We start from the raw sequence: 72,089 nt of genomic DNA on the forward strand, positions 1-72,089 counted from the left end.
ATAGCCAAAAGAGTGAGAAATAGTATGATGTATAGGAATCTTGAATAAATCCAACGTTCTTTCAAAAAACTGTAGCGTTACGTATTGAACGCTCCTCTTATACAAGCTGTCATAGGCAGATTGCGTAGCTTTTTTCTTTGCATGCGTCTTACAGCAAACATACGGTAGTGTGAGCTTCAAAGAGCTTCGAGACACTTGCTGATTCTGGATTTGTTGAAAACGACTTATTGTGAGTATTGCTTCTTCTACTAGGTGTTAGTTTACAAAACGTGGATTCTGTGGCGTGTCGAGTGTTACGGTTCTTTTCCCCATGTATATAGTGTCGTGGTGTGGCCACGAGAGAGGAGACGGCACTGGCGCGTGATTGCTTTCAGGCCTACCATAGCCAAGACGGGGGCAAGGGCGGTCGGCGGTGTGGTCAGTCGCTGCACGGAGACGAACGGGCGAGTTCTCGGGAGAGCTGAGAGCGAAAGCATCGAGGAGCTGGTGTTCCGCAATTCCATCAGCCGTATTTGACAACGGTCTGCGGGGGACGTGACCGCTGTGTGGATGCAACTGTCCGGCGGAGGGGCTCGTACCTTCTTCGGCCAGATGGACAGCGATTCGAATGGACGTACAGAAAGGATGTTCTGTGTGACAAACTGCCTATTGGCATCCGTCTCGGGTTCTTCGGCCGACGTTCATCTAATGATTTTTCTGACGTTTCGCCAGCACGAGTGGCTGGCATTGTCAAAGCTTCACCCTCCACTGCCGGTGGTGAACTGGAGCCGAGCTCGCGGGCGCAGACTATATGTACCTGGCGCGCCAGCGTCCGAGGGCTTCTCGGCGGTCATTTCCGGTGCGGTTCTCCTCTTGCTACCTGCGACGGTCGTTCGCTGCAGTACGGGAAGCCAGGATCCGTTTACCTTAAGGCTTTCCTCTTTCTTGTTCAAACTGTTCGCGTGTTTTTACGCATACTCGCAGTAAGGACGGCTACAATATATTTTCATATCATTTTAGAAAGCTTTGAATACGTTGGGCATAATTTTACAAAAACTGGCTATAGAAGCGCCAACATTAAGGTCCAACCTCGTTTGCCTTAAATAATCGCTGCAAGGCTCATGAGGGTTACTTACCTTTGAGATTGGACATAGTGAGGCTACGTTAGTCAAGAATGCTTTTAAGACGACGAAGACGCCATTATCAACAGTTCACTGACAAGGAATCCCTTCATTATGACGACGATTCAAAAGGCCAATGATGTTTGGTTCATTCTATGCCTCACACATTTTCTACCATGCAGACACAATATTGGTTGCTAACGACAACAGAGGGAGTGACTGGAGATCCACAATTGTGTGCACAGCATGAAGCTATGGAGCGTAGTTGAAATTCTTAGGCGACAAGTAGCTCATAACAGTGCTACAGTGCTAGTGGTGTTGACACGAAGCAGAGCAATGGCAACAATAAAAAATTAAACTTAGCATTATATCTACAACAGCTGCCAAAGTTGACAGTTTCGCAGAGACAGATAGAAGTGGTACATGACATATTAAGGTTTCTGCAACATGCGTCAGCGGAATGTGTGGTGTCGTATAGACTCAACTCTGCAGACAATGTACATGAGGAGAGCAGTGATGACGATATGGACTTATCAATAAAAGGTGATATTGAAACAGGTGTCAAGCAATTTAGTTCGTCATCCTTGTCAGATAGCAGCCACAAATCTCGCCTCCAGTAAAACGTAATGCAGCGTATCGACCGTTTCCGGTAAAAAGTGTTCTGGCGTAACCACAAACGCCGGACGAAGATGAAGAACGCAAGAGCAGAGAAGGCGGTGAGAGGCCGTCAGCCAATAGCCCGCTGCCGAAGACCGCACCACGACAGGAGCGTCCTCTAAGAGAAGAGAATATAAGCGCCGCTCCTGCCGGCCTCGGACGGACAGTATCGGCACAGTGGACAATACTAGACCGGGACTTGCAGACCAGGACAGTATGCGTATAGTACTAGGACAGCACTACAATAGCAGCGACGTCTGATCCACATCAATTGATTATATGGACCTTGTACACAGCGAAGAACTTTGATTGTTTGCATGTCGCCTATCGCTTGTGATACCATTGTAAATTCAGAGTCAAGTATTGTCAATCATCTTATTTGTAATAAAAACTGTTAATGTGATTTGCTTGAACTGTTGTATAGCATTCCGAGAACGCAGCATCCTTTAGGCACACTATACGAGACGACGGGGCAGGACCCGACAAAAAGTACACCAGAGTGGAAGTGAGTTGCAACAGAGCCAACCGCTGGCAGGCGAGCATGTTACGGATTACGAAGCAATACACGGACAACAGGCATTGGGAAGCAGAGCCACTTGGATGCAGTGTGACAACATCCAATGCTGCAATGTGCTAGTGGAAGGATGGAAGTGTTTCCTCACTTGCCACCATAGAAGTACATGCCTTAAGTCCTAAACAAGTATAGTATGGAGCATATAAGTACTCAGCCACTTGTTGAGTAATATATTCTCGTATCTGTTTCACAGCCTACACCATGGGCAATATCCCACAATAAAGTACAGGGTCTGCTGTTCAACCAAGGGACAGGCAGCATGCCCTGAGTTATTAGTGCAGCCACCAATGGAACAGAGAGCCGCCTGTTATACGGAAGAATGTTACAGCCGCCTTCACGGTATCATCAGCTGCGCTGCTGCACTGTCATCGCAGACGGAGCTGCGGTGGTGCTGACAGCATCATTCGAGTGATGCCACGCTCGGCCCTGTTCTGTGCACTGTCAGCAGTGTCGGAGAGAGACAACTGGAGGTCTCCACCAAGCTGTTCTGGATGTACTACTGCCGGGAACCAGAATAAAGAGGTTAATTAAATCGACTGTTGTCATGATGTCTCGTTTCACTCTCCTGTAGGTCATCTAACACTGGTGTCAGATTATTGACATCGTCTTCTTAGAGCAATGTCTCAACCTACATCCAATGGTACAATGAGTACAAGGAATTTTGATTGTATTCTGGTCTTGGAAAAAGGGTTTGACATTTGTGTGTTTTGTAAAGTAGATTTTACTGTGAGTAGAGAACCAGTGGATTTGTCCAGTTTTAGAAGTAATGGAAGTGGTGATTGGTCAGTGTCGTCAAATGTGCACGTTGTAACCTTGAGGGCTACTCAGTGCCATGTACGTAATTGGTTCATGTAAAATGTTTTACACGTAGTCATTAGAGTCATATGACTAGGCAATGTTGGGAGTCGAGATGGGTCACGATTAGATATAATAATAACGTCAGTACATTTCTTGTTCTTGTCTTGTGGATCTTAGTTGTCAAAACGAGTGTTCTCAAGGCCAGAACTTCGACAGAACCAGGGATGCATGGTATGTCAGAACTGGAAGGAGTACACATATTATTAGAAAAGGTAGCAAAATGAGCAGTGGAAAGCACAGAACTGCGTGTGTTGGTAGAATCGTAATCGTCACAGCAGGGTGTAGATTTAATGTATTTTGGATTCGAACGGTTAACAGTAAAGTAATAGCAACTGCTAGAACAGGAAGTGAAAGAAGGAGAAAAAGAGTTGTAATTGCAACAGATCAAACAAGTAATTATGCCTAATCTAGTGTTGTTGTTTCTCCCCTTCTTTAAACTTGCTAAATTAATTGTGTTTGTTAAATAGAATTATGTCTTGATCTTCTTGCAGATATTTAGTCTACATTTTTTTATCTTGTTTAGAGCCATTTATATTTTATATTTGTATTCTTATTCGCAGAACTAGCAAGTTTAATTGCTCCTTTTCTGGTAAAGATACTGAAGATGTGCCAGCCTTTGTGGAAGACCTTGGAAATCTGACTGAAATGGAAGTTTGGCCTGATAAGGAATCATTGAATGTTACAAAACTGAGACTAACAGGGGACGTTAAAACATATGTTCAGTATAGCGAAGCTCTTAAGTGAGCCACAAAATTCAAAGAATTCAAAGAAGGGTTAATTCAGAGTTGCATGAAACGAAATAGTGGCAGACACTATAGGGAAAAATTAAGGGTAATAACTACGAGAAATACGAAAATTATGGAACAATTTGCAAATAGGATAAGGATGTACCTCTGAAGCAGGACAGGATGCTGCAGTCAATGAAATTATTTTGCCGGAAACTGATCAGCGGGCGCTGGATGCGTTTTTAAGAGTGTTGCACGGGGAAATATCAAGATGTGTAAGGTAGCGGATCTGACCGATGTGCGCACAGAACTGTAGTTAGCTATAGAGAGTGAGAGGATCGATTTGTCAACTGTAATGCAGAGAAAATGGACAGCGTTTGCAGTAAATATAAAATGTTTCAGGTGTGGACGAACAGGGCACGTGAGGAGGAGGTGCCGCCAGCTTCAGGGTGATGTGACTGAAGTTAGTGTAAGTAATAGTTTCACAAGCAGAGGACTGTGGAAGAACAGGTTTTGAACACCAACGGGAAGGGCAAGTCCAACTTGGGTGATTCCCAGTAAGATTCGAAAAGACGAAATCGTGTGCTGAGGTGGACTGTGCTATAAGAGGAATAGAAGGAAAGAGGGTTGGAGGATATTATTGGACAAAGTGGTGCATGTGTAGGTGGCCAAGAGTGATCTGGTGAAACGAAACCAATGGGAGCCATCACAGTACATATTGCGTGGAATGGGAGGTAAAGACATACCATTTTGGTCGGCGGACATAGACCTTTACGTGGATAGAGTTCAATTTAAAAAATGTGTAGAGATCGTGCCACATTTGTGTGGGGGCTACAACATGGTAGTAGGATTGGATTTTTTATATCAGCAATGTGCCACAATAGGTCTTCTGCAACATAGGATCGAACATGACGGAAAGACATCTGAGTTATGACGAAATGATTGAACTGTGAAAGATCACACTAAGATGTGATATACACGATTGTTTACCTAAGCGTACTGGGAAGTCACTTTAGACCAGTGTGGAACCTAGCTTGCCAGCAAAAATCCTGTTCGTGGTGGAACCCTTAGAACAGAATGAAGTATTAGACCAGGTGGGCTGCTTAGTTAAAAATGGTGCTGTTTTCATAAGAGATATAAACGAAGAAAAAAAAAGATATCTGTTTTTATGGATAATTTTAGCGCAGAGGACAAAGGATTAGCAGAGGGATTGTTAATCTTTAATATGGTTATCCTGGAGGAAAGAGAATGGAACCTGATGGGTGTCAGCCATGGACAATCACCAAACGCCATTGAATCTGTATTATGAGAAAAAGTGAAGGATCTAGAGGAAAGCAATAGGGAATGGATGGAAAAATTACTTCTGGATTTTAAGGATTTATTTTCTGTCAGCTACGCGTATTACACAGCATCACATACCAACAGGAAATGAATCACTGGTGTACCACAAACCGTACATAATACCTAATTACTTACAAATTTTGAGGTATTTATCGATCAGCAGCCGAGAGATGGAATAACTGAAGAAAGCAGGCCGGAGTGCCCGAGCGGTTCTAGGTGCTACAGTCTGGAACCGCGAGACCGCTACGGTCGCAGGTTCTAATCCTGCCTCGGGCATGGATGTGTGTGATGTCCTTAGGTTAGTTAGGTTTAAGTAGTTCTAAGTTCTAGGGGACTGATGATCTCAGAAGTTAAGTCTCATTGTGGTCAGAGCCATTGAATTGAAGAAATTAATAGCTCACGGGGTCACGAATAGTCATCGCTCCAAAAATATCAATAGGTGGAACACTAAAATTTAGGTTTTATTGTCATTACAGACACCTACATGCAAAAACCACAACGGACTCCTACCATTTAGCAAACGTCACAGAAATCTTGGATCATTCAGGGCAATGCAAATATTTTTCTACAATGGATTTAAAAAGTGGTTATCACCAGATAGAGATTACAGTGTTTTCCGGTCCCAGGAGCAATTTCAGTTCAGAGGGGTGCCATTTGGATTAAAAAATGCACCTGCAAAGTTTCAGAGTTGTTGGATGTAATAGTCAGTGGTTTGAAACCATGGGAACGCTTAGTGTATCTCGATGACATAATCGCTTACGGGAGTGATATGGAACAGCATATGCAGCAACTAAGGGAACTGTTCCTAAGGCTAAAGGCAGCGATGTTTACACTGAGTACGGAAAAGTGTAATTTGTGATAGAAGAGGTTGGATGTCACGCCGCGCGGGATTAGCCGAGCGGCCTAGGGCGCTGCAGTCATGGACTGTGCGGCTGGTCCCGGCGGAGGTTCGAGTCCTCCCTCGGGGATGGGTGTGTGTGTTTGTCCTTAGGATAATTTAGGTCAAGTAGTGTGTAAGCTTAGGGACTGATGACCTTGGCAGTTAAGTCCCATAAGATTTCACACACATTTGAACATTTAGGATGTCATAAATAAAGATTCAGAAGGATGTGGGTTGCAGTAGGTACTGGGAGATGAAGAAGATTCCACAGGATAGAGTAGCATGGAGAGCTGCATCAAACCAGTCTCAGGACTGAAGACCGCAACAACAACAACAACAACAACAAATAAAGATGGGGTTAAGACAGACCCAAGATTAAATAGAGATGTAAGTGGATTTCCTGTACCAGTATCTGCAAAGGAGTTGCAAAAAAGGAGCTTCAATATCGATTGCGGTATTGGCATTTACGGATTTCAATAAGGAATTTGTTTTATCACGTGATGCATCAAACCATGCACTTGGCTGTGTGTTGTCACAAGAGCTAGAAGGCATACAACATCTGATAGCTTACGCATCAAGGTAACTAAATTCCGCAGAAAGAAATTATTCCATAATGGAAAAAATGATGTTAAGCCTTATTTATGAAATCACATACTTCAAATATTATCTGTACGGTAAAAGGTTTGGAATAATAAAGATCATACGGCATTAAAATGGTTATTGAGGTTAAAGGACCCTTCAGGACATTGACACGATGGGCAATAAAACTAAATGAATTTGATTGACACATAAACCTGGGAAGAAGCACAGAAATGCTGATGAGTTAAGTAGAAAAGGAGCAATATTACCTATTGGTGGTAATGAGCATACAGAATGGGAAACTGCACAGAGAGCGGATGACGAATGTGAGCAGTATTTTAAGCTGTCGCAGTTTTGTACGTAGGATGGGCTGATATAGAGGGAAACCAAGTTTGGACCAGAGGTAGCGGTACCAGCGAAGCTAACGAATAGAGTGCCACAAGAATCTCATGACCACATATTAGCGGGTCATGGAGGTTGCAGATCTACCAACAGAAAAGTAGCAGAATGGTATTGTTGGAGGAATAGGCTGATGATCATAGTATTATGTGCGGAATAGCTCACAGAGTTCACTGAGAGCGGACTTGTGTTGAATAAGAGTACCACTGCAAAGATTACCTGAAGCATTCGTGTTAATCGATTTGAATTTCTGTAGACTGATGTTTTAGATCCATTCAGTAAAACACTTGTGGGGAATAAGTTCGTACTCATAATCGTAGATCGTTTTTCAACATATGTAGAACTGGTCACGATGCCAAACCAGCAGGCAGCTACAATGACACAAGCACTTGTAAATAATTCGATATGGAAGTTTGGAGTGCCTGAAACAATAGTAACAGACCTGCGAACGAACTTTGTCAGATCTCTTCAATGTAAAATCTCTTCAAGAAATTATGTATGTAATTGAGTGTGGAGAATTTAAGGTATAGTTTCCATATAGTATAAAGAAGGAAAGGAAGTAGGTAATCTGGTGACTAAGTTTAAATGTGACAGTAGAAATAGCTGAAAATTAGGTGTTTTCGCAGAGTCGGAGAGAAAAGGAGCATTTGGAGAACATTGGAAAGAACAAGGTACAAGATCATAAGAGAAGTGTTAAGACCTCAAGGAAGAACTTCCATGTTTCTGGACGGAGCTATAGAGGATGCTGAGAACTGTAGGGGAAGACAAAGTTGTGAATAGATACAACAAATACTTGAGGACGTATATAGCAAGTGCACATGAAGAGGATGACAGGGAATAGGAAGTTGAGGTGTGCTGCATAAAACCAGTAAGAAGAGCGACGGTAACCAAGATAAAATTATTTAATTTTGTGGCAGCCTGCTGTAACGTAAGGGAGTAAAATCATGTGCGTCGTCTGTGTGTGTATCGTGTAAACTATTTTCAGTGTGTGAGTGTTTGTTGACTGTATGCGTGTTATATTTTCTGAAGGGGAAACTGGGGACCAGTCCAGCATATCCCTAAACGAAAGTAAGAAATCGGCTGAAAACTTTACTCAGTCGTTAATCAACTGTGCGTCTTCAAACTGTATCTGGTTCACCTCTCAGGCTCGCGTTACGCTCTATGAACATATCTGCTTGCGCAAGTGTACCAGTGTGTCAGTCACTATTCAAGCAATCGTCGATTTCACGAGTTAATTTATGGGTCCTTGTTTGATGGCTCTCTGCCCGTACCATTCAACTCTTTGAACGGTTGCTATGTGCTCGAAAGTATCCTTTACTATTTCTGACGGAGAAACGACTTGAGACTTCACCTGTACTCAGCATTGCGTAGACTCAGACTCCGTCCTGTGGAAGAAGTACTTCGGTGTTTCATGGTCATCACATTACCTTGGCCTCTGGCATGAGGCCGCTTGGTACGCCAAGCCACTTCCATCACCACTGCTGTACTTACCTTGCTTCCGCAGTTACAGGGCAACTCACCGTGTAACAATGTCAACTGCTTTCATTCAGTCGCAATCGTTGTTAGACATTTCTAAAGAGACTAACTGAAAACTTGGCATTGGTCGGGTATTTATTTATTGCAGGGACCGAGAATTCATCCATGGAGAATTTATTTTTGACTTCTAAAGCTTCTTTGCATACGATATTTTAATTAACGTGGCTGGGGACAAGAACGAAGAAGCTGTTATCTTCAAGAAACGGGAGAAAGCTCCGTAGAGCTGGAGGTGAGAAAAGCAAATGAGACTAAGGTGCTCGCCCATAGCATGCAACGTCTGGCATTTTGCTTTGTTTATGGTCACGGCATAACGCAAGCTCACGGGAAATTGTACACACTTAAAGCGAAATGGTAAATTGTTAGGAATGAGAGGGATTAGTGGTTTAAATACTCATTTGCCTGCGCCACTTCCCGTCAAAGTTTCTGCTTCTATGACGTTACGTTGCAGAGCAGTAACTTTAAGCCTCTGTGACTGCAGGATTGTAAGAATTGAGATAATTCATGACGCACTCGATCAGAGTTACGTCTCGCCGTGTTTTCAGAAACAGATTCGAAACAGCGAGATAAGACCTGATTTTGTCGAGCTGCAGCAAATTTCGCCTCACAACCTACATTGTAATTATTCTTAAGACCATCAGAAATGACGGCCGAAGACTTCCACCATAAGAATTCACTCTCATTGCACCAACGACCCAGTCAAATAGGGCGGAAGAATGGACAGAGGTTCAAGGTATTCTCTTGCCCTTGATGCGGGAAACTGCTCCCAAAAGGCGGAAGAGCCATCAATGATTAACGACATGAGTACACTGAAGGCAATGAAAACCACTGAATAAAAGACACAATGTGTATCCACAGGACACGTGCCCTGTAATCCTTTCCGTATCTCCGGAAAGGGAATTTCAAAGGAGAGGTGACCGTGGGGAAAAGACTGAATAACCAACGAATGGATAACATTCTACGAGACGAAGCCTGGAATGGCACATGTCTGTAGGGGACCCAGAAAATCTGAGAAGGGAAACGCCAAGGCTAAAACGGAAATGCTAACGCTCAGTCTAAGTGTATTGGATGGCAGTGAAGTGAAATGTAAAGAGGACAAGGATATCTGGTCAGACAGGTGTAGGCCAATATCAAAAGTAGCAGGAAATGATATAACTGGAGTAGGTTTCGTTATGAATGAGAAGGTATGGGAGAGAGTGAGTTTCTGCGAACAGTTCTGTGACAAGTTTGCTCTTATCTCAATCGACAGCAAACCAGCAACGACAATAATAATTCAAATATACACGCCGACGTCCCAAGCAAAAGATGAAGAGACAGAGAAAGTATATGAGGATATCGAATGGGTAATTCGGTACGTAAAGGGGGATAATGATATAATATTCATGGAGGATTGGAATACGGTTGTAAGGGAACGAGTAAAGGGAAGGGTTATGTGGCAATATGAGCTTTGTAATAGAAATGAGAGGATCGAGAAAGACTGAGTTTTGCAACAAATTTCAGCTAGTAATAGCGAATACTTTGTTCGAGTCAGATTACATCATGGTCAGCCAAAGATTCCGAAATCAGAAAGTGGATTGCAAGGTGTACCCAGGAGCAGGTCATACTTTGCTAATGATGAAGAGTATGCTGAAGTTTTTGAGACTAATCGGGAAGAAATTGGTTATCCAAGTACACGGGAACGAAGAGATATGCTTGAAGTTCTAAGACGCTATAGATACCACGACAATGAATGGGTCTGTAGGCATTTCAGTTAAAGAGGAATGGACATTTCCAACATGGGAAATCGCAGAAGTTGGAAAGAAAAATATAGATGCAAGAAAGGTAACTTCGATGAAACCGTGGGTAACAGAGGAAATACTACCTCTGATCAACGAAAGAAAGAAGTACAAAAATTCAGGGAAATTCAGGAATACAGAGACACAAGTCACATAGGAATGAAATAAATAGGAGGTGCAGGAAGCTAAGGCGAAATTTCTGCGTGAAAACTGTAAAGAAATCGAAAAAGAAATGAGTGTCGGAATTACTGACTCAGCATAGAGGGAAGTCAGAACAACGTTCGATGAAATTAAAAGCAACGGCGATAACATTAAGAGTACAATGGGGGTTCCGCCGTTAAATGCAGAGGATAGAGCGGATGGCTTCAAAGAGTACACTGAAAACCTCTATGAGGGAAAGGACTTGTCTGATTACTTGATGAAAGAAGAAGCAGTAGTCAACAAGGAAGAGAGAGGGGATCCAGTATAAGTGTCAGAATTTAAGAGATTTCGACGACTTAAGAATAATTAAAGCAGAAGAGATGGACACCATTCCATCGGAATTTCTAAAATCGTTGGGAGAGTGGTCACAAAACGATTTCGGTAGTCACGTCGGTGTGTAGAATGTGTGAGACTGGTGATATACCATCAGAATTTCGGAGAAACGTCATCCACACAATACCTAAGATCGTAAGAGCCGACAAGTGCGAAATTTATTCCATAATCGGCTTACCAGCTCACTCAGGCAGCATACACAGAAGAATAGAAAAGCAAATTGAGGACCTGTTAGAAGACGATCAGTTTAGCTTTAAGAAAGGTGAAGGCACAAGAACGCAGTTCTGACATTGTAGCTGATAGTGCAAGCAAAACTGAAGAAAAATCTACACTTTCATATTATCTGGATAAAGTGTTTTACAACGTAAAATGTCGAAAGATATCCGAAATACCAAGAAAAATAGGGGAATGCTACAAGAAAAAACGGGTGATATACAATATGTACAGAAACTAAGAGGAAAAAATTAAAGTGGAAGAGTAAGAATCTTTCACTCCTGCTGTTTCTTCTACACATCGAAGAAGCAATGACGGAAATGAAAGAAACGTTTAAGGCTGGGATTAAAATTCATTATGAAAGGACAACAATGTTACGTTTCACTGATAACATTACTATCCTCTGTGAAAGTGAAGAACAATTACAAGTTCTGTTGAATGGAATGATCAATCTACAGATTATAAATTGTGGACTGAGAGTAAATCGAAGAAAGAGGAAATTAACGAGAAGTAGCAGAAATGAAAACAGCGAGAGACTTAGCAACGTAATTGGAGATCGTAAAATACGTGAAGGAAACCTGCAACGTAGGCAACGAAATAACCCATGATGGATGGAGCAAGGAAGACATACAAAGCAGACTACCGCTGACAAAAAGGACATTCATGGCCAAGAAAAGTCCACTACTATCAAACACAGGCCTTCATTTGAGAAGGAAATTTATTGGAATATAAGTCTGGAGCATTCCGTTGTATGGCAGTGAGACATGGACTTTGGAAAAACCGAAAAAGAAGGGAATATAAGCAAGAACGTTGAAAATTTGGTGGACTGATAAGGTAAGGAATGAGTTGGTTCTCCGCAGAATCGGCGAGGAATGGAATATATGGAAAACACTGAAAAGAAGAAGGAATGAAATGGTAGGACATCTATTAAAACATCAGGGCTTAAATTCCATGGTACTAAAGGGAGCTACAGAGGATAAAAACTGTAGAGGAAACCGGACATTTTGGATACATCCAGCAACTAACTTAAGTCGCAAATGCTATTCTGAGATGAAAAGATTGACACAGGAGAGGAATTCATGGCGGGCCGTATCAAACCATTCAGAAGCCGAGTCAAAATTAATAAATAAATAAGACAAAGACCACATGGTCTTCAGTCTTTAGACATTCCTGTATAGTCAGAAATAATCAAACGCTTCCTAGCTCTTTCTATTCGTAAACAAAAAAGAAAAATCAAAATTTAGTGATTAGCAAACGTAATCATTTCCTGTATATCACCCCAAGCTACGCTCAAGTTACCTGTGAAAATATTATGACAATTCGCCTGGTAGTTTATGGAGCTTACAGTGTTTATAGAGACAAACGGTCACTGTTTTACTATAAATATTGAAATCAGCGGTTTTGCATCAGTAACAAATATGAAGCTCAATGGCATGATAAACTAAAGTGAACTAATGATCAACAAATTCTCAATTAAAATTATTCCTTGAATTAGATTCTCGGTCCTCACAGCACAGTTTAAGCCCCTCCCCTCCCCCCCTCCCCCCCTCCCCCCATCAGTTCGATAGTTCGCCCCAGTGTTTATACGCAGTCCCCGTTGCGCCAGAGACCCTGCGATAGTGCGAGCAAGCCGAGCGCAGCGTCACTACGAGGCAACCAGTGGCCATCGCAGTGGAATGCAGTCTGCTAAGGGTCAACGTAGTGGGCACAACTTGAAGCCAGCGTCGGGGACCGTGGGTGGTAGCAGTAGGGCAACACTTGAGAACGTCTGCGATGTACGGAGGGCGCGCCGTTTGGTGTTGTTTACGTCGCAGAGTGGCTGGTCCCTGGAGTTGGCTGGAGAGCAGTGGCACCGAGCAGCCTCGGAGCAGATGCCTGGGGAGACGAGTCTCAGTAACAAGTTGTAAACACAAGCGCATGGAGCGTGGGCAGGCCAGTATTTGGCGGTCTGAAAGCAGAGGAGCCGCCGAGTCTGGTAGTGGACACCTGGACAGACATCAGGGACTGATGTGGATATCCTGTTTTCCTCATAATGCTCCACAGTTTGTCAACGTTATCGTAAGCCTTAATAAAATCAATGAACGCTGTTTTGGACAGCTGAGAGATAGGGAGATAAGCAGAACAAGGCAGCAATGCAATCTGATAGAGGACGCAGAAGTCTTGAACATTGCACTCCTCGTGTGGTTGCACATTATCCTCATGCAATGTGGCCATCGGCAAGCTCCGACGGTATGGGAGGACAACAGGCTCCCACACTTTAAGAGCTGTTACGCTAGCTGTTTAGTGTACCGGCAGTGCGTACTTGAGAGCTGCGGGAGTGCAACAGAATAGCGCCGCAAACCATAATACCGGATGCAGGTCCAGATGGCGATGTATAAGCTCAACAGTCTCTCTCTATAGTGTCTCCTGACTCGAATCCGACCATCGTGTTGGTGCAAACAGAATCGAGATTCGTCGGCCTAAACAATGTCATTCCATTCGGTTGTCCATGTTCGTCGTTCATTGCACCATTGCCAGCGCAAACACCTGTGGTGTTGACTCAGTGGTAAAAGCAGCTGTGGGTGCCTTGCGACAAAAATGGTTCAAATGGCTCTGAGCACTATGGGACTTAACATCTATGGTCATCAGTCCCCTAGAACTTAGAACTACTTAAACCTAACTATCCTAAGGACAGCACACAACACCCAGTCATCACGAGGCAGAGAAAATCCATGACCCCGCCGGGAATCGAACCCGGAAACCTGTTCTTTCTCTGTTTGGTGTACTTCAGTTATCTTCAAGAAATGGTCACAACCGACGTGGTATGTCTTGCACACTCTAGTGTCTCTTACCTTGCATCCAGTGTTTCGTCATTAAAAGACTTAAATACTGGATCTGTCCACATGTATTTATTGATATACTTTTAGCGGAAGAAAATACTGGTTACTTTTAGTTTGTTAAAAGAAACAAAATCACTAGGCAATATTCCATTCTTACTTACGCTGTTTCCTCCCGTGGTCTCTACATTCTTTGGGATAGGTTTATTCCCTACTCATGCGTTTAAATCTCGTGTCAATATTATTCAATGTCTGTTTTTATACTCGTCCAGAACTGACTGCAGTTTATTATAGAAATCTATAGATTCCTCTTTTTTCCCATCTTCAGGTGCGTAAACTCATTGACAGACAAATTTTTTTCTCTCCTCATTGACAGTGAAAGTATAGTTCTTTCATTTATGTAGCTGTACCCTACAACTCTCTTTTCCCTTCTCTAATGTACGTAAATGGCAACCCGTTTGTGTACTCTATCCTGTTATCCTGTTCTACAACGGAACATCAAATATACCTACTCCAACGTACTTGTTACCTACTAGCTTTTTCTCTGTTTCTGATATTGAAGCTGTATCTACCTTGATCTTGAAATATTCTGCCAACTCCTCTTGTTTTCTGGTAGTTCTTTAACGTACCAGTTGCTACCTTAATTGTATTAGCATATCATTTATTCTTAACCTTTGTCATTTCTAGGTTCTTCATCAGTATATCTGACCTTAGTACTAAGTTAAAAGAAAGTTTGGTAGGTAGGAAATGAGGTACTGGCGGAATTAAAGCTGTGACGACGGGGCGTGAGTCGTGCTTGGGTAGCTCAGTTCGTAGAGCACTTGACCGCGAAAGGCAAAGGTCTCGAGTTCGACTCTGGGTCAGGCACACAGTTTTAATCTGCCAGGAAGTTTCATATCTGACCTTGATCCGAGGCTATTTTGGGTCCTGTTAGTAATTGGGAAAATTCAACTGGCCGCTTCACGAGGACTGTTGAAGCACATATGGATAGTGGGACTACCACTTCGTGGCCTTGTAACCTGCTCGATTTTATTTTAAGGGTTTAATCACATAGGGAGACTGGCTATCCTATGCCTGAGAGTCCTCCCTTTTCTTTACTTACGACAGGGGATGACAGGATAAAGGACGTAGTAAGAAGAAGGTTGGGCTAGGAGGAAGGGACCAATACCCCGTTATGAGACACACCTAGTCTGGCTCCTCCTCTTCGGCCCATCCGGCTCGGGTGCCCCTTCTGGTAGCTAAGTTACAGCCGGCATAGCCCTCTGGACCCAAATCACCCTAGCCCACACGGACAGTGCTACGTGAAGGCAGTGTTCCCCTCACACCTAACAAACGTTTTAAACAGTCTGTGCAAAAACAATACTCTAATTCTAGATGTAAGTGGTACTCTAACACATTCTATAACCACAAACAAAGGAATTACCTAAGAGTGCAGCATTTCACTCTCACCTTTTAACATATTTTTAGGTGATGCAGTCCGGATCTGGAAGGAGTATTTTAGCGGGCAAATTAAGATTATCAGATTTGCAGATGACGCTGTTGTTTATTGACTAATAAAGTCATCAGAAGACCAAAACAAATTGCAAAACGATTTAGAAAAGATATCTGTGGTGCAAAAATAGGCAGTAGACCCTAAATACCGAAAAGTGTGAGGTCATCCACAAGAGTGCTAAAAGGAACTCGTTAAACTTCGGTTACACGATAAATCAGTCACATCTAACGGTCGTAAGTTCAACTAAACACCTAATAATTACAATTAAAAAAAACTTAAATTGAAAGGAACACAGACAGTCTAGTGGGGAAGGCTAACCAAAGAGTGCGTTTTATTAGCCGGTCACTTCGAAAATGTAACAGATCTGTTAAGGAGTCTGCCTGCACTACGCTTGTCTGTCCTCTTTTAGAATACTGCTGCGCGGTGTGGGATACTTACCAGATAGGATTGACGGAGTACATCTAAAAAGCTCAAAGAAGGGCAGCACGTTTTGTATTATCGCGAAATAGGGGAGAGAGAGTCACTGAAATGATACTGGATTTGGGGTGGACATCATTAAAAAAAAGGTGTTTTTCGTTGCGACGGAATCTCCTCAGTAGATTCCTATCATCAACTTTCTCCCCCGAATGCGAAAATATTTTGTTGACACCGACGTACCTAGGGAGGAACGATCACCATGATAAAATAAGTGAAATCAGAGCTCCTAGGGATAGACATAGGTGTTCGTCCTTCCGCGCGCTATACGAGATTGGAATAATAGAGAATTTTGAAAGTGATTCGATGAAACCCCTGCGAGGCACTTAAATGTGATTTTCGGAGTATCCATGTAGACGTAGACGTAGATGAATTATCGGTTAAATTACCTTTTATCAGCAGACGACGCCAGACTGATGGCGGAAAATGGAGATGACCTACAAATGGAAGATTTGTGAAGAGTACCGTTTGACGATTTCAGAAAGTAAGGCATAATCAATGGCGTTTAGAGGAAAACGCCCTGTAATGACAAAAATTGTGATTAACATTAGAATAACAGTACAGGTCAAACAGTTCAACTACTTAGGTTCCGAAGTCATATATGAGTATGTTGAAGACATAGAGGATAATTTATTTAAGTTTGGGAATAAATGTGGAGAATAAAAAGATATCTATAAAGTAAAACGAGGAAAGAAACAAGATTCAAGTTTTATAAGAAAATGGCAGTTACAGTATTCATTTACGGAAATGAGTCGTGGATTACATATTAAGAGAAGAAGGAATACCTATCCAGATAAGAACATTTAAGCCAGCTACGAGAAGTCAAGGATGACCGAGGAAGCGGTGGGTACCGTAACAGACAAAACAAGCGGGGGCCTAATGCTTGAAGTGAAGATTATTTTCATGAAGTCAGTGTGTGTGGAGAGCTAACGAGAAAAGGCAACAAGGGAGCAGCAGAGATGAGAGTGAGCATTTTTAATGGAGCTGCTAGTTCGTTTGGCTGCTGGAGGGCAGCATGGGCCAAGCAGCTAAGAGCCCACACCAGCAGGTAGTAGCAGCTTGCAACAAACATACAAACCCAAGTTCCCGTGTTGGGTGGGCGGACACTGCCCGGCGTCTTAGCTCGTGCGAAGCTTGTGCTGGTCAGAAACGAGTACAGTAGTTATTACACATTTTGTCGCTCTTGAACGACGGTGTGCGTTAAGAGTCTCGTTCCGGTAGTGATTGTCGAAGACACCGGTTGTCAGTCTGCCTACGTTCTGATTGTGATTCCCCTCAAACTATGCTATAGGTTCCTGGATTCAGTGTTTTACTCATTACTATCGCCCTAAAAGCGGAGATGCTGCAAGGCCTAGGTGTTTAGCTGCAATACGTGTGAGTTGTGGAGAATGCTTTGTCATTTCGATGGTGGACATGTGCTCATTTTTTATTGCTAAACGACGTTAACTGGTAAACTTATTTTACTGGACTAGTATTTTTAACGGCAGAACCTGTATATCTTGCTCATTTTCCAGCATCGAATAGGCATTTTCGTGTAGTTTGAATTGTCTATTTCTTATAACCCATTGTTGACTGCTAGTCTTATCTTCTGGGTATCGTACGTCAGATATCGTTGTATTTTATTTGGAAATTGTGTCCCTAGCTTGGGGCTGGCTACTGTAATCCATTATTGTTTCTTCCAGCTTGTATATAAAATTAGTTATGGGCTTGTTGATTTACCTTGCGCTCTCATTTTTTTGTTGTACAGCATTATTCATTTGTCAAGAATTTTGTCGAATTACCGTGTGATGAAATACGCAAGGTTCATATGTATTTGTCAATATAAGGGCACGTAATACTTTTTTGATTGCTGGTAATCTCAAGCGCTCTCATTAACTGGATTATATTATTGATAAATGACATAGACGTTGACATGTGTTAATGCCCCCATGGCCTCCAATAACTTGCCACTGCCTCTGTGTTCCTTCGGGACAGAATGACATTCACATGAATCATAGGTATTACACCAAGATTATTTAGTAGCCGGAAGATAGCATTTATGAATACATCAGTGTTACATAGTGTGACTTTTCTAGGCAGTGTCCCACATCGTAAATGTCTTCGTTAAAAGGACGATACAAACTGTAAACGTCATTACGGAACTGAAGAGGCTTCCACAGAGCCGAATAGAGAGCTTAACACTGAAGAAAAGTATCAGTACCACCACCTACACCACCACCATCAACAGCAACAACAATCTGTCTCAGGCGACATCATAAAAAAATGATCAACCAAGACCATGTGGTGCATGAGTCATTCTGCATTTTACTATTTCAAAAGTCAACAGCCATTTCTCGCAAACATCCGAATCCAAGGAGTTGCAACGGATCGCTAAGGACCAGAGGAGAGGGATGCTCAATAGAGATATTGGACAGTTTATTTCAGGCGCATTCGCCATGAATATAACCATTACCGAAGTACTCACACAGGGTTGAGAATACAACAGAGCAAGAATAGACATATTGTTTTTTCTTTAAAGGAATGGATACTGTTCCAGCATTCTTGCAAACCAAATACTTGTTTGTTTTATGGGTCCTGACAAATGTAATGACAACATTCCTGTAAAGTTGAGTCTTGAAGCAGTTTTCCCAACAGTGTGGAGGGGAACACATTTATTGCCGATACTATGATAACGACGTTGTTACCACGAATTTATAACCTTCAAAATATTGTACTTACAAGTTATTGATTTGTTCTCCTCAGATGATAAGTGGTATGAATTGCATCTAAATCCAGTGCACAAAAGAAGAAAGAATATTGTCGTTTAGGCTTAGAAGTTCGTCTTTTATAAACAATTTTTTCATGACTGTGTCCATTGTAATTCATTTACTCTGCACGTACAACAGTCCACTTCTTTTGAATAGAAACATAACACAGATGTGACACATTACTGTACCAATTGTGCAACACTTACCAATTTAACAAAATCAATTTCACTGCTAAGAATTGCATCTGTGGGTCAGACCGATAAATTTCTCTTTGTACGTACTTGTTGGCCACAATCTGTGCAGAGACTGGAGAGTATTTGAATGCCCTGACGTATAGAGTTTCATAGCTACGACAGCTTCTACAGCCTCCCCAGTGGAGCTTCTGTTTCGGCACGTTATGGAATATAAAACGATGCCCGGATGCCGCCGCCTTGCCCTGCTTTTTGTAATTCAGCCAGGCCGCGAAGGCTCCTGGCACGACGTCCTATCGAAGGGCCATGTTTTTATTCATAAGCGAAACACAAGCTGGTCCAGCTCCCTGGCAGGCCCTGAAGACTCTCTCTCCGTGATGAGTGCCTCTCCAGAGCATGACTCCCTGAAAGAAATCCACATTTACCCAAAGTACCTGAGTAACAGTATGGATGTGTTGCGCTTTACTACGAATTGGGTCAGAATCATCCCATAAATTATTTCCATGTTTGTGATTGAGTATTATAGCAGCAGATTCCTAAGACGATTCTCAGGATGGATTTAGATTAGGACACTGAAAAAAAAAGATCATGAGCACATACATCTAGGAGCAGGTGGATTATTTACTTAATAATGACATTTCAACCAAACGTATCATTATTATGTGAAAAGATTCATCTCTATACGGAAACGAATGGGATACTTGTCTCCTGAAACATACACATTTGAAGGTACTGTTGAATGATTTAGCAATTACATGTAACTGGTACCAGTCACTATGGTATAGCACCTCGAGCCCTTAACTTGGGCAACAGTTTCATGGGGAACTGTTTTGTGACGGGTGAGAAATTTGAGGAAAGGTAAAAGAAAAGGGGAAGAGGGAGACAGGAAGAATCAGGGTCTGGAGGAAGAAGGAGGAGGATGGAAAGAACTGGATGGCACTGAAATGACAATGGGATGAAGATGAATGAAATGAAATCATACTGAGGTCCGGCAAGACTGTGTTGAGAAACAGTCAACAGTTCAGTAAGACCTAGAACTACTGTGCCGGGAGTTTCTTCTGAGAGGTTTTTTCGTCACTATTAAGTGTAGATACTCACCTTATGCCAAATAAGCCATCTCAGCAAAGGTGTTGAAAGTATATTTTGCCTCTGTGGTTTTATATGTCACGGCGATGTAACTGATAGATAATTAAGCAATGGGACAGGCATTGTTGGAAATAAAGTGACTTCTCCATATTTAGAATTGTGTCATGAAAAAGAAAATGAGATGGGCACCCTCTACTCGGTCGCATATTCCTATTGATCTCAATAAAGGAATAAAATACCATGAGGAGCAAACAAAAGTGGATGATGTCGGCAGGGCATGAGGGGGATGGAGGCAATGGCTGCCCAGTACCTTCGTTATGCCTCTGATTGGCAGGTTGCGCAGTGTACGTATATGACACAGACACACCTGACCACGGGCCGTTAGGAGCCCATTTCGCCTTCATATCGGCGCCGATAGATCAAGGCATGAACTGCGCGGCACAGCGAAAGATGTGGACGGGATACTTCTTGGTCCATGGCAGCTCAATCGCCTCCAGTAACTCAAGGATATTGCTCAGTTCGATGGCGATCAGCAGTGAAGAGTGAGATGGGTAAGGGACAAACACTACATATCACTAGTGATGTGGAACATTTCTTCTCTGCGGTACTGTAGGCGACCTACAGGATGGGCTTCATCTACACATTCCTAAACTGTGTACCTATTAAAGGCGATGAACAACATACGGAACTTAGTTATCGGAGAACATTACAGACCCTTGCTTGCTTAATTATTTCATAACCATGATAACAATAGTGTCTTCTCTCCCAAACAGCAGTAACGTCTAATTCAGTTGCCATTGACTATACGTGATGAAAGCATCCCTCTGAGCATTAAAATCTTCGTCCAACCAAGTTTAGTTAGAGCTTGGGCTACATGTTAAAGTTTAAGGATTGTGTTACATATAACAAAACAGTAATTCTGCATTGCGATCTAGACTAATTGTTTTTTTACGCTGCTAAAGTACAGCCACTGGCAAGCCAGTATAAACCATTGATTGTATTTCAGTCTTCGCAAGGGCACAAAACTCGAAGGTGAGTCAACTACCCTAAAGCTTTCATCAGTTTATAAATTTCCTGCTATCTTTCAAAGACATATTGCCCGTGAAGGTAATTCTAAATATGCCCAGAATCAAGAAAAATGCGCCAGCAAATATAATATTTAGATCTATGAACCAAAACAGTTATGCAATCAGACACCAAAGAGTTTGCAGAAAATAACCTAAAGAGAGTGCATATATCTCTCCTCGTGACGACGTGAAATGGACATGCAAAAGGTAGTCGAATTTAAGTCATAATGACCAATCGGATCAAACATCTCGTAAAGCGTAAAGATGTTAAAGCAACGTGGATTGTAGGTCGTTCAGTGCAGTGGCCATCTGGATCCAGCCTGCAACACACGGACCAGCCATAGTAACGTGACCACCACATATGTTCGACATCAATGTACAATAACCACTCAAGTGGCAGCACTGTCTGTCAAGAGTTTATAGAGGGAATCCGGTGGGTTGGAGGGATGGCGGGGGGGGGGGGGGGGGTGGAGAAAGCGGATAACCATGCAGTCGTTGTCGTAATGTGCACACGGGATTATTTATCTCATGTCCAAAAGGGTATGATCATTGGCTTTTGTGTCAAGGGTAGAAGCACTTCCAAAAAAGGCTAATTCTGTGCGCCGTTCGTGTGCCACCATGGTTCGAGTATACTGTGTATGGGAAAATAGTGTTATCCATAACCCACCGGGGACTGATGACCATTGCAGTCTGGTCCCTTTAATCCCACAAACCAACCATAACCCACCGAGCGGGGTGGCGCAGTGGTTAGACACTGGACTCGCATTCGGGAGGACGACGGTTCAATCCTGCGTCCGGCCATCCTGATTTAGGTTTTCCGTGATTTCCCTAAATCACTCCATGCAAATGCTGGGATGGTTCCTCTGAAAGGGCACGGCCGCCTTCCTTCCCCATCCTTCCCTAATCCGATGAGACTGATGACCACGCTGTCTGGTCTCCTTCCCCAAGCCAACCAACCAACCAACCAACCAACCATAACCCACGCTGAGGAAACCATGATGCACTACAGGACATTGTTGATAGGCGTGAAAGACGAATGCGGAGATATGTTTGGGCGAACAGACATGTAACTGCTGAGCATCTGACCACACAGATGAACCGAAGAACTACCAACAGTGTCTCCTCAACGATCAGCAGTGAATGTTGCTGCGTGTGAGCTTCTGCAGCAGACGCCTGGTTCATGCACCTATGCTAACTGCTCATCTGCGACGAAGGCAGGAATTAGCAACAATCTCCTCTAACCTAACCCTCCAGAAAGAAATTGGCGGGAGATTCAAATTCCAGCCGGATAATGCGTCACACCACGAAAATGGGAAAATAGACCAATTGGGCTGTGTCCACTAACCTAAACCCCAACCTCCTAGAAAATGGCAACAAGTTCAAATTCCAAGATGACAATGCACCACACAGCTCTTATCTCTACAAAGCTAAGAAAATCGCAGGAAAATAGCTCACTTAGCCTACCTCCACTAACCTAAGTCACCCGTCCGCCACCTCTTCCCATGAACTGGCACCAACTTTTAATTTTTGCAGTAAACAAAATTCAATTCCCATATGTCTACTAAACTAATAAAATGGTGTGAATGGAAATACACTTCACTAACCTCAGTCGCCAGACTGCCACCAACTCCTAAGGATTCGTGAGAAAAGGACTTAAGATTTTATTTAAACAATTCCATGCAGATGTATTCACCACAAGGTCAGGACTCCAACTGACTTAGTACACATCGCCACCACCAGGGGAAGCTCTCATCTGTGACATAATTCAAGATGGCGACACCCAGTGTATTCACCACAAGGTATGGACTCCAACTGACTTAGTACACAGCACTTCCACCATAGGACGCTACCATTGCGTCAGATCTTGACGCAAGTAGCATTATTCAAGATGGCTGCACCCGATGTTTCCACCAGGAGCTCCAGAGCTCAAGTGACTTAGTTCATATCGTGACCGCCAGAGGACACTACCGTGACATTGCATTATGACACAAGATCGTCTGCTCTCTTTTGCACATTGCGCGCTGTAACTGGACACGTGCCACGCCACCAGTCCATGGGTGTCCGACCGCTTACATCACACACTCTCGGCTGCCACCTCTATACATGCACTGGACATAGTCTTCTGTAAGTATGCTAACACACACATCTTGCATCTAACCTACCAATTATCTAAGTACAAACTGCAGCTGCCTATGTGGAGACGATATATGAAATATACAAACACTGCATAGACCACTTTAAACTTTTTTCACCTATACTCTAAGTGAATTATCGTATGAGATGCTCCCCTTGTTCCTGTTTCAAACACTGTTTTGTAACATGCTTTTTTACAACACCGAACATTTCGTTTCCGGCCACGACTTCGAGGTCTGTGTCAGATTCTAAACTGAAATTAAGACGCTCTAATCCACGACCTCTCACAGAAAACTAGGCATCACATGATGTAAATCATATTCTTACGGCAGATACCATAACACTGAATCATTTTTAAATAAAACACACTAACAACTTAAGGAATCTAGAAGAGTTTGACAGCCTTGTCAAGATTTTCCGAACTACCGTCCGAAAGTGATTCAGGACCTCTACATTTAAATTAATATGTCTCCATGACGGAACAGATGATGGCTCAGCGTTCCGTTTCCACTCATTCATCATACCGCATTCATCTACACGATCACTGTTCCAATGCTAACCACCCCAGAAGGTATAGCCCAGCTACCAAAACTCTCCCTCCAACTGAAACAAGCTATTTCACTCAATCATTATCTGGTAACCAACGTGCGGATGTGATGGAAAAGACACCGTCAATGTACTGCAATAATAAGCAACAGACTTGATAGTGCAAAGAATTTTACACTAAGTTCAGCACCGATCACTGATGTGACAGCTTGGCCTCCAAATTCAGTATCACAGCTAAACCACCCCCTTTTACATCACTTTGCAAGTATGATTGAGAATGTCGATAGATTACTGTGCAGTGCGTCCATTAACTTTTAATTGTCAAACACATACATGATCGAAGTATACGAGTCAGCGCTCTACATATTTCTGTCACCTCGAGCATAGTCTTTAATTTACGATCCAACTCTCAGTGTATGGGAGTCACAGAGCATTCTCACCATCTTAGGGCAAAAGACCAACCTCACACAGTCATTGACCAACACACCCTGCAGCACCGTTAGACAATTAATCTCCAAGTGATCAGGAGAAGAGCCCTACACTCCACGTTTCGTGAATGAATATAGGTTTCAAAGCGCCCTAATGTAATAGCATACAGTTAAGAAGAACAAGAAAAGAGTTATTTTTATATGCGATGGAGTTCGAGACGAACTGAGCTGGACACATTTCTACCTAAATCAATGAAGCTATCAACTCTAAATTATTGTTCTAGAGTCTAGGATCTGTACCTGGAAGGAATTGGTAAGATAGAGACATAAACACACACACTCATAAGACTACAACGTTCTGCACTTAAAAACAGGCTATAATGATAGATGGAATACCTTTCCAGCCTATCAGACACCATCCTTGTTCGCAGTTCCTCTACCCTGAACTATCTTATTGAATCATAAAACATTTGCTTTGTATGACAGGAGCGCAATATAGCTTTAAGGAGCCATATAGTGTCCACTGTTTACATCAGCCGACGGTTCAGAAATTATACGATGCCTGCATAAGGCCTACATAAAATGAAAGTTAGTAGTGGGGATACATCCTACAAAGAAACAGATAAACGCATAGCAGCTGCTTCCGACATGTGAAAATTGCAAGTCATTCAATTACTAACTATGTAAACAGCGCATCAGTCAGGCAAATGTGTACACAGGGATTGCAGCACATCACAAGCTCTTACCGCTAAGTTAGTTATGACCCTGAAGTCCCGATTTTAAACCCAAGATGCGACAGGGGCGATGCATAACCAAAGCTCCTTTAGAGGAGTGTGTCAAGTTTCTTCGCACATGAGACTCTAATGATTCACACGTTTACCCTTGAAGATCGCAAGTCGACAGTGCTTTAAAATACATACAGAACACGTAGCTGTATACGAGTAGAGCGCAGGCAATGTCACGTGACTGATGCATCTGGAATCACTGATAGGTCAACAGACATACACTATAATGCAACCACAATGGGAAACAATTGACTGTCCCCCTTATTCCCTTTGTCTCGATGTCCACGTTTTCTGGGATTCGTCCTGTTGCAGCATACTTGCTCCCATATACAAATTGTCTGGTGCGAACCAGAAGATAGCAAAGTAATTCCTCAATTTCACATCAGGCAATATATTCTGTCAATATATACCTATTCCCTCGTCACTTTTCGCAATTCTATCGATATGAGATCAGATCTATGTATGCGATCATGACATAACATCTCGTTCTGTGTTCTAAAATTGGTTGTAAATGTAGCACAGCTCCCACCATCTATCCCAAATGCATTGACCAGACCTTGTAATATAGCACTGCATTCAACTGTATCCAGCCACCGCCACATTTGGAGAGCGTTTGCTCTGCTCTCTGTATGTCTGTGTATATGCATGCCTTGTGGACGATTCCCAGGACCCGCAGTAGACCAGAGTTAGCATTCGACTGTGGATCCACTGCATGTTATATCCAGATGGGTGTTGAGGTGCAGATCCACAATATTCTGCGCAAAGATTAGGGTTTGGAGGCTGATCTGTCAAGTGCAATGTACGAAGCGTTCTTGAGATGCAGATCCACAATATATCATATCCAAGGTAGCGTTCAGGTGTGGATCCACCAAGGACTATACAGGGTGATCCACTGATCGTGACCGGACCAAATATCTCACAAAATAAACGTCAAACAAGAAACCTACAAAGAATGAAACTTGTCCAGCTTGAAGGGGGAAACCAGACGGCGCTATGGTTGGCCCGCTAGATGGCGCTGCCATAGGTCAAACGGATATCAACTGTGTTTTTTAAATAGGAACCCCCATTTTTTATTACATGTTCGTGTAGTATGTAAAGAAATATGAATGTTTTAGTTGGCCCACTTTTTTCGCTTGGTGACAGATGACGCTGTAATAGTCACAAGCATATGGCTCAAAATTTTAGCCGAATAATTGGTAACAAGTAGGTTTTTTAAATTAAAATACAGAATGTAGGTACATTCGAACGTTTCATTTCGGTTGTTCCAATGTCATACACTTACCTTTGTGAACCTATCATTTCTGAGAACGCATGCTGTTATAGCATGATTACCTGTAAATACCACATTAATGATGTCCGTCAGCCTCAGTGCACTTGGCAATACGTGTAACGACATTCCTCTCAACAGCAAGTAGTTCGCCTTCCGTAATGTTGGCACATGCATTCAGAATGCGCTGACGCATGTTGTCAGGCGTTGTCGGTGGATCACGGTTGCAAATATCCTTCAACTATCCCCACAGAAAGAAATCCGGGGACGTCAGATCCGGTGAACATGTGGGGCATGGTGTGGTGCTTCGACGACCAATCCACCTGTCATGAAATATGCTATTCAATACCGCTTCAACTGCATGTGAGCTATATTGCCATTCTGTCATGCAGTGAAACATCTTGTAGTAACATCAGTAGGACATTACGTAGGAAATCAGCATACATTGCACCATTTAAATTGCCATCGATAAAATGGGGGCCATTTATCCTTTCTCCCATAATGCTGCACAATACATTAACTCACAAAGGTCGCTGTTGTTCCACTTGTCGCAGCCATTGTGGAATTTCCGTTGCCCAATAGTGCATATTATGCCAGTTTACATTACCACTGTTGGTGAATGATGCGTCGTCGCTAAATAGAATGCGTGCAAAAAATCTGTCATCATCCCATAATTTCTCTTGTGCCCAGTGGCAGAACTGTACACTATGTTCAATGTCGTTGCCATGCAATTCCTGGTGCATAGAAATATGGTGCGGGTGCAATCGATGTTGTTGATGTAGCATTCTCAACGCCAACGTTTTTGAGATTGCCGATTCACACGAAATTTATCTGCTACTGATGTGCGGATTAGCCATGACAGCAGCTAAAACACCTATTTGGGCAACATCATTTGTTGCAGGTCATGACTGACGTTTCACATGTGGCTGAACACTTCCTGTTTCCTTAAATAACGTAACTATCCAGCGAATGGTCCTGACACTTCCGTGATGTCGTCCAGGATACCGAGCAGCATACATAGCACATGCCTGTTGGGCATTTTGATCACAATAGCAATACATCAACACGATATCGGCCTTTTCCGCAATTGGTAAACAGTCCATTTTAGCACGGGTAATGTACCATGAATCAAATACCGTCCACACTGGCGGAATGTTACGTGATACCACATCCTTATACATTTGTTACTATTACAGCGCTATCTATCACAAAGCAAAAAAGTGGTCCAACTAAAAGAATATTTCTTTACATACTACACAAATATGTAATAAAAAATGGGGGTTCCTATTTTAAAAAACGCAGTTGATATCCGTTTGACCTATGACAGCGCCATCCTTCAGGCCAACCATAGCGCCACCTGGTTTCCCCCTTCAAGCTAGACGAGTTTTGTTCTTTGTAGTTTTTCATTTTGATGCTTATTTCGTGAAATATTTGGCCCGATCACTATCAATGGACCGTCCTGTATATATGGAGCTATATTCGGAGATGGATCCACCATGAGCCACATCTACAATAGGGTTGGCCGTTGGATCTACGATGCGTTAAGTCCAGACATGTATTCTATGTCTGAAGTTTGGTCCACAAGTGGATGGTTCTGGGTCCTAAGAGTCGTCCACGAGGTGTGCATATACACAGACCTACAGAGAGCAGCGCAAATGCTCTCCGAATGTGGAGGTGACTGGATACAGTCAAGTGCAGTGCTATATTACACGTTCCGATCAATGAATTTGGGCTAGGTGGTAATAGCTGTGCTACATTTAAAATCAATTTTATAACACAGAACAGGCAAAGGTGTGTGGCATAAGCGGTCGGACGCGTGTGTCCCGTTATAACGCACACACGCGAGAGAGAGCAGATAATCTTGTGTCATCACGTGACATCACAGTAGCATCCTCTGGTGGTTATGGTATGAACTAAGCCACTTGAGATATGGAGGTCGTGGTGGATACATCGGGTGCAGCCATCTTGAATAATGGTACTTGCATCATGATCTGATGTAATGGTAGCATCCCTGTGGCGGTGGCGCTGTGTACAGTTGGAGTCCAGACCTTGTGGTGAATACACTAGGTGTCGCTATCTTGAATTATGTCACAGATGAGAGCTCCCCCTGGTGGTGGCGATGTGTACTAAGTCAGCAGGAGTCCAGACCTTGTGGTGAACACACCTGCATGGGATTGATTAAATAAAGTCTTATGTCCAAGTCCTTTCCCCACGAATCCTTAGGAGTTTGTGGCAGTCTGGCGACTGAGGATGGTAAAGCGTCTTTCCTTTCTCGCCATTTTGTTAGTTTAGTATACATATGGGAATTACATTTTATTTACCTCAAAAATTAAAAGCTGGTGCTAGTTTGGAGGAAGAGGTGGCGGTTGGGCGGCTTAGGTTATTGGAGGTAGGCCAAGTGAGCTATTTTCAGGCGATTTTCTTTCCTTTGTCGAGATAAGAGCTGTGTGGTGCATTATCATGTTGGAATTTGAACTTGCCGCCATTTTCTAGGGGGTTGGGGGTTAGGTTAGTGGACATAACCTAAGTGGTCTATTTTCCTGCCATTTTCGTCGTGTGACGCATTATCCTGCTGGAATTTGAATTGCCCATCAATTTTTTTCTGGAGGATTAGGTTAGTGGAAGTAGCCCAGTTCCCCTATCTTCCGGCAAAGTTCAAACTTCCTGCCAGAATCCGCAATCTTGGATGATATCATGCGCTGTTGCCAAGTGTACAGGCCGCCATCTTGGATGACATCATTGCTGACACCTTGAATAAATTTGGCAACAATGGAATGTGGGTCAGAACATACTTTGTCCTACTACTTACGTGTGTGATTCGAACAGCACCAGGATGAATTTACCGTACTCCCCTGACCACCAAACTCTCTGGATTTAAGCCCAGTCAAGAATCTAGACTGCTCGTGCCATTGATCCTCAACCGAGAAATGTGGGACTGGTGGCCACCGCAGTGGAGTCGATATGGCTCCAAATCCCTCTCGGTACGGTCCAGAACCTCACTGACTTTCTTTGTGCATTTCCTGAAACAATTGATTCTTCATGCTTTTGACTGGTGGTTACATTACTGGTTACATTACTATTACCATGTAATACCTCAGAGACACAACCATCAAATAAGTACATTTTCTGTAGAATAAATTATTCCATCTCAACCAGCTGTGTGAACCCAAAAACCTACCCTTTCTGCTGAAAGGCATTAAAGGAAATGTTAAATCTGATATTTGTAGAGATTACTGGTGTTGTGGTTATTAAGTGCTGTAATAAATACGATTCTACTAACTGCGGAAGGAAAACTGTATGTTTCACAACAAGTTACAGTATTGTAACAGCTGAGAGCAATTTGGGTTGAATCGTCCAAGAAGGAACGTGAATGATACGTAAAAATGATTTTTGAGAATATTTGAAGGAAAATCGATATAACTTACTCTCAGAAAGTAATGCAATCACATTAATGCATTCAGTATAAGTGCTCAAAGAACACACGGCACACAGACTTCCAATACATAAGAAAATCAAACGACTTATAATCCTTACAAATCGCAAAGTACAGACAAAAGTTCATTGACTGGGAGTGATACAAAATTGACTGTAACACCAGATAAATTGATCGCAAGCAGAATCATTACGAAGCTAAGAAATGTACTCTTCTCAAAAGGACACTAAGCTCAAATGCTCCGGATGTGTGACACGCCCCCAACCAATAAAAGTACAGTAACTTTGCTATACGAGTCTAGAATGTACTTACTCATTAACCAGGCGTTTACTGCCAGTTATCATGAAAATCTTATTGCAAGAGCGCTCAGCTTGCGCACAATGAAACCAAGTGTGACTAATTAACTGTACAGGAAAACAGCAACCAGTCGCATGAGATTCCAAAGTACAACAGATTTCCAGCTCGGCAGAACACCAGAAAACGTTCTTCAAACCTCGTACCCCTGCATTTTCAGCTACACGCGCTGTGAGCTGATTGGTCGCCACACCCGGATCTCAAAGAATACTTTCTGATTACATCACAGATCGAAAGATAACTAAGTTGTCGGAATCGCTGCTAGTATAGAACTACACTACTGGCCATGAAAATTGTTACACCAAGAAGAAATGCAGATGATAAACGGGTATTCATTGAACAAATATATTATTCTAGAACTGACATGTGATCACATTTTCATGCAATTTGGGTGCATAGATCCTGCAAAATCAGTACCCAGAACAACCACCTCTGGTCGTTCAAAAATGGTTAAAATGGCTCTGAGCACTATTGGACTTAACAGCTATGGTCATGAGTCCCCTAGAACTTAGAGCTACTTAAACCTAACAAACCTAAGGACATCACACAACACCCAGTCATCACGAGGCAGAGAAAATCCCTGACCCCGCCGGGAATCGAACCCGGGAACCCGGGCGTGGGAAGCGAGAACGCTACCGCACAACCAAGAGCTGCGGACTCTCTGGCCGTAATAAAGGCCTTGATACGCCTGGGCTTTGAGTCAAACAGAGCTTGGATGGCGTGTACAGGCACAGCTGCCCATGCAGCTTCAACACGATACCACAGTTCATCAAGAGTAGTGACTGGCGTATTGTGACGAGCCAGTTAGTCGGCCACCATTGACCATACTTTTTCAATTGGTGAGAGATCTGGTGAATGCTCTGGCCAGGGCAGCAGTCGAACATTTTCTGTATCCAGAAAGTCCTGTACAGGACCTGCAACGTGCGGTCGTGCATTATCCTGCCGAAATGTAGGGTTTCGCAGGGATCGAATGAAGGTTAGAGACACGGGTCGTAACACATCTGAAATGTAATGTCCACTGTTCAAAGTGCCGTCAATGCGAACAAGAGGTGACAGAGACGTGTAACCAATGGCACCCCACACCATCACGCCGGGTGATACACCAGTACGGCGATGACGAATGCACGCTTACAATGTGCGTTCACCGCGATGTTGGCAAAGACGGATGCGACCATCATGATGCTGTAAACAGAACCGGAATTCATCCGAAAAAATTACATTTTGCCATTGGTGCACCCAGGGTAGTCGTTGAGTACACCATCACATGCGTTCCTGTCTGTGATGCAGCGTCAAGGGTAACCGCAGCCATGGTCTCCGAGCTGATAGTCCATGCTGCTGCAAACGTCGTCGAACTTTTCGTGCAGATGGTTGTTGACTTGCAAGGGATCGAGACGTGGCTGCGCGATCCGTTACAGCCATGCAGATAAGATGCCTGTCATCCTGACTGCTAGTGATACGAGGTCGTTGGGATCCAGCACGTCGTTCCGTATTACCCTCCTGAACCCACCGATTCATTATTCTGCTAACAGTCATTGGATCTCGACCAACGCGAGCAGCAGTGTAGCGATACGATAAACCGCAATCGCGATAGGCTACAATCCGACCTTTATCAATGTCGGAAATGTGCTGGTACGCATTTCTTCTCCTTACAGGAGCCATCAAGACAACGTTTCATCAGGCAACGCCGGTCAACTGTGTTTGTGTATGAGAAATTGGTTGGAAACTTTCCGGATGTCAGCACGTTGTAAGTGTCGCCACCGGCACCAGCCTTGTGTGAATGCCCTGAAAAGCTAATCATTTGCATAACACAACGTCTTCTTCCTGTCAGTTAAATTTCGCGTCTGTACCACGCCATGTTCATGGTGTAGCAATTTTAATGGCCTGTAGTGTACATATTTGCAGTTATCCTTAGTAACTACTACATAACCGTAGTGTAAAAATAGCAAGTCAAGTATTGAAAGTTGCAATGTGAAGGTCAGTTTCCAAGCTGTGGCTCACCGTAATATTTAATACATACACACTGCTTTCTGATGAGCCGTCTCGCCAGGATGTAATAATTTGTCAGAGGGTCCTGCCCGGTGCGAAGGGAAGTAATAACGGCTTAGGTTTTGGTATCAGAGTTTTAAGAAGTTAGACAGAGTCAGGTTGTCGTTTTCAGTGACAGAACGTTATCGTCAGTTGCTGCTGGTTCTCTTCCAGTCAAACATTCGCCAGCGTTACGCCTTGACCAACAACCTGCACGGTGACTTGCCAGTGAGCAGCAGTCTTTCCTGGTTGGTTGTTTTACCTGTTTTGCCGATTATCTCGATCTCTTCTCAGAGAAGTCTTGATACGCAGCAGAATCACCACGTTGTGTCCAAAGTTCGTAAGAGCAGAGTGATGTTCTACAAAAATGCGTTTGTGGGATTGACCCTATGGCCTTGTGGGGTCGTATACTGCAATGCTCTTTCGACTACTTCATGACATCAGCTGTTCCGATGCTTTCTAGATCGTTCTTAGGCGAGCTTAGTGCACAGGCTTAGAATGTGGAAAAGCCAAGAGACACTCCTGAGACCCATTGATTAACACCAAAGTGTTCTTGTGATAGGTGACAACTTTTTTAAAATCTCTCTGCAGCATACGTCTCTCTTAGCTGATGCTGTCCATAGAGGGAACTGTAAGTATTCTTCATCCGAAATGGGCATGAAACTCGCATTATTGCGTTTGGACTTATATAATTATGGGGTGTTAAATATAATAAAAATTTTAGTAAAAGACCTTACCTAGGTGTGTTTTTATTCTTCTATGTCCGATGGAGGAGACCCCACTCATTCATATAATTCTATTAGTTCATTTCCTTCTTTTCTCCTCTCTCTGTTCTCTCCCATTCTCATTCCATCTCCTCCTCCCCTTGTCTTCACCTCATACCCTATACATCCTCCTCCCCCTCTCTTTGTCCATTACCTGCTCCTCCCCCTCTCGCTCTCCACCTCCTCACTTCTCTCTGTCACTCTCCTACTTTCCTCTTTCTCTGTCCATTTCCTCCTCCCACACTCTCTGTCCACTCCTCCTTCCCCTCTCTTTCCATTTCTTCCTCCTCGCTGTCTCAATCCATTTTCTCCTTCTTCCTTTCTTTGTCCATTTCTCCATCCTCCACCTCTATGTCAGCTCTTCCTCCCCTTTTCTCTGTCAGTCTCCTCCTTCTCCATCTCTATGACCATCTCTTCTTCCCCCTCTCTCCACCCCTCTTTTCCGACCACCTCCCTCTATTTCGTATCTGTCCGTTTCTCTCACTATCTCCGTTCTCCTATCTGTTTCTCTCCCCTTATTGCTACTCTCTGTCCATCTCCTACTCCCCCTTTCTCTCTGCACGTTATCACACGAAGATATAAGTTTTGCTGATACAGCCGGTGGTACATTTGGATATTCACTGCGAAATTTGTGGGAAAAGACATTGTAGTAAAGGGGTAATAAATTATAAGGTCATGTATGTTGCAGCAGTTTTTCTCGCTGTCCAAACGTCATATCTCCTGAACACGGGTCGTGCAATGATATATTTCTGCAAGCACATTCGGTGGTATATGTGAATACTGTCCGAAAAGATTGTTGCAAATAGATTTAGTAGTGAGAAAGTAATAAATTAAAAGGCCATGCCTGAGGTGGAAGTATTACTGCATTTCTCTTTCGTCGTTTTGTGGACAGTGTCAGAGAGAAAAGTCTCAAAAAAGATTTAAACTACGTCTAAAGTTAGTTGCTAGTCACTTAGTGCTCTAACTATCAAACACTGGCTGAATAAAGTCTGACTGCTGACACGTCGTGGCCTACGCTTTTCTTTTCAACCCTGCGTCCAACCATTTATGAGGTAGGTTGTGATAACCCCCACAGTGATTTTGTCCAAACAGCAAGTGGTGTGTGTACCAAGTTTGGCTGAACTTTTTTATAATATGTACGGATACTGCAGGATGTTAATCAATAATACTTTATGTGGGGTTATTCTAACACAAGATTGAAACTGAATACCACACTGACGTCCGATAAACGCCAGTTCATCATCAGAGCCATCCGGTATAGACAAGCAGAAACAACATCTGAGTACTAAGAACTTGTAAATATAGATGGAGAAAATGAAAGAAATACTTTAGAGACTGACCTGCAATAGTTATTAGCTCGTACTACTAAATCTGACTTCATAATGAAGGTGAAGAAATCGCTGTTCATTGCCATTTATGAGATCAATTTCAGCTTAAGTTGGAGAATCAGTGTTGCTAGAATCACATATAGGTATCTGCTGAGAACCATTTCTGTGTCAACGTAGAGCTATTCAGTCACTCGGAAGAATTCTTGGAGAAATGATGGATTATCGGGTTGCACCGGATGTCAATTTACCGTTGTGTACCTTGTGTCTAATTTACTCTCAATTTACCGTTGATTACCTTTTGTCTAATTTAATATTGGGAATGTTTCTCTAAGCATTAGTTCGCATTCAGTGATTACGTGATAGGAAAAATAGTGACATCTTTTCTTAGTTTCGAACTTGAGCATCAGCATAAATTTCATCATTTGTAAAACGCGAAGGTTTCTTAGTGAGATGCTTACAACTTGCTGTTAAGTGAGATTAGTGTTTTATTTTCATTAGTAACAAAGTGGCAGGGCGCATATATCTTTTTGTGAAGTGTGGGTACAAAACGTCCAGTTGCTGTACCGTTATTGGAAATAAACTATGAAATGGCCTACACCATTCAAAATATGAACAAAACAGGTATAAAATGTCCAGCTGCGGTCATTGGAAATAAATTACAAAATGGTTTACACCGTAAAAAATTAGACTACACGTTCACATTAATTGTAATCACAACGCCAACAAAAGACAACGTATAATCAAATGTTGTGCAAAGGGAAGGAACGATAACAAATAAAATATTACAAATCAGACCTTACGTAGTCATATACTTCTAATTTCAAAAATGAAGTAAATCAAAAGCATGTAACATAACACAATATTTCAATCTATGAAATAAGTGCCAGTAAAAATAAGGAAAACGACTGACAATTGCTTGCTGAGAAGCCAATGGAAATTCACACTTTTAATAAATAAGGAAAATTACCAATGAATGAATGTTTGCATTTCAAGATGGTATTCGTCTTTATTTGAGAACAGTCTGAAGAAATTCCCGTGGGAATAATCTGACATGGGAATAATCTGACACGAGTAGGTGATTATATACGTGCGGCCAAGTACCAACGTTACATTGGTTTATATTTTCTCAGCATTCTTTTCGAAGTGAAGAGAAATATTTATATCACTGACCTACTGAAAACATAGTAATTCATCGATATTCATGTTCAAGTAGCTGGCCGCAAAGAGGGTTTATTTTCTCGCATTCGTGGCTCCTGAGGTATAGTGTATTGCATCAGTGACACACGAGCGGGAACCCAAAAACAATAGACAGAAACTGTACTACTAACGCTAGTTAGAACTTTGATACTGACTGTTTATAACAGTATAACTAATAGTGCGTACAGAAATCTAGCTAGTAATACAATACCGTACCTCTCTGTTTCTTTAGTGTCTAACCCTGAGGTTGGTTTGCAGCAGTACGTCATGCCCCATCCTGTGTTTGCTCTTCGTTTCTGCGTATCTAGTGTATCCCACATCATTCATAAGCTGCTGCATGTACGACATCCTCAGTCGTTCCCGGTGATTCCTCCTCTCAGTGGCTCCTTTTACTATTGTTACACTGATGTTGCTATGTCTTAATATGTCTCGTACCAGTTTACCTCTCCTTGTCTGGATGTGCCTCCATAGAGATGTGGTTTCCTGTACTCTTCTCAGCACGTCTTTGTAGCTAAGCCTGTCTCTCCAGCTGATCATCACCCTTCTGTAGCACCGATCTCCTGGCGTTCTAGCCGTCTTCTCTCTTATGGTACTGTTGCAAAGTTTCACACCCTTATAGGACCATACTCCAAATACTTTTATGACCCATTCGCTTATTTCCAGACTGTTTGCTCTTCGATAAGAAGCCTTGTTCCTAATCACCTCCTTAATCCAAACTGATGAGTAAGTTTTTCCTCGAATTCAATGTAGTTTTGGTCTGTTGTATTTTGCTCACAATTTCTTTCAAGCTTCTACATCCTATGTGATCCTGCTTCTCAAATAAGTTAATTCCTCTATCACTTCTAGGTCCTCTCTTCCAATTCTTATTCTTAAACGTTCATATTCTTCTTCATTACCGCATAACCATCATTTTGGTCTTTCACTTGTCTAATTTTGTATGATACTGGTCACATGAAATCGTTTCCTTTATGCTGAGGACGTTCTCTAGACCTCTTTTCGTCTCCGTGACTAAAGCAATATTATCTGCGTAACGCTCCATGTCTGTTTTCTGTACATTAATTCTGATCCCCACCTCAGTAATTGCGCGAAGCGTGTATATACTATTTGATCAAAAGTATCCGGACACCCCTAAAAACATATGTTTTTCATATTAGCTGCATTTTGCTGCAATTTACTGCCAGGTACTCCATATCAGCGACAGTAGTCATTAAACATTGTGAGAGAGCAGAATGGGGCGCTCTGTGGAACTCACGGACTTCGAACGTGGTCGGGTAATTGGGTGTCACTTGTGTCATACGTCTGTAAGCGAGATTTCCACACTCCTAAACATCCCTAGGTCCACTGTGTCCGATGTGATAGTGAAGTGGAAACGTGAAGGGACACGTACAGCACAAAAGCGTACAGGCTGACCTCGTCTGTTGACTGACAGGGACCGCCGACAGTTGCTGAGGGTCGCAATGTGTAATAGGCAGACATCTATCCAGACTATCATACAAGAATTCCAAACTGCACCAGGATCCACTGCAAGTACTATGATAGTCCGTGTTTCACTTTAAAGCTGTGCTCCAAACGTACATTCTCAAAAATTTATTCTTAAAATTAAGGCCTATGTTTGATACTAGTAGACTTGTTTCGACCAGGAATGCCCTTTTTGCCAGGGCCTTTAATGTCCTCCTTGCTCTGTCCATCATTGGTTATTTTGCCGGCTCGGCAGTAGAATTCCTTAACTTCATCGAATTCGTGATGATCAATCCTGATGTTAAGCTGCTCGCTGTTCTCATATCCGCTACGACTCATTACTTTCGTCTTTCTTCGATTTACTGTCAGCCAATATCTGCACTTATTAGACCATTCCATTCAGCAGATCACGTAATTCTTCTTCACTTTCACACAGGATAGTAATGTCATCTGCGAATAGTATCATTGACATCCTCTCTTTAATTTTAATTACACTCCTGAGTCTTTATTTTATTTGAATCATTGCTTCTTCGATGTGCAGATTGAAAAGTAGGGGTGAAAGACTACACCCCCGTCTTTCATCCCTTTTCATCCGAGCACTTCGTTCTTGGTCTTCCACTCTTATTATTCCCTCTTGGCTCTTGTAGATATTGTATATTACCCGTCTCTCCCTGTAGCTTACCCCCATATTTTTCATAATTTATAACATCTTGCACCATTTTACATTGCCGAACGCTTTTCCCAAACCAACAAATCCTATGAAGACGTCTTGACTTTTCTTTATCTTGCTTCTATTCTCAACGGCAACGTCAGGATTGCCTATCTGGTTCCTTCACCTTTCCTAAAGCCAAAATGATCGTCATGTAACATATCCTTAATGTTCTTTCCCATTCTTCTGTATATTATCCTTGTCAGCAGCTTGGATGCATGAGCTGTCAAGCTGATTGTGCTATAATTGTAGCGCTTATCAGCTCTTTCACTCTTCAGAATTGTGTGGATGATATTTTTTCGAAAGTCAAGTGGTATGTCTCCAGACACATACATTTTACACACCAACTTGAATAGTCGTTTTGTTGCCACTTCCTCCAATGATTTTAAAAATTCTGATGGAATGTTATCTATCCCTTCTTTCTTATTTGATCTTATTCCTCCAAAGCTCTCTTAAAATTAGATTCTAATACTGCATCCCCTATATTTTCCTTGTCGACTCCTGTTTCTTCTTGTATCACATCAGACATACCCCCCCCCCCCCCATAGATACCTTCAATGACTCTTTCTACTTATCCGCTCTCTCCTCTGCAATAACAGTGGAGTTCCCATTGCAGCCCTAATGTTACGACCCTTGCTTTTAGTTTCAGCGACGGTTGTTTTGACTTTCCTATATGCTGAGTCAGTCCTTCCGACAATCATTCCTTTTTCGATTTCTTTGCATTTTTCATGCAGTTATTTTGTCTTAGCTTCCCTGCACTTCCTATTTATTTAATTCCTCAGCGACTTGTACTCATATTTCTGTATTCCTGAGTTTCCCGGACCATTTTTGTACTGACTCATTTCATCGATCAAATGAATTATTTCTTCTGTTACCCACGGTTACTTCGCAGTTGCTTTCTTTGTACCTACGTTTTTCTTTCCAACTTCTGTGATTGCACTTTTTATAGACGTCTATTCCTCTTCAACTGTACTGCCTACTAAGCTATTCCTTATTGCTGTTTCTATAGCCTTAGAGAACTTCAAGCGTATCTCCTCATTCCTCAGTACTTCGTATCCAACTTATTTGCGTATCTATTCTCCCGACTAGTTTCTTATTGCTTCTGAATCTGATTTCGGAATCGCTGTCTGACCATGATGTAATCTAAGTGAAATCTTCCCGTATCAACAAGCCTCTTACAAGAACTTATGTATACTATGTTACAGGTAATTTGTTCCCAGTTTTATTTTGCTCCACCATGTTGGAACTTTTTAGATAGTTTTCTTGCCTTCTGTGAATAATGTCTTGCCAGTCCCTCACTTTTCATGTTTTCCATTTCTGTTTTACTGCTGTTTTCGTCAGACATCTGAACCAGAATTAAATCTTCACCAGATGGATAAGTCCTGTACTCATTTATTTGGTTTCTAAAGCGGGATTTCACTAAAATGTAATCGACCTGTGGTCCCGTTAAGTCTTATGAGACCTTCGGGTATATTTTCTTCGGATATGATGTTGGAACATTTTCTTTGCAACAACTATTTGGTGCCTCAGTTAATCTTTCATTTCTTCTTCCACGTCCATAGCTGCCGACAGTCATCTCTTTCGTCTCTTTACCCGCACTCGTATTCTAGTCCCCCATAATAAACAGGTTTTCATCTCCCTTAAATGTATCTTATTACATTAGTTATTTCTTCTTATATTTCGTCAGCTACTGCATCGTCCTCTTTGGACGTTTGCATGTACATTTGTATTATCACGGTGTCCTTTGGCTTATTTTTTATTTGTATTATCCTGGAGTTTATAATTGTAATATCCTAGAGCTATTTGCAAATAGCCGTTGACGCATGAACCAGTGTTTTTCTTAAAATTACTCCAACACTTCCCACTCCTGGTCAGTCTTGATCAGTTCCGCTAAAGTCTCCTGATTGGGACCATATCTGAACTGACATGCCAAGGACATCGATTTCCAGTGTACAGAAGTTACCGGCATGATTTACTGATGTTGCTTGGAATATTCGTGGATCTTTATTGGGGTAGTTTCCCTTTGCCTTTCACATCCTGTGCCGTTGGCCAGTTGGTTCTTCTGCACTCGGAAATGGTTTCTCATCTCCAGGACAAGAGAGCGTCCCGCCCTGCAAATGTTAGGCTAATGAGATATCCCGGTCTACTTATAAAAACGTTATGGGTTGAAACACAAGTGTTACCTAGTCTTGAGAAAGTCTGTACAGAATATCACACACGTACTGCTACCGCTATTACCATCAAAGATAGAATATGTGGAAATGCCTAGCGAAGTCAAAAAACAGAACATCGAGATTTATAGCACGAAGCACAGGTCGGTTTAGCGACAAATTACACGATTCTTATTCTTCCCTCACTCCAACTGCGAGTGGAGAAGGAAAGGGAATGACTATTACTAGTAGGAGGTACCCTCCGCTATGCAATATGATGGCTTGCGGAGTACGTATGTAGATGTTGAATTTTATAAACACTGTTATTTTGTATTAAAGCCCTTTTGGAAAATGTAAATAACATTTTGAAACAGATATCAATGCCAAGGTCGGGGTATGATTTATCACTCCTCAAGAATGTAGATTTTCGGTAAATGGAGTTCTGCACAGTTCTTTATTTAAGTATGAACAACGTAAATAACAAAACGTTAGTGGAGTAGGCACGAGTAGAGCAAAAATGTAGAAAGAACATTAATGTAGAGTAAAATGTACAGAAATCGGGAATGCAAGATTATTCGAGTAGGGTGAACAAAAAAGTATTAGATGCTTATCGTCCACGGTAAATTAAGCGTCCTTCAATCAAATACTTTGCCATCGTACAATAGCGACATGCAACTGAGCCAGCTACGGAAACAATAGTTTGATTAAAATTATAATTTGTTTCTTGGAATAACATGAAAATAAGAATCCAAAAATTTTTATCTGTTTGACATATAATAACAATAACATTTAAGTGAAAAGAGCAACAAGCAAGCGAAGAGTTAATGGGAAGAGTAGGAAAAGGGGAAAGTTTCCCATGAGCAGGTATAAGAAGAGTTAGGTTAATGAAAGGTATGCTAAAATACCCAGGACTGGACAGCAAAAGGGACAACATTCGGAGATATGCTAATGTCAGAGTACAGGTAATTTTTAGGTATGAGAAACATGAAAACATTCGTACAAGAGAGACTTGCCCTTGAGTGCACCTGCAAAACAGACTGCGCACGTAGCTAGTGCAACACAGGAGAATCCTTGATGTAAGAAGAAAAGTAGTAGTGCTTTCCTCTGCGTATTTCCCCCTAGTCAAAATAAGCGCAGATGTAATGTGAAACACTCAAGAATTATTCATTCCTTTAGTAAAAGTGAAAACCATAAGTGTGAAAACCATAAGTGCAGAGTTTTAACTCTCAATGAGACCTCCGATATCACAACTTTTCAGACTCAAATTAAACAGTATAACGCTATATCGACAACCGTATACTATAAGAGAATGTAGATGAAACTTACAGCTTACTAAATATGGCATATCACTTAACTACAGAAAATCTATTACAGATATTCGCAGCAGCCAAAGGCGGTAAAGGTAATATTGAAAGCAATGGTAGGTACTTCATGCTGTTATAAATACAGCACCGAAATGCATAACTTACATACTTCGAAAATGACAGCGAAATCTGCGTAAGTATTAATGAATGAATAAAGACTGTCCCAGTTCCTTTCTTTGCTGTAATAAGGGAATCCTATATAATTATTCTCCGTATCAATGGTGTGGGAAATTAAAATCCTGGCTTTAAGGTAAAACAATCAGTTAGTATCTGCGATGGTCGTGTGATTGGGCCGTACGTCTTTCCTCCCTTCCTAGCAGGTGCCAGGTACTTAATATACCTGCAACAAACTCTGGCGGAGTTTTTGGATGATGTGCCATTGGACATTCGACACGAATTGTCGTTCCAGCATGACGGCGACGCAGCACATTTTGCAGTCCGTGTCCGAAACCATCTGACGGGGCCACGTAAAGAGTCTTGTTCACAGGACCCCTGTCCCGTCGGAGGAAGATCTAGTTGCAGGGATCATAGCTATCGCAGAAGTGGTTCACCATACACCACGCATGTTGGACAGGCTTTATGCGAACTTACCGCGCAGGTACACTATGTGCACCGAACTTAGTGGTCGTCGTATTGAACAGGTGTTTTAATATCACAGTCAATAGGAATGAATGTATATTTAGTTTTCCTTGTAATATTGGTTTCCGGACATGTGTTCCTGCTTAAAACTTGATCGGCTAAGTCCCCTCTACAACATATGGAAGTGTGTAACACGAATTTGAAATACCCTATGGAGGACAGTAATTGGTCAACTTATCTGGCGGCAATCAATCCAACTTGAATGAGATTTCCACTCTGCAGTGGATTGTGCGCTGATATGAAACTTCCTGGCAGTTGAAAACTGTGTGCGGACCGAGACTCGAACTCGGGAACTCTGCCTTTCGCGGGCAAGTGCTCTACCATCTGAGCTACCCTAGCAAAACTCAGCCCCGTCCTCACAGCTTCACATCTGCCAGTACCTCGTCTCCTACCTTCCAAACTTAGCAGAAGCTCTCCTGCGAAACTTGCAGAACTAGCACTCCTGGAGTAAACTATATTGCGGAGGCGGGGCTTAGCTACACCCTGGGGGATGTTTCCAGATTGAGATTTCCACTCTGCAGCGGAGTGTGCGCTGATATGAAACTTCCTGGCAGATTAAAACTGTGTGCCGGATGGCGATTCGAACTCGGGACCTTTACCTTTCGCGGGCAAGTTCTCTACCATCTGAGCTACCCAAGCACGACTCAACCCCGTCCTCACAGCTTCACTTGTGCCAGTATCTCGTCTCCTACCTACCAAACTTCACAGAAGCTCTCCTGCTCACGGAATGGAGGTATTGATGGCTCCGGTTACGCATGCATCTATGTATCTGATCGTCTATACACGTAGTGCATAACGTCCTGGAGATGACATTAATAGTGTACCGAAAATGCTCCTGAAAACATACGGATGTTCGGTTATTTGTCTTTGGTAAATATCTGACCGGCCGCTGCCCCTTATCAATGATGGATCAAGAGTGGCTCTTACCAATGTCCTCCGTTCTTACTTCCACACCAAGTTTTTCATGCGCAATATATATGAATAGGTTTCCTTTGTCTCGTACGTCATGTACCACCCGGAACAGAAGAAGGCTATTACTCCTTTCATATTATTTTAATTTCTCAGTCGTAACAGCCAAGTTTCCTCATCTTTGATTTCCATACTCGTATAAAGATTTCTTTCGAACACTAATTTCCGCAGAACTGGTTGCAATAATTGCACGTATTGTAGCTAAGGCTGCTGTTGTTAATGCCCACAGTCAGCTAGAGAGTACGTGTTTCGTTGAGCTTGACCTCAGAGCCGACGAACTCCACTGTCTTCTTATAAGTTTAATGCGGTCCACCAAGAATTCCCTTTTGTGGCAACCTCTTTAGAGCAGAGTAGCACACGCGCTTTAAATAGTTTTTATTTGTTGGGTGTACTCCAGTCTCCCCATAGTTCTTACCCCAAAAGCATCTAAAATTCCTTGACATCTCATCGTCTTGTACCTTGTTCTTGTCTCTATTTTCCGCATGTTCATTCTCTGCCGATTCTGCGGTGAAACTTCTCATTCCTTAGGAGTCCACCTGATTTTCACATAGTTCTATAAAACACCTTAAACGATTAGATTCTCTTCTTTTCTGGTTTTCTGCAGTATTTGACTCACTAGAATACAATGCTGTGTTCCAAACCTAGCTTATCCAAAGTTTCTTCATCAAGTTAACTACGATGTTTAATACTGAAATTCGTCTCTTGACCGATAATTCCCTCTTTGCCTATACTGCTGTGCTTTATATATACTCATTGCTTCATCTGTCATGTATTATTTTCCGTGCAAGGTAGCAGAATTCGTTTACTTTGTATATTTCATGGTCCCCAATTTTGATGGTAAAGTTCTCACTAATTTCATTTCTGATATTCCTCATTAGTTTCGTCTTTCTTCAGTTTACTGTCAATTCAAGATCTGTAAGCCCTGCAGTTGTTACTCACTTTCACATAAGAGAGTTAATGTCGTCCGCGAATATTATCACTGATGTCCTTTCACGCTAAATTTAAATTTCACTCTTGCATCTGTCTTTTACTTCTGTCATTGTTTTTTCTGTGTATAGATTGAATAGTAGGAGCGGAAGACTGCGTTATTCACCCACATCATTTTTAATACGAATACTTCTTTCTTGCTCTGACATTTTTTTGTTTACTCTTGATTGCTGTACGTCTCTTATACTATCAATCTTTTTTTCAGCTTACTCTAATTTACCTTAAGATTTTAAACATCTTGCACCATTTTATTTTGTACAACGCTTTGCTGTTTTTTCTCAATCGACAAATCGTATGAATATGTCTTCCTTTTCTTAACTGGTGCCTCCATTATCCAGTGCAACGTCAGAATTGACCCTCCGGTGTCTTTATATTTCCTAAAATCAGAATATCGCCATCTGGCAGATTCTTAATTTTTGATTAGTAGCTCACTGAAAATGTAGCACTATCGGAAAAACACTACTACTGACGCAAGTTCCATTTGTACTACGGCACTCGAAAGAACACGTTTGGTTTAGATGAGCTTGACATACCTCTTTTTACGTGAACCCGTACTCTAATTGATTTTCATCATTATTAAACACCGTGGCATCACCGAATGTGGTGGCAGAAATTAGGGGTGCAACTCTGCGTACGAACTTCGGAGTTCTGTTCCTGTAAGTGCCTTGAAAATAACATCCTGCCCTACAACGAGGGTTGTAATTTTTGTGATTTTGTATTTTTATTTCCAGCTGTGTTTCAGGCTCTACAAAGAGAATCACCAGGATTTAACATTGGGAGTATTTAAAAAAAACTGTGTGTTCCTATTTTATCACCTATTTTCGGACTCACATTAATATCACTCTCGGGTTATCCGGCGTTCTCGTGAATTCGAGAGCAGTCACTGTTGTAACTTCCTTTTGTGTATGAGACTAACTGTTACTTGCTAGTACGTCACTGCCATTCGATGAAGTGTCCGACATTTCATGGTTTCATCAAAATGTTTGTCATCCCCATATAGCTGCAACTCCGTGGATATGTTGATCTAACAGACTACGTAAGTTGTGGGGAAAGCAGCTGCCAATGTGTGTTGGAGACGTATTGTCGTCATGGTAATCCTGCATCACTTTGTGCGCGATAATCTGCACTGATGTGACAGTAGTCATGGGATAGAGATATGTCCATATACAGATGGCGGTAGTATCACGTACACGAGGTCATTTGTACTCTGATGATTCACGTGAAAAGTTTTCTGACGTGATTATCGCCGCACGATGGGAATTAACAGACTTTGAACAAGGAAGTGGGAGCTACAAGCATGGGACATTCAATCTCAGAAATAGTTAAGGAATTCAATATTCCGAGATCCACACTGTCAGGAGAGTGTCGAGAATATCAAATTTCAGGAATTACCTGTCACCACGGACAACGCAGCGGCGCACGGCTTTCACTTAACGACCGACAGCAGCGGCGTTTGTCAGTGTTCACAGACAAGCAGCACTGCGTGAAGTAACCGTAGAAATCAATATGGGACTATAGACAAAGTGTCCGCTAGAACAGAGTAGCAAAATTTGGCGTTAAGGGGGTATGGCAGTAGAAGACCGACGCAAGTGCTTTTATTAACAGCACGATATCGCCTGCAGTGCCTCTAGTGGGCTGGTGACCATATTGATGGACCCTAGAAGACCGGTAAACCGTGGCCTGATCGAATGAGTCCCGATTTAAGTTGATAAGTGCTGATAGTAGCGTTCGAGTGTGGCGCAGACCCCACGAAGCCATGGATCCAAATGGTCAGCAAGGCAGTGCGCAAGCTGTCGGTGGCTCCATAATGTTGTGGACTGTGTTTACAGGGAAGTTACTGCGTCCTCTCGTTCAACTGAAGCGAACATTGACCGGAAATAATTATGTCTGGCTATTTGAAGGCCATCTGGAGCCACACATGTTTCCAAATAACGATGGAACTTTTATGGATGATAATACGCCATGTTACCGGCTCACAATTGTTCACTAAGATCACCCGACATGAATCTCATCGAACATCTGTGGTAGGTAATCGAGTGGTCAGGTCGTGCACAAAATCCTGCACCGGCAACACTTTCGTAATCATGGACGGCTATAGTGTGGGCATGGCTAATGGTTTATTGCACTGGACTTCCAACGACGTGTTACACTACGCCGAGCAGAAGGAGGATCAGCACAATATTAGGAGGTTTCCATCACTTTCGTCCCGCCAATGTATATAACATCGTGAGCTTCTCGAGACATACAGAACTGTAAATACATATCGTACGTTACACACAGATTACTTACCATACATTATCAGCGCTTCATAATGAAGTCAAAGCAATCACCCACACGGTGTTTGGCACGTAATGAAGTTTAACGTGGCAGTCTCATGTCGTTGATTCAATAGTCTTGGTGCAAGTGACTGCGATATGGCGCATTTCCCAGCACTTGTTAATAAGATAAACTTTCGTGACTAACTACACACATGTTGCGTTGACCCAATATGCCTTCGTCAAAAACTCATGTGCTTCTTACAAATTAGTCTCACGATGCTAATACATCTCTCAAGTATTCCCACTACATCTGAAATAACGTAATATTGATATAAGTTAAAGAAAATCATATATAAATCGTACAGCACAACGGTGCGGTTTAAGTTGACCAGGTGTACAGAAAAAGGAAATTCAAGGGCAATTTTCAGATATCCATGGGTAGTTACTTCATCCACAAATCTATACCTTAATGAGATATCTTAACATGAAGAAAAGAAATTCTGAGATAAATAGGAGTAAAGTACCATAATAAACGGTCTGGGTGAAAACACATCTATGGACCTATATCTCCACTCTGCCTGATGCAATAGGATTGTGAGCGTGAGAGAAACTACCAAATCTCTGAAGTACTGTTTCAACCACGTAGCGAGTAAACTGCACACGATTCACGATAAGAAAACTAAAACTTGCGAGAAAATGAATCATGTTACAGATTTGCCTCGGAACTATGATTACACGATGTGGTTACCACTTGAGTGTCGTTAGAAATGGACGATTCAAGACGAGTCAGACAGTCGTACTGTTATCACGTAAATTCGCGGAAGCGCGGAAGATGTTTTTGAACATGCACGTGTCTTACACGGAATTGTGTGAAAATAAGAAAATTTGGAAATAGTGCAAAATTTATAATAGTCGAATAGGCACACGAATCACCTGTACATGTAGGACTGCATCCCGGAATAACAGAGATTGGAAGACGCCATGAAGAAAGCGACTGTGAGAGACATATGGGAACAAGGTTATTGAAAACAGATTTCGGATAAATGTGGTGGGGCCGTATGCAGAGATGAAAATCTAAGTGGTATACTCTCACAGTTATGTGATGGCATTAAATCAGTTTAAAGGAAGAATAAAAGAATATCCTGTATGTACATTCTCAGAACTAAATTCGTCAAAAGTTAAGAAGTATGTCGTAGCACTGTTGAAATTTTTATGACACAAAAAGAATGCTGTGAACGTATGTGCGCTACTATCTTTCTCAGAAATATCTCGTCAACATCATGGAGATCATATTTAACTCATTTCTTTCAGCAAAAGTAAATCGGAATCCGTAAAAATATTCCCCAGAGGACCGGTATATAGCTTTGATGGCTGCAACGTCCTCTTTCCATCACATCCGTGGAACCTCGTTCAGCAGAATACTCATTTTCACGCAGGCGATATCTCCCGTTCGGCTAGGAACACAAAACCTCAAACGGCAGCTGAACGGTCAAATTTATCGCATCCGAAAGCGTAAATCGATCTCGCCACTGCGAGCGATACCTCGCCCCGCGATTTTCAATCTCACGAGAAAGGCCTTCATTTACGAAACGTCAGCGCAAGAAGAGTTAGCATTTTATAAAAGTGCTACTGCATTTTGCAGAGACGTGTGGCAATATTTCACCTAGCGGCGGCGACCGACGATAAAAAGCAAGAGTTGATGACGTCGTCGTTCTCGCCTCTGTCCACAACGCCTCGCTCTACCGGCGCGTCACATCGTCACCGAGTGATGAAACAATTGAAATCCCAGTAGTGAATCATCTCTGGACTACGACGGACACTTTATTGAAAGTATCAACCAGAGAAATGACAGAGAGAAATACGGTTGGAAGTAGCTACCACGAAACTAGTCGAGAAATCAGTGGTCGTTTCATCGAAGTGGTAAGTTAAACTAATGAAGAGACCATGATCGGTCTGTTCTGTGCGTCCAGTTCAAGCAGAACTACCAAACTGATGGCAATGTTACAAGTATTCCATCAGTTTGGTGCAGCAGCAGGTACACATTTTAAAATACGAGGGGCGTTCAATAAGTAAGACAACAAATTTACTCCTCTGCCAGTTTCCGTTGAAAAAATGTGGAATTTGTTGTGGGACTTCGTGGAATATTCCTGCTTGAGCCCCTATATAGTTTCATGAAGTTCCGATACTTGACGGCGCTATACGTACCTTTCGGACTGGCGTCTGTAACTGAGGTGCGTTCCAAGCGGACAGTTGTCACGAGTTTCCTTTGGCGAAGAACCACGGCATCACAGGTATTAATAAGCGCTTGCAGAATGTTTACTGAGACGTGGAAGAGAACAAAAGCACGGCTAATCGTTGGGCGAGGTGCCTGTCATCACCGCAACAGACCTTCGGCCTGCTGGCTAGTCGCACACAGCTGTGGCCCCTGCAATGTCGGACAGTGCGGACACTCTCATTCGAGGTGATCGACGGATCTCAGTGACACCCCTCACTGCTCAACTGAACGTCTTTGTTGGCCCTGCTGACACTCTAGTGCACCAGTTGGGATACTCAAAGATGTCAGCCCACTGGGCTCCTCGCCACCTCATAGAAGATCATAAAGAACAACGACGGACCATTTGCGCGGAATTGCTTGGGCACTTGGGCATTACGAGGCCGAGGGTGACAATTTTATGTCGAACATCGTCATAGGCGATGAAATATGGGTTCATCACTTCGATCCGGAAACAAAACGGCCGTCCATTCATTTGCCCCACATCTCCTCTGAAAAGAATGTTCAAAGCCGAACCCTCTGCTGGTAGTCACGGCGACGGTCTTATGGGACTGAATGGGTTATTCCGTTTGATTTCTTCCGTCATGGTGCAACAATAAACTCTTATGTGTATTACGCTACCCTCAGGAAACTGAAGAAATCACTCAGCGCGTTCGTAGCCACAAAAATACAAACGAACTTCTCTTTCTAGGTGACAACGCAAGGCCTAACACAACACTGCTTTCCCTAGAGCAATTCACGAAACGTCAGCAGACCGTTTTCCTCATCCATCTTACAGCCAGGATCTCGCACCTTCCGATTTCCCTCTATTTGGCCCAATGAAGGACGGACTCCCAGCAAGCAGTACGTGAATGATGGGGAGATTAATGGTACAACAAGACGTTGGCACCGACGCCGGCCGGTAGAGCGATACCGTGAGGGTATACTGACACTCCCACTAAGGTGACATAAGCCTGCCGCACTGAATGGAGATTCTGTTGAGAAGTGGGGTTTCATACCTAGAAGGGTGGAGAGTTATATCGTGTATTGGAATACTGAGTAAAACCAACTAGTTTTCAGAAAAAAATGATTTGCATTACTTATTGTACCCCCTCGTATTTAGAATTCTGTAATTTCTGGTTTTGTTGACGCTAACTCATAAAACCAGGATTACAAATCAAATACGCAGAATTCTATCCAATGATACCCTGCAATCAGTGTCATCTTCATTGAGGATGACACGGCGGTCGGATGGTCCCGATGGGCCACTTGTGGCCTGAAGAAGGAGTGATAAATGTAAAACGAATTAACTATACTGAAATAGGGCAAAGATCAACGAAGATGCAAAGACAAGTAATGGTATCATTTGCAGATATGCTGAATCATCTGTGTAAAGACTATGGCAACGGTAAATCCTCTGGTGGTAGTTTTCGGACATCATAAGTGGAAAAATCAGTTACAATGAAAGAATAAGACGTGGAAGCGCACTCAAACAGCCTATGGGTAAGGCGAATGCGGGAATGAGAGAAGAGAGGGACAAATTGAGTTCTGCAATAAATTTCAGCTACTTACAGCGAATACACTTTACAGACGTCACAAGAGGAGGAGGTATACTTGGAAAAGGCCAGGAGATGTAGAAAATTCCAGTTGAATTACATCACGGTCAGGCTGAGATTTCGAAGTCAGAAACTGAACTATAAGGCATACTCAATAGCAAATATACACACCAGTCACAGGTTTGGTAGTGATGAAGAGTAAGCTGAAATTTAAAAGGCTAGTCCGGAAGAATCATTGTGCAAAGATGTGGGATACTGAAGTACTGCAGTACGAGGGCACATTTAAGGATCTCAAAGACTGTAGATAATACTACATGAATATCAGAGTAGGTAATTAAGTACATGTGAAAGGATACGTTTGAAAACCAATTGCAGGAATTGGGCAGAGTCACATACGTACAAGGAAGGTAAATGCATAGAAACCGTAGCTAACAGAACAACTATTTCAGTTGATCGACGAAAGAGGGAAGTAAAATATCTTCAAAAAAGTTCGGGAATACAGAAGTACAAGTCATTTAGGAGTGAGATAAATACCCTGCACAACACAATTAAAGGATAACTTTATCGAAACCCCTCAATTGTCTCCCATTGCAGCGAGAAAGTTTGAAATTTGGGTCAAAGGTGCCTACGACCTTACTTTGCAATCGTGCAAAATCATGTTGGCTTGCAACATCGCCCTCGAGCTCCACACACTTACACTGCTACGTGTCAACACTCGCAAAAAAAGGTCACAGCTCAGAAGTTTGTGTGAGATATAAGGCGACTTAATAATGGCACATTGGCATCAAATTTCCCCACAATTCTGTCCAGCGCTATCGTCGACATATCAGACGATGGGAAGGTCGTCACACCCTTCTCATCTGCGTTTCACCCCTTCTCTTGACACATCTGCGGTGGAGGTCAGAAGCGCGACGCCCGGCGTTGAAATCACGTGGTTTTCTTATGGGTTCCGAGGAAAGCATTTCAGACACACCGCCGCTCAGAATCTACACGAAAAGGCATCAGAGGGTTGTATAAATGGTGTCAATGGGACGACGCACACATTTCGCAATTGGAAACGACATTTCTCCGTGTGATGAGCAACAGGACGATTTTCTTGACAATATTCGACTCTGCTGACAACCCGGTACAATTCAATCCTTCTCTAAGGATACCATGGGTCAGCAACATAATCGAATGTGAACTGACCCCCTTGGAGTTTAGAGTTAATGCAATTTTCGCTCTGAGCCACTAGGAACCGTCCAAACCCATGCCAAATACTCCTCGACCGCCTGAAGGCACGCAACGCCTTCAACAAACCCTTCTACTCAATATGCAAGGTTCTAGTGCAGCAGTGGAGACCCACTAAGTTGAATGTGTGCCAAACTGTCTTTACAGGTACAATCTTAATATGTTCAAAAAAGGTGCGTTGGTAGCAACGAAGGTCTTGCCGAAGTGCGTTGCTGTAGAGGGACCCTTTGCTCTTCTATTCCTACACTTATCAGAGTTGAACCCCATGTGATAGATGACGGGCAAAGAGATTATAACACCAGAAATGGCTCGCTTCAAAACCATGCTTCCCTAAAAGACCATAGTGACTTCCAATTTAGGCGTTCCCTCAGACAGAAGGCCTCGCCACAACCGACACACAAAGATAAAAATCCCACTGCAGGCTACAGCCCGTATAGCGGAAGCACACCGAGAAACGTTGACAGAATGTAACGTCGACACAAGAGTACCACCTGCCGACCAAGAGTAGGGTCAGTAAATCATTATCGGAGACTCCGACAACCTCGTGTTTTTTACGTGCTGGGCGAGTGTGGAAAAAAGAATACGTCGGAAACCATTCGCAAGGGTAAAGTAGCGTGTACTGCCCATAAACGCCACACCACATCTCCAGCAGTTGCTTAACAATGCCTGGAGCCAAAAAGCTTCCCACTTTTGGGACTCTCTGGACAACAGATTTCAGCAAAAACAGGTTCGGAAAGTGTTACAAAAGCAGCGGAAGAAGTCATTAACACACAATCTTAAACTAAAAATACACACCAAATCTGCAACCACCTGTCATCGCAATACCCATACAACGACTCTTGCAGAATCTATGTTGTTTTATACTCGCTTTAGTTAATTATTTAATTTTTTTATGACTGTATTCCTCTTCCATTTCCACACTCACATCGTTTTATTTTGTTCAAAAGTGTTTCAGTGAAACCAAACAAGGTTACGTTGTTCATTTATTTATTTTTAAACCAAATATTTTTGCAACGAAACTTACTGTATCAAACCCAAAAAGATGATATTTACTTGTCGAACAAACACCTCTAACAAACAAAACTAAATGTAGACTCCCTTCGCTGCAAAGCGCAAACTGTACACCTTCTAACTGTATAGCTGCTTTCCCACGAGACGCAAGAAAAGTAACGTTGTCATGTCAGGTAGTTTAACTCAAAGCTCATGGATTTTTACACAGTTAGAAATTCTTTCTGCAGCTACTAATCAATCAAGATGCATGGCCATCAGATTTTGACGCAGCCAGCAGGACAACCATACTAATACACATTTAGCAGAATCACCAGAACTGGAAACAAGTCCAAAATCTGTGATATTGTTAGCCCCAGGATAGTATCCCTGGCGGACCCTAAAAATTTGTTCTACCTTGGAAGCTCGTGGAAGGCAAACCGCCTGTATCAGTGACCAGCAGACTACTAGTTAGGGAGAAATGCTGATCGAATTATGGACAAACACGGAAGCAATCGTAACACGGAAAGACTGAGCGCAATCGTAGCAGAATGACGTTGTGGAAGCCGAGAGATACCGTCATACTAGTGACAAAGCAGAGTTTCATATGGAAGGCTAGGTACATCGCAACAACAAATATTCACGCGCAAAGACAGCAGAAAAAAGCCTCTGAAAGATGAAGTTCCAAAAACCTGAAGTCACCAGGAGAGGTAAAACCAAAACATATGATATCAAGCCATCCTCACCACCGCAGAGCGCACTGGAAACGCCAACATAAGTATCCCGCCCCTCTTAACAACTGTCTCATGGCTAATTGCTGAGTGCTGATTGCCGACTGCGCAGTGCGTAGTCTCAGCTAGCTGTGTCAAATCGTCTATGGAATCACGTGCCCAGCTGGAAGGGCACAGCTCCTGCCAGCTGCACTGTCAACTTGTAAGGCCATAATGATGGAACACAGAGGCCACCAACACCCTGCAGGTCTGCTGGATGCTTGATCTGCTGTCCGTCGTGTGCCTTCGAGAGTGTGGGCACCATTGCTGCTCATCTCGTTCTTGTATCAGACACAGATGCTGCTGACTCTTGTATCTTAAATGTGGATTGTGAGCCAATCCCTGCATGACAGCGAGAACTTCATTGCTAACAGGAAGTTATAATTTGCAATAATAATAATAACAATAATAATAAAATAATGGAGGCATTAAGAATGATATTGACTAATTTAGCACGTTTGTGACTTGTGAAGAAGTGGAAGGGACATTGCAAGAGGGGTTGCTTAAAATGGAAGTGACAATGAGACGTCTGTACACAAGGATAGTTAAGAACGGTGGGGGATGTAGGGTCGACTGGAGTCGGCAGGAAGAAGAGATAGGTGTTTTGATAGAAGGTGGGCCGTTATCTGTCTTTTGAGTTTTTAAATGGTTGTAATTTCTCTAATATTTTGAATAAGATTGTCCGAAGTCGGTTTCCTGAATCAGGAAATGATTTAGTGAGCATGGTGGTGTATTGTAAAGGATTTATGAGGCTTTAATGTTATATTGGTATATTGGCAATGTATCACCCTCAGCATTAGGTTCAGATCAAGTTGCATGTGTCACAGTTTGGACATGATGATAGAATATCACAGTAATCAAAGACGGACAAAAAAAATACCCATTGAACTCTTATGCTTTTAATGATCCAGGAAGAAAGTATGTTATATTTTGGAAAAATACCAGATACACAGCCCTATGATTGCTTTCGTCAAATACTACAGCAAGCTATGTGAGGAAGTGCAAGGTACTTCTGCATTGTTTGAATATAAATTAATCGGTCGCTAATGGTCCAATTTTTGGTCCGGTTTCCCCCTGTGCATGATTCACTATCATATAGTACCGTGTTCCAAAGGTGTATTTCCGGAATATCTTGAACTTGGGTCGAGACTCCTGAGTGCAAAACTTCGACGTCCACGAGCGTACTTTGCAGATCGATATACAGAGCTGGGGGCCACTAGATTCCGCTGTTGACGGACGCTTGGAACATGGCAGCCACCACCCAACGCCTCACTACGCAGGATGACTACAGACTGGCCATCTGCTGCAGACGAGGTGCTAATCCACAGGCCCAGCTGAGATGTGGCGCTTTGGAAGTCAATCTTGTATTACTGCTCAGTAAATATGTTATTGTCAATAATGTTTTCTTGGCACTCTTAAGCATAACTAGGTCCTTATCACCACATCCTGACGACTGTAGGAGTCTAACATCTGGTGTCAGCAAGTGGATGCCAGTGGAAGAGACGTCTATGCCTGGTGCTACACCCACACTTTTAGGACAACACCAACTGACTGTCTACGCAGCTTCGACGAGAGGTCAACAGCTATGAGGTGAAGTTCCTAACAGTGCTGTGTGGTGAGTGACTTATATTGGTTTGCTTTCTTGTTCTGTATTTTCTCAAGGCCATATTGAAACATAGGGGCCTTCACAGAGTCGTTTGTTAGACCACATTAACCTACAGATTTGTCTCAGTTCCTTGGGAAAACTAGGGACGTTAACTTTCAGCTAGTGACGTGTCTGTACTGCAATTCATCTGGGTGTGACTAGTTGTGTCACCAACGTGTGGTACCTGTAGAAGGGTTGATCACGAAGTACATCAATTCAAAAAATATCGTTGGGCTATGATACAACATAAAAATTAAGTTTCGTTTAATTCCTTCCTTGCCTGTTGTGTGTGCATACAACGGCAGACGGATTTTACACGAGTTCCAGAAACAGGAATAGCGACTCTGAATGAAACGGTGAAAATTTTGAAGGAGCAGTAGCCGCTTTGTTACAAACTACAGCGCAGCAGGGGCAAGAAGCCTTGCGTGGTAGAACACAGCAATGGGAAGCCGGCTGGTACCAAGGACTGCTTGATTCAGGGAAAATAAAAATGTGTTGAATTTTTCTGCCCATTCCATTGATCCCAGAGCAACCAACCTCATATCGCCATTGTCGTGGAAAGCAACCGAAGATGTACCTATTTTTATTAGTGATCTCAAGACTGCCATCAAACTGAGAAAATGATTGGAAGAAACGTTCTTGAATATGGCTTCATTAAGATTAGCGGGTGACGCTAAAAAGTACATTACGTGCCACAAGAACATCAGTAAGGCCCAAACGTTTGTTGAAATAAATAGCTAGCGGCCTAATCCATTGCCACCAGAAACAAAACAGTGAGAGGTTCTTTAGGGAAAAACACAATGGACTATTGCAGAAGCACGGCAAATCGGTGCAAGCCTTCTCAGACAGGATTACGAAACTGAACTCAAAACCATATGAACTAACGCAGAATGCGGAGGTCGGGAGAGTGATTCTGCGTGAGGCAGAGAATAGCGCTCTGGATGTTTTTCTAAAAGTTATTCCTGCTGATATGTCAAGGAGGGGATATGTCAAGGAGGGTCAGAGTGGAGAACCCAAGTGCTGCCAAAAGGATTGCGTCAGTGCAAATGTTATGAATGTTGGAAGGTGGGCAATAAGGCGCGTGATTCTCGGGATGAAAGCACGGGATAAGTAACTTCCTAACAATCGCTCATTAAAAGGGAATGGGGGGCTCACCTGTCGGACGGCATTCCCAGCAATACATGAGACTTCTGAAACGTATGCAAGGATAAAGTGCATCTGCATTACGTCAGAAAGTGAAACATTCACAGGGAAATAATATACACTCCTGGAAATTGAAATAAGAACACCGTGAATTCATTGTCCCAGGAAGGGGAAACATTATTGACACATTCCTGGGGTCAGATACATCACATGATCACACTGACAGAACCACAGGCACATAGACACAGGCAACAGAGCATGCACAATGTCGGCACTAGTACAGTGTATATCCACCTTTCGCAGCAATGCAGGCTGCTATTCTCCCATGGAGACGATCGTAGAGATGCTGGATGTAGTCCTGTGGAACGGCTTGCCATGCCATTTCCACCTGGCGCCTCAGTTGGACAAGCGTTCGTGCTGGACGTGCAGACCGCGTGAGACGACGCTTCATCCAGTCCCAAACATGCTCAATGGGGGACAGATCCGGAGATCTTGCTGGCCAGGGTAGTTGACTTACACCTTCTAGAGCACGTTGGGTGGCACGGGATACATGCGGACGTGCATTGTCCTGTTGGAACAGCAAGTTCCCTTGCCGGTCTAGGAATGGTAGAACGATGGGTTCGATGACGGTTTGGATGTACCGTGCACTATTCAGTGTCCCCTCGACGATCACCAGTGGTGTACGGCCAGTGTAGGAGATCGCTCCCCACACCATGCTGCCAGGTGTTGGCCCTGTGTGCCTCGGTCGTATGCAGTCCTGATTGTGGCGCTCACCTGCACGGCGCCAAACACGCATACGACCATCATTGGCACCAAGGCAGAAGCGACTCTCATCGCTGAAGACGACACGTCTCCATTCGTCCCTCCATTCACGCCTGTCGCGACACCACTGGAGGCGGGCTGCACGATGTTGGGGCGTGAGCGGAAGACGGCCTAACGGTGTGCGGGACCGTAGCCCAGCTTCATGGAGACGGTTGCGAATGGTCCTCGCCGATACCCCAGGAGCAACAGTGTCCCTAATTTGCTGGGAAGTGGCGGTGCGGTCCCCTACGGCACTGTGTAGGATCCTACGGTCTTGGCGTGCATCCGTGCGTCGCTGCGGTCCGGTCCCAGGTCAACGGGCACGTGCACCTTCCGCCGACCACTGGCGACAACATCGATGTACTGTGGAGACCTCACGCCCCACGTGTTGAGCAATTCGGCGGTACGTCCACCCGGCCTCCCGCATGCCCACTATACGCCCTCGCTCAAAGTCCGTCAACTGCACATACGGTTCACGTCCACGCTGTCGCGGCATGCTACCAGTGTTAAAGACTGCGATGGAGCTCCGTATGCCACGGCAAACTGGCTGACACTGACGGCGGCGGTGCACAAATGCTGCGCAGCTAGCGCCATTCGACGGCCAACACCGCGGTTCCTGGTGTGTCCGCTGTGCCGTGCGTGTGATCATTGCTTGTGCAGCCCTCTCGCAGTGTCCGGAGCAAGTATGGTGGGTCTGACACACCGGTGTCAATGTGTTCTTTTTTCCATTTCCAGGAGTGTAGATGCAATGGAAGCTTTGTTACTGCAGTTAATGGATTTTTTCAGCCTGATGATCTATTACCAGCAAAGCCACTCACACAATACAGAACACCAACAGGGAATAATGCTCTTTATCAAGTTCCGAAGTGTATACAAACGATAATGGAAATATTTATCGACTATTAGTTACCTGACAGTCTGACGGTATTACTGAATATAGTGATAGTCCCTGGGGGTATTATATACTTACTCTGTAATGTATACGACCAAAAGACAAAGGTCATGATGCTCTCAAATGATTGCTAGGATTGAGGGACACTTGCTGCAGATTAACAAGATTGTCAATAAGTTAGAGTGAATTTGATTACACGGTAATTCACAAATTGGGAAAGAGGCATACTAGCGCTGACAGTTTAAACAGAAAGAATGCAGTTCGGCAAACACTGGGCAGGAGCCTTGCTAAATGGCAAGGGGCCTGTAACAGACCTACACTTTTGGATACCTGAAATAACTGATGACACTTGATAATAACGTTCCTGTTGTCTGGGAAAAAGCGTCGGTTCCAAAGAAGAATTTAAATTCAAAAAAATTGTAGAATCGGTAATAACCTAATCATTATTACGCAACTACTTCTAGTCAACAGTGATCGAAAGAAATTTGGCAAATTATAAAAAGTGCAAAGTAGACGGTGAAATTTCACTTTTGATTACATTTATAGGTAACGGTCCCCAACTTACGGTGTGAGCGAGTAATATTATATAGTTGTCAATCCATTTGGAAATGTATTTATAACAAATAATGCAGGGAAATCAAGCTGCAACGGGAACAATAAAATCACGGGTAGCAAAATGAAATAAATCTAATCGTGAAACCAGTAAAGCAAATTGCATTAAGCTTATTCACTTGACTGCTAATTGTTTGGCACTCATGTTGCGTATTGAATAGATTCCGGCAACCTACCATCATGCCAGCTCTTAATATATCTGCTGCTGAAACTGTTCTTAAATAAACACACTGAAGGGGCAAAGAAACTGGCATAGGTATGCGTATTCAGATACAGAGATATGTAAACGGGCACAATATGGCGCTGCGGTCGGCAACGCCTGTACAGGACAACAAGTGTCTGGCGCAGTTTTTACATCTGTTACTGCTGCTACAATGGCAAGTTATCAACATTTAAGTAAATTTGAGCGTGGTGTTGTAGTCGGCGCACTAGCGATGGGACACAGCGATATGTAGCGATTTTCCCTTTCACGAGTGTACTGTGAACATCGGGAATCCAGTAAAACACGAAATCCCCGACATCGATGCGGTCGGAAAGAGATCCTGCAAGAACGGGACCAACGACGGCTGAAGAGAATCGTTCAGCACGACAGAAGTGCAAACATTCCGCAAATTCCTGCAGATTCCAATGCTGGGCCATTAACAAGTGTTTACGTGCGAACCATTCAACGAAACATCATCGATCTGGGCTTTGGAGGCGAAGGCCCACTCGTGTGCCCTTTGTGACTGTACGACCAAAGCTTTACGCCTCGCTTGGGCCCGTCAAAACCGACATTGGACTGTAGATGACTGGAAACATATTGCCTGGTCGGACGAGTCTCGTTTCAAATTATATCTAAGGGATAGACGTGTACGGGTATGGGAACAATCTCATGGATCCATGGAACCGCACAGTGACCGTGGGTTCGGGGTGGGATGGCGATGGGGTGGGTGGACTGATGCGGCTTGTTGTGTGGTTGTGAACCACTGAGGGCTACGGCGGGACGAAGCCTCTCCGTCGTTTCTGGGTCTACGGTTTTGCACAAGCATAGGAGCAATGTTATCAGGCCATGGTGGGTGAAGAGTAGCTGACAGGTGAACAGCCCGGAGTGGCCGAGCGGTTCTAGGCGCTTCAGTCTGCAACCGCGCTACCGCTGCGGTCGCAGGTTCGAATCCTGCCTCGCGCATGGATGTGTGTGATGTCCTTAGGTTAGTTAGGTTTAAGTAGTTCTAACTTCTAGGGGACTGATAACCTCAGAAGTTAAGTCCCATAGTGCTCAGAACCATTTGAACCAGGTGAACAGCCGAAAAATATTGATGGAGGACTAGGAAACAAAATGTTGAGCAATATGTCACGAACTGCGTACCTTTCGCGCTACGAGCGATCTTAGCTACTGATTGATTCCGTTACAATCTGTATCAGAAGCGTCTAAGCTGTTAGAAATGCTTGGACTGAATATTTTATATCCATTAAATAAACCACAAGCAGTAAATAAATATATATTGACCATAATTAACCATTTCTCTAGTTATATAGTAATGGTTTCAATTCCTGACCAAAAAGCAAATACAGTTGCTCAAGCGATAGTAAATAATTGCTTACTCACACCTGGTATTCCGGACACTCTCATTACGGACCAGGTACCAATTTCAAGTTCGATCTTATGAAGCAGTTTTGTCGATTTCTGCGAATTTGCAAGCTGCGGACAAGCACCTTCCACCCTCAAGCCAATGGAAGAGCAGGGAATGTCCATCGAGCGATTTCGGAGATGATGAGCCATTACGTTAGAAACAGTCATGAAAATTAAAATTCATTTAAATTTTGTAATGTACATATCCAATTCTAAAGTCCATAGGGCTACAAGATGAGGTAACACTTTGCGTTTCGAAGTAATTAAGTCGATACGACGTCAAGTAAGTAAAAAAGTTTGCTAAGAAATTGCGAGAAAGTTGGCGACAAGTAAAACGCGAAAATACAAAAGCCTTAGAATTACAAGAGCTTACAGGACAACGCGTAGGGAAGTGACCGCAACCCAGGATTTGCCAGTAGGTACTAGTTACTACTGTATGCACAACAAAAAGCAAAACAATTCCTGACCCGACACCATGTACCATACCAAGCAGCGCAAATGACGTCAGTTATCGATATTAAAGTGCTGATGCCGACGAAGACTTCGATCATTCACATGGGACATATTAAGCCTTTTAAGTGAGCAGTTGATGCATTGCCACAGACACCAGCAACATGTGCAGTACAGAATACGTGGAACAAAGAAGAAACAGACGATTGATGACGAGAGTAGACCTCCGTCTAATATGCCTAACGCTATTGGGCCGCGTCGATAGGTAAGATTTGAAATTGTTGTTTCCCTACATTGCACTTCGTTTGTTCCCGAGTAGATTATTAAGTAGTCATCTGGTTTCATTTTGTACTATTTATAGTACGTTTTAAAATGTTTTATTTTTATTTTGCAGTGTCAAGGGATTGAAACAATGTTACTTTTGTATACGGGAGGGAACGATAGAGATAAAGGTTCCTTTCCTCAGGTCACGTACCAAAACATGTACAGGTACGTACCAAAGATGTATTAGTAATTTCAGATCAAAGACCTCTAATGTCGTTGGAAGACGTACAGAGACCTCAGAGGAAAAGTGTTACGATCTTCCGAAGTAGAATGACGCTGGTATACAGGCATATGAGGTCTATTTATTTCTGGGAAAAATCGATGCAAGTGAATGTCAAAGGGAAGTGTTAATGCCATATCCACATTTCCAGAGAACAGGCACCACTGGGCCTGGCCAGTTTTTTCATCAGAAGTAGTCACAATAAACTGTTACCATCACGGGAAACCAACAGGTCTGAATAGAGTGGAATTTCGGGATAGCGGAATAATAAGAAACTGCACGACTTGTGACTTAGCAGGCGCGACATTTCATCTACCAGCTACTATCACTGGAACGACTACACTTAAAGTGGGAGCAACCTGTGTTGCACTGGTTCGAGAAGCCCCAATAGTTGCTACCTACAAAACCCTTAACCTGTCTAAATAATATTCGAATCCAAGCATTCTATGCTCACTAGACAGGCTAGTAGCAACGCAAAAAGGGAGAATTACAGTCGAGCAAATGTTTCAGAAAATACAAAAATACCGTGAGAGAAAACATCATAGTAAGACTGCTATTAGCGTGGAATGTAGAAGCGCTGTTGTGGTTCTGATTGCTATTTGAGAGTTCTGCTTCTGTTTTAGACGAAAGTCAGTGCACTGCTCATATTTACCTGTGCACTAGACGCCCTTTGATTGGTTTGTAAACAAAGCTCAGACCTAGAAAGGGAATTAACGTGTAAATTAATAGATGAAACTATAAGTATCCGAATAATTGTGTTGGTGTGTAAGAAATGACTTCTGCAAAGACATTCATATCGCTTCGATGTATCAATGGTTGAAAATCATTTAAATTAGCTGTATGGTAACGGAAGAATAACTAACGTTATATAATGTGTAACTACTGGTACGAAAAATGTAGGATGAAGTTATTACGGGTACTCCAAACTGAAAAATTCGAGACATAGTTTCTCAAGGAAGGGGAAGAAGTTACGATCCAGGATAACGTCCGCGGCGGACACTAAAAATTCTACCTTCAAAGCTCCCGGATGGCGAACCGCCTGTGTCAATGACCGGCAGACTGTCAGCTAGGGGGAAATGCTGAGCGAGTTGCGGCAACCACGGAAGCTATCGTAACATGGGGGAACAACTGAGTGCCTAAGTCTGCAAGCGAAGCATAATGACACCATAAACACCGAGAGATACCGTCATATTAGTGACAAAACAGAGTTTTTTAATGAAGGCTAGGCACAACGTAACAATAAATACTCAGGTGCAAAGACAGCAGAAAAGAGTCTCTGAAAGGTGAAGCTGCGAAAGTCTCTAGGAGAGTTGACGGCGAGGTAAAACGAGGATACATGATGCCACAGCTATCCCCGCCGCCGCAGAGCACACTGGAAGCACCGACATAAATATGCCACCTGTCTTAATAAAAAACTGATTGATGGCTGCTTAGTGCTGCCCACTGCAGAGTCTCAGGTCTTGTTTCAGTTTAAACTATCCAGAGTGAGGCGTGGCTATGGAGATCAATCCCTGGCTCGCCTAGTTGTCTTCGATCGTGTATGGGACCATGAGTCCAACTGGAAGGACGCTGCTGATGTCAGCTGCACTGTCAGTTACCGAGGCCACACTGATGGGAGGCGGAGGCCGCCATCTGCCTGCCGGTCTACTGGGCGCTTGACCAGCATGACCTGGATGCTGCACGTCATCCGCTTTCGAGAGTGTGGGCACCGTTGCTGCTCATCCCATTCCTGCGGCAGACACCGACGCTGTAGGCTCCTGTTTACTGAATGGGGGCTGAGAGCTGACCCCTACCTACCAGCGAGTACCTTACGCGGACCAGGGTCGAGACACCTGAGTGCAAATCCTTGACGTCCATTAGGGCACTTTGGAGGCCGATACGCAGAGCTGGAGGACGCCAGTTTACGCTGACAACGGTCGCCTGTGACGTAGCGTTGTGCTGCCGATACTGCAAGACAAGCTCAAGCTAGCCTCCAGCCGCTGACGAGACACTGATCCACCGGCCCGGCTGAGGTGCGGCCCTTTGGAAGACACTCCTGTATTACTGCCTAGTAAACCTGTTATTTTCAGTAATGTTTTCTTGGCGCTGTCTGGCGCTACTAGGTGTTCACCATCGCATCCCGCTCAGCTCTTTCCTGATGACTGTAGGAGTCAGAGATCAGACTCCTACAATACTGCACAGTTTCTTGTTGTAAGTGTACACAGAATATTCATTCCATGAATGTAAGGAGTCGGTTAGGATACAAACTTTCATCTGTTGTGAATTAACTTGCGGTTATTTTAAAACAGACTTCAAAGCCAAATGACAGTATATGACCTTCTTCGAACACTATTTGAGAATTTACTCCCCATCCAAAGATTATTCCTGTGCTTTGAGTTCTCTGCATGACCACTGCTGTACCGTTTAAATTTGTGCATCTAGTGAACCATATGTTTCATAATCAGCTGTGCATACTGCTTCCCAAATAAAAATCTATTTGAATTTTGTCAGTTAATCCATCCAATGACTAGCTTTTTTGGCAGTGCGTTGTCCTCCAACTTCAACCACACGCAATCAAAACATGCAAAGTAAACAGATATCAGTGTGTCGCTACACTTAGCCTCTGCAGCAGGTTGTTGACTATGTGAGACTCACGAGAATTTTTCACTTTCTTATACATTTCCTTTTCCTTTTCTTTGAGTACATAGTATTTCTGCTGGTTTGATGCTGTCTTCCTTTCTTTCCTACCTTAGGCTAAGCTTATGATCTTCGCTTAACTGCTTCTTTACTACGTGTATTACGAGGGCTATCCAGAAAGTAAGTTCCGATCAGTCGGGAAATGGAAACCACTGTAAAAATTCGATGAAGTTTTGCACAGATGTGTTGGGCAGTGTCTGTAGAACGCTCGTCGATCACGCCACATCGATCTTTTCAGTAATGAGGGCACAGTGAGCACTTAAATGTACCTAGAAGATAGTGTCTCCCGCCAAGTAAGAGGGCCTGGTGAGAAATTTCGCCTGAGCTATGTAGCCGACGTAACACAACTGTCACGCCGCTCCTTCTTCATGACAGTTCTCAGCTGCACTCTGCAGGGGCAGTGAAGATCCTCTTACAGAGTTTTCAGTGGGAAGTGTTTGATGACCCACAATACAGTTCGCAATTGACCTCCTGAGTTTCATCTCTGCTCGCACGAAGCGCTGATTATGAAGACAACATATTGACACAGACGACAAGCTGTAGACCCGCGTAGAGAATTAGCGGAAAGCGCCGGTGGCTGCCTTCTATAACAAGGCTATTGAAAATTTATACAACGCCACGACAAACGTCTAAGTCGGAGAAGCGATTATTTAGATATTAGCTGGGAGTTGTGGCTGTTGCAAATAAAAGATTTTTTATTTTTACAGTATTGCCCATTTCGTGGACGATCGGAATTTACTTTCTGGATAGCCCTGGTATATGACAATAACACCGCTGCCATATTTGAAGGGAAGTCATTAATCAACATCAACGTAAAAAAATTCACAAGACGAACGGATAGCCATGCGTGTTAAAACGCCGGGTCCGGAACGTGGAGGTGCACTGGCTCCGGATGCGGATTAACGCCGAGGATCGGTTTGCAGACCAGGCTGGATGTGGGTTTGAGGAGATTTTCCCCATCCCTCTAAGAGAATACTGGCCTGGTACCCAAGTGCCGCTTCAGTAACACGATTCGCAAACATCAGACAAAATTTCTTTGACTTTCACATGATTAAAAGTATGCGGGGACAGTTGGTGTACACTTGTTCCGTCCCAGAGATTAACGGGATGGCGACAGGAAGAACATCCGGATATCCCTTTAATTTCCCATGCCAAATTCGTTACTAACCAGGCAGACCCTGCGCCGATGCGGGACAAAGTTGCAAGAAAAAGAAGAAGAAGAGAAGAAAATACCTTAATACAGGTCTCTGGGAAATCTCCACGTTAATGAAATCAAGTGGTTTAAGCTATAATCGAGATGCGCTGTTTTAAATTAGAGTAATAGGCTGCTACGACCACTGACAGTAAAAAAAAATTAGACTCTTGTGACAATGAGGTGTGATTTGAATGTTTTAAAGAGAGATCTGTTGCTGTGTTAGAGCCACTGAATTTATTTTTCCGATGAACTGTAATTAAAATGTGCTGATTTGGTTTTGTGATTCCGTTTATGGGTCCAACTAGCCCATCGTACTCTGAAAATACGATCCAGCGAACGCGCAGTTGTAATGTTTACAACGCCGATCAAATTTTATGATGTGCTAAACGAATGCGAGTGCCAACAATTTTTAGAGTCCATAAGAGGTCCCAGAAGACTCTGAGTCACATTTTTTTAAAAAAAATTACTTTATCTGCCACAGAGAAGCTACTCCCCAGCTGAAGTACAGTTGTTCCGCGGAGCAGCAAATGTAGCAGCGGAAATTACGCGATGTCTCGTGGAAATGACACGGGCGGCCGGCAGTATCTGCGCACATGCGCAGTGCAATCACAGGGGCAGCTCATGTCTCTGCGGCGTGTTATCCGTCCCATAAAATATCCCCCACCGCTGGCTGTCCGCGATTTAATTCAGAGGAAGGCTGTGAAACCGAAAATGTGCTGGTGCGGAATCAAATGTAACGGCGCGCGTTATGACGCCATTTGGCAGGTCTGCTGCCACTGCCGACACAGAGTTGCTTGCGGGGGCTGTCTAGGAACGCTTTCGCCTCTTTGTAGGCCAGGGATGGCCAAAGGATTTGTGCGGAAGTACATTCTGGGACATGAACGTGACGCAGCGTGTGTGCTGTGGATGCTTCTCTTCCGGACCGTTCTATGTGCTGTGGGGAGCTGCAATTCAGGTAATTGTTTCAAATAATAAGAAAGCTTTCTCACCTCATCCCATCAATATTTGCACTAGTTAAAGGCTGTACTCCAATTACCTCAATTCTTTTTCTTTTTTCTTTTTTGCATATGTATTTCCTGAACAAAGTGTCATAACTGCTAGCTAACGGTGTTAATTACAAGACCTTTGGTAAACGATACCGTCCAAAACATGTGACTAAAAAAGCTATGTATCTGGTTGCAGCCACACATATTTAAAAAATCAAGGACACCAGAAAACCGCTTCCACACAACAAAAAATAATGAATATGAGGGACACCTTTTAAATTTTTACACAAACAATGAAAGAGAATCTTTTTCTGATACAGTTTTACTGTTTTTCAGAATATGTGCCCTCAAAATTTTGACAGTTTTGGACGCACTGAGCCAGTTCTGGAATTTTTTTTCCACTCTAATGCTGGTGCCTTAGAAACATGGTTTCATTAACATTCATAACCTTCTTGATGGGAACCGCAACCCATGCAATTTTAGCTGACAAAACATATGAAAATTAAGTTGTTAGGAACTAAAACTAACTACATGAGATATTAATTATATGTTTTTGTCCATCAAGTAATCAAGCATCTTACCTATTATGTGAAAGGTAGCATTATCTTGATGAAGAATGATGTGATTGCGCCGTGGCTGGGTTCCTGTCGTCGCCTTTCGAATTCCTTGCGCCACTAGCTTGATCCGTCGTATGAAGTCCCTCTGGTTTGAGGCCGCTAAGATCTTTCCTCGAGGTTGTTGATGCGGCCGGGGCGCGTTATAATGGTTCAAATGGCTCTGAGTACTATGGGACTTAACATCTGAGGTCATCAGTCCCCTAGACTTAGAACTACTTAAACCTAACTAACCTAAGGACATCACACACATCCATGCCCGAGGCAGGATTCGAACCTGCAACCGTAGCGGTCACGCGGTTCCAGACTGAAGCGCCTGGAACCGCACGGCCACACCGGCCGGCAGGCGCGTTATAGTGTTGCGAGCTGAGGAGTGCTAACGGAGCGAGGACGACGGTACGAAAGGTCCGCCCGGCGAGTAAGGTGAGCACTTGCTCCAGTGTCTTGGGTACGGAGTCCGGCGAGTGGTTGCTGCACTTATTTGTGGGCCGATTTGAATCCGTGGCTGGATTCGAGTGCCAACTTCGGGCGTAGCCTGGCCAGCCAGCTGTGGGACGTGGCACACCGATGAGAGAGAAGAAGCCCATTTCGCTGTGCTGAATTCTAAACCACCTTTGGAACGGGCAGCTTCAGCTTCGATTCGTGTACTTCAGTTAAGATTTGGATTATGAGGTCTTAACTGTTATTTCCATACTGATGCCTAATGGTCTACTGCGATCATTGCGATTTCTTAGCTGTCCTGTTTCACCATCAGTTAGTTCCTCGAATTGTGGCTGCTGTTTGCTTTTCCTGAGCCGATACTGGCCTTGGTTGTTTCATCACAGGATATCTTAAACTGTGTGAGCCGATGGTGTTTCCTGAGCCGGACCGGTAACGTCGTTTCTCCTACGCTGTGGCCGGAGCCCCCCGTCTTCACGCAGTACCTAGATGATTGGATTTAGCCGACCTCCACAGGCCGGGGTGGCCGAGCGGTTCTAGGCGCTACAGTCTGGAACCGCGCGACCGCTAGGGTCGCAGGTTCGAATCCTGCCTCGGGCATGGATGTGTGTGATGTCCTTAGGTTAGTTAGGTTTAAGTAGTTCTAAGTTCTATGGAACTGATGACCTCAGAAGTTAAGTCCCATAGTGCTCAGAGCCATTTGAACCATTTTTTAGCCGACCTCCCTGCCAAACGTCTTCGAACAAAAGTAAAATGATATTTCTACTCTGCAGCGGAGTGTGCGGTGATATGAAACTTCCTGGCAGATTATAACTGTGTGCCGGACCGAGACTCGAACTCGAGACCTTTGCTTTTGGCGGGCAAGTGCTCTACCAATTGAGCTACCCAAGCACGACTAACGCCCACACAGCTTTACTTCTGCCAGCACCTCGTCTCCTACCTTCCAAACTTTATAGAAGCTATCGAAAAGGTTCGCAGGAGAACTTCTGTAAAGTTTGGAAGGTAGGAAACGAGATACTGGCAGAAGTAAAGCTGTGAGGGCGGGGCGTGAGTCGTGCTTGGGTAGCTCAGTTGGTAGAGCACTTGCCCGCGAAAGGCAAAGGTCCCGAGTTCGAGTCTCGCTCCGGCACACAGTTTTAATCTGCCAGGAAGTTTCAACAGATAAGTAACTTTCTCTTGCAATACGGCCAGGTGCCGTTGCCACGATACCTTCAGTCAATGTAGACGTCATCGTTATGTTAATTATATTGGAACTTCTGAGGTTATGTTATTGGGTTTGGCAGCCTAGCTTTCTTTCGGGCATTTCGCCGTCGTTGTAGAGCCGGTATCTTGCAATAACGCGGGTATATAGTTTCGCTACTTTTTATTGCTTTCACGTAATTGACCTTGCTGTGTTAATATTTCTTTTGCCGGTCTATACCCAACGAAATGGCCTGCCGGAGTGGCCGTGCGGTTCTAGGAGCTACAGTTTGGAACCGAGCGACCGCTACGGTCGCAGGTTCGAATCCTGTCTCGGGCTTGGATGTGTGTGATGTCCTTAGGTTAGTTAGGTTTAATTAGTTCTAAGTTCTAGGCGACTGATGACCTTAGAAGTTAAGTCGCATAGTGCTCAGAGCCATTTGACCCAACGAAATGGGCCTTCCTGTTTGGTGTAGTTCTGTGCTCCTTGCGAATAAGCCTTCTGATGCACCCCTTGTGAGGAGGCAATTGAAACTCTTGGTCACTTAAATGAAGCATTTGTTCAAGTAGGCCTACCTGTTTTTTACTTGGTAATCTTACTTAAAGAAACTAAAGCTGTTATTAAGGGAGGCTTACCTATTCCGTATTTGGTAATTTTACTTAACTGAATCTATTATTAATGAAAGCCTATCTGTTTCTATTTGGTAATTTTACTTAACTGAATTATCGAAGGCCGTTTGTTTCATATTTGGTAATTTTACTCAACTTAAGCTGTTATTAAAGAAGGTCTTGCTGTTTTCTATTTGGTAGTTTTACTTAATTGAAGTTGTTATTAAAAATAGTGTGCCGTTTTCTATTTCGGAAATTTTACTTAACTGAAGCTGTTATCATTGAAGGCCTGCCTGTTTTCTATTTGGTAATTTTACTCAACTGAAGCTGTTGTTATTGAAGCACTACCTGTTTTCTATTTGGTAATTTTACGTAACTGAAGCTGTTTTTTAAAGGCGCGCCTGTTCCCTTTAATTAAACACAAATATATTTCATAATTTGTATTAGCTGAAACTCTTATTAAACTGTTTTAAGTTTCTCGATTATTGAGATCTAGTATCTTACTCAATGTCCGCTTCTCGTGGTCTCGCGGTAGCGTTCTCGCTTCCCAAGCACGTGGTCCTGGGTTCGATTCCCGGCGGGGTCAGGGATTTTCCCTACCTCGAGATAACTGGGTGTTGTTGGGTTGTTGTGTCGTCTTCATCATCATCATCATTCATCCCCATTACGGTCGGAGGAAGGCAATGGCGAACCACCTCCACTAGGACTTTGCCTCGTAAGGCGGTGCGGGTCTCCCGCATCGTTCCTCTACGCTCAATAAAGAAGCATGGGACTTCATTCATTCCATCTTACTCAATATGTGTTGCAATTAACTGAAATTGTGATTGCCAAAGGCTTACCTGTTTCGGAGGTATTTATGTCAATAATGCAGTAACAAGAAATGATACATGATGGTACATGGGCCCAAACATTTCGTCCTATATCCCTTATCCATATCTGTTTGTGTCAGTGATGTATTATTTGTTTTTTATCTGATTTCGTTGATGCGTCAAAATCTGTTGTCATCATTCACTGCTCTCCACTCACCTGCAGTGAGCTTGAGTTCTGTAATACTTTGGAATTAGTCTCATACCAGTGAAAGAAAAGGTAACTGATATAGTCTCTGAAACTGTTGCCGACTATAATATGCACTCTGCGTCGCAGTTGCCCCCAGTAGGTGACTGCATCTTTCAAGGAAAAGTGCCCTAACCCTAACGAAAAAAATGTCCAGGGCGGGTCGAGCAACTAGATGATGAAACAATCAATACACAGCCCTTGAGCTATGCAATGACAATAACTGGTATTAGTGAGACTCTAAGACATATTTCGAAAGCTACGACGTTGTTCTCCTTTAGTATATCGCAGGGACTAGTATCTTTGAGGGGAATGACGTGAAATATGAGCACGGAGGTAACGATAAGTCGTTCTGGCACTAATACTCTTAGTCTTCTTGGTGTATAAGCATTTGTTAAAAGATCCTCAGACTTTCTCCAGGAGTAACTCCTTGCCTTTAGCTGTCTTTCCTTCCGTCGATCGGCTTAACGTGTGGTTGCTTGTTAACTACTTTTTCGTCTTAGTGTTCTAAGGTTCTGAAATGGGCGAGAAGGACCTTACTTGTTTTAGCACCCTAAAACAAAATAAACAAACAAACCTGAAAGGTTATTTAGTGACAAAATATAAACAAATCATTCGAAAGCGGCAGTAATACTCATGTATTAAAAGTCTCGTACACAAAAAATATAGCGCTACAGTGTTGTAACACGCTTCTGTAGGTGCCTAAATATAATGACCAAACCTGTTAATAAAGTGGTACATCGTACGGTAATTTGTTCTGAGCAATTACAGGTAAACAACGTTGGAACAATCCATACCGAATTGATGGAAGTGCAAGGCAATAATGCACCATCAAATGACACAGTGGTGGCGTGGAACGGACGATCTCAGAGTGTTCAAAGACGCCTGTATGCCGAGGAATGAGGAGACAGATAATAGCACTGTGAAAAGCCGGAAATCGCTGCAGAGGTATTCCTGGTACTCGAAAGCCGGTGTATTACAATCAAGGCAGTAGTGGAAAAAATATGACATCTTGCACGACATTTTGATCAGGAGAAATGTCACCGCCTCGTGTTGGTTCTGCCAAGAAATGTTTCTGCTGTGTAAGGTCAATGCATAACTTCAGTTTCACAATGACTCCGAACAAAGAATTGATGCAAGCAGTGGAAACATGTAGATTCTTCACTGCCTGAAAAGGGAGATCCCCAACAATGATCCCGCAACATCGTTGTTTGCAGCAACCAAGGTGTAGTGCTGACATATTGTGGACATATAGAACAAATCCTCACAGGAACATATATTGTAATCTCCTGAATAGGTTACGAAAGGCTGTCAGGACAAAGCGCAGCGGGGATCCGTCCAAGGTGTGCTTCTGCTTCACAACACTCCAGCTCATCCTGCACAGAAAACAGTCACAAATGCTGCTTCAATGGCTATCTAATTTTGCCTCTTACTCTTCCCGCCAGAGTAACCTTCTGAGATGACACTTGATAACTTGTTCCTCTTTCCTTTGGTAGATTGCATTTCGTGATTGACGATGTGGTGATTACCGGGTGCAAACTTACCTGAACAGCAGAAATGCATTCTACAGGGTGGGCCAGATGTCATGATCGAAAAGCATTCAAGTAACTTGACATATGGCCAGTCGAGTCACATTAATGTGATCACCGGTTATATTCGACGTCAACGTGCTACAGGTGGCAGCATTAGCAGGGGCGGGGGTGCACAAAACGAATCACTGGGACGTGGAAATCAGTGCAGCCGTTGTTGTAATGTAGAAACGAAGCGATTGATCTCACATCCAAAATGGCGTGATCATTCGTTTTCGGAAACGGCTAAATTTTTAAACTGTTCGCGAGCAGCCGTGGTTAAAATACAGCGTGCATGGCAAAATTGCCGGCACTTGGAACCCTACATGAAATAACACTGTGCAACAATCGTCGGAAGAGTTGTGGCCGGAGGAGGAAGCGTTATCGTGTGGGGAATGGTTTCGTGGCAACCCTGGGTGATCTCGTCATTCTACAAGGCACAATGAATCGAGACAAGTTTGCACATCCCTTGGGGACCATTTTCAACCCTGTACGCTGCTTGTTTTTCTTCGGCTGGATGGCATCTGCCATCAGGATAACATTTAGTGTCACAAATGTGGCAGTGTAGCTGTGTGGTTCGAATGGCATCAGGATGAGTTTACCGTCCTCCCATGGACTTGCAATGCAAGACTCAAGAGGTATGGGAAAGATAATGAAGTCACTGAACACTTAAATGCATCGTTGCTTCAGCAAAATCGACAATGAAGCGGTCGGTGGAGGTAAACATTCCCAGAATCTCCAACGCGTCTTAAGCCGAAGAAACAACCGTTATTTTTGACACGGAAAAACTTTAATTATGCGGTCACGATGTGAATACACTAGGTGATTCACACGAAGAGTTACTGGCAGCGTTTCCAACATTAGCGGCTCACCGTACGGTTATGATGACAGGTGAATGTGCCGTGTATCTTATCTCCCGGTCTCGAAATGTTTGTGTCTGGGTGAAAGACAACTCTAATTATTACGAAGAAATTGATTGACGTCATCCTCATGTTAAGCAATGGGAACGGCGTTACCGGTGATACGATAAGGATTCACTTCTTCGATGAGTCTGTGACAGGTGCAGTTACCTAAACTCAACAAAGTAGGCTTGCTGAACGACGTTGGTACCCTGGACACTACTGGTTTTAGTTGCAGACTCACCTGTAAGTCCTCTTGTATGGCCATCAGAAGACTGGGCTTGGCAACATGTGATTATTGGATGTGGTCCTTCTCCAAGGAAACGATTTCCGCAACTCGATGACTTCCGGGAGAGCTGAAAGAAGAGATTACCAGTACTGCTGAAATACTGGACAGGGAAACCAGTCGCTTATGGCAGCGAATCCAACTGTGAGCGGAGAATGGTGGTTAGACAGAGTTCGAAACATGTAAGAAGTATGTAATAGCTTTCGTTTCTCTATTAATCCTTTCTTGGATATTTCCGTTAAATTTAGTTTCTGTTAGAGC

The sequence above is a fragment of the Schistocerca piceifrons genome, chromosome 2 (genome assembly GCF_021461385.2).
Source record: "Schistocerca piceifrons isolate TAMUIC-IGC-003096 chromosome 2, iqSchPice1.1, whole genome shotgun sequence".
Classification (NCBI taxonomy): domain Eukaryota; kingdom Metazoa; phylum Arthropoda; class Insecta; order Orthoptera; family Acrididae; genus Schistocerca; species Schistocerca piceifrons.